Genomic DNA, 72,089 nt, shown 5'->3' with positions numbered 1-72,089 from the left:
TTAAAGACAGCGACACTATTTAAGAAAGAACCAAATAGAAATTTTAATGTTGAAAAATGTAATGACTAAAATGGAAACTTACTAGATAGACTTAATACCAAATTTGAGCTGACAGAAGAGTGGACTAGTAAACTTGAAGATAGATTCGAAATTTTCCAATCTGAAGAATAGAAAGAAAAGAAACTGAAGAAAAAATTAATAGGAGTCTCAGAAAGTGAGGAGAAAGAAAGAGCTAGCAAAACCTTTTGAAAAAATAGTAGTCAAGGGACAACACTGGAGACATAGTGCAGGAAGTGCACCCAATCTGATTCCCCCCTCCCCCACACCAAGGTGAAACACGAAGGGCGTGCAACAGAACAGCAAGGGAGCAGAGTAAGGAAGTCCCCAGGGAATACTAAAAATAGACTTTGGGGCCAGGGCATGGCCCATCAGACTCCACCAGAAAACACTCCTAAAGGTCAACAAACAGACCTTGAACTATTTGTAGGCTTTCCTTTTTGTGTGTGTCCATGCTTTTTTGTTGTTTGTATTCTTTTGATGCTTTGTTTTGCTCTATCTTGTATATATTATTATCTCTGCAGGTCTATCTAGATAAGATAGGCAGGATAAACAATCTGGAGGAGAAAACAAGGGGACTGAGGTTCGGAGGGGTGGGGAATGGCAGAGGGGGAGGCAGTGGGTGTTAACAAACCCAGGGACAAGTGAACAACAAGTGATCTAAAATCGAGGGTGAGGAGGGTATAGGAGGCCTGCTAGGGCTTGATCAAGGGCAATATAACCAAGAGAAATTTCTTCTTTTTTTTTTTTCCAAGAGAAATTTCTAAAACCCATATGAAGGCTGACCATGATAGTGGAACAAGAGGAAAGTAAAAGGAAATAGAGGAAAGAACTAGGAGGCAAAGACCACTTATAGAGATCTAAATACAGGCATGCACATATGTAAATATATAGATATATAATGATAGAGAAATATACCTATGTGCATATATTTATAGGTTTAGTATTAAGTAGCAGATGGACATTGGCCTCAACTCAAGTACTCCCTCAATGCAAGAACTCTTTGTTCTATTAAACTGGAATTCCATGATGCTCACTTTCCTGACACAACTGCTGAAGACTAGGCAGGTGCATAAGCAAATGTGGTGAAGAAAGCTGATGGGCCCCGGCTAACAAAAGATATAGCATCTGGGATCTTAAAGGCTTGAAGATAAACAAGCGACCATCTAGCTCAGAAACAACAAAGCCCACATGGAAGAAGCACACCAGCCTGTGTGATCATGAGGTGTCAATAGGATCAGGTATCAGGCATCAAAAATGCAGAACAAAAATTCATGTCATTGTGAATGAGGAGGAGTGCAGAGTGGAGACCTACAACCCATTTGTAGACAATTGGACATCCCCTTACAGAAGGGTCACAAGGAAGAGGCAAGCCCGTCAGCATGCAGTATAGCATCAATAAAACATACATACAATTTTCCTCTAGATCTTTAATACACCCCCCACTCTATCATGACCTCAAATTCTACCTTACAAATCTGGCTAGGTCAGAACATATACACAGGTACAGATAAGAGCTGGAAACACAGGGATTCCAGGACAGATAAGCTCCTCAGGACCAATATTGAGAGTAGTCATACCAGGAGGGTAAGGGGAAGGTGGGGGGAGACAGGAGGAACCGATCACAATGATCTGCATATAACCCTCTCCCTGGGGGATGGACAACAGGAAAGTGGGTGAAGAGAGACAACGGTCAGTGTAAGACATGGAAAAATAATAATAATTTATAAATTGCCAAGGGTTCATGAGGACAGGAGGGGAGGGAGGGGAAAAATGAGGAGCTGATACCAAGGGCTCAAGTAGAAAGAAAATGTTTTGAAAATTGTGATGGCAACAAATGTACAAATGTGTTTGACACAATGGATGTGTGTTTCGATTGTGATAAGAGTTGTACTAGCACCCAATAAAATGATTCAAGATATATATTCAAACAGTTTCCACATTTGATAATAAATATTCATCTTCAACCTCAAGAAGTTCAACAAACCCCATAGGATAAACTCAAAGAGGTCACCCATAGACATAGCATAGTAAAAAGATGGAGACTCAGAGCGTGAGGGGGAGATCTTGAAATCAGAAAGAGAGAAAAAACTCATAATTTACAGAGGACCAAACACATGTTAAACATCCGACTTCTCCTCTGAAATAATGGAGACCAGAGGTGGCTGAATGACATCTTAAAATGCTGAAAGAAAAACCTGTCAACCAGGAATTCCGTCTCCATCAAAACTAAAAATAAGCACATTTTCAGATCACCCAAAACTCAGTGTTGCTAGCTGACCTCCCTTAAAAGAAATCCTAAAAGAAGTTGTTTAAGGCAGTAAGAAAATAATGTCTGGTGGTAAATCATATCATAGAAAGAATTGTGAGTACTAGAAATGGGAAATATGTGGGCAAATACAAGTGGTTGTTACATAGAATGTACATTTATTAATATATACTATAAAATATGTAACATATAGAATATACTTTATAAATATATTATTCTCTTAATTTATTAGAAATATGATTGTATAAAGCAATAATTATAAAGATTATAGTGAGCGTAAAACATTCACATTAAAATATAAGAACAAAAAAGCAGGGGTGAAAATAAAGCTATATTAGAGCTAAGTTGTTATTGTTTTCTTTAATTAAGTACTAACTTGAGGTAGATTGTGATGATTAATATATATACTAGAATCTGTAAAGAAAATAAAATTAAAACTTGTGTTTAAAAAAGGGAAATTAAAATACTATACTCAAATATGTGATACAAACAACACAACAAAGAAGGAATAGATAAACAAAAGACACATGAGATGTTTTGAAAAGAGATCGCAAAGTTGCACATTTAAATCCAAGGATTTAAATATCAATTTTTGACCAAATATCAATAATTACATGAAGTGTGACTAGAGCTAAATACACCAATCAAAATGCAGAGAGCATGTCAGGCTGGATGAAAAAATAAGATCCTATTATATACATTTTACAAGACAAGCCATTTATGTTAAAAGGCAGTAGTTTAAGGTCAAAATGATGGGGGGAGAGCCATATAATTCAAACAGTAACCAGACTAAACCAACGTGTTCATGGTAAACAAACGTTAGATAAGAAAATTACTGGAAGAGGGAAAGTTCATAACCTGAAGAGGTTTGGAAATAAGAAGATATGAAATTATAAAAAGATGTACCATATACACTCGTGTATATCCGAGTGTTTCAGCACATTTTTAATGCAGTTTTTGTGGTAAACTTAGGTGCCTCCTCTGCTTTCGGGTCAACTTATACTCAAGTGTATACAGTAAACTAAAACAACAGAGCTGTAAAAACATGAAACAAAAGCAGACAGAATTAAAAGAGTAGATAACTCTACACTTATGGTTGGATACTGCAAGCATGTAAGACTAAAGAAGATTTGAATAATACTATCAACTGACTTAATCTGCTATTTATAGAACAGTACATGCAACAACAGAAAACACATCCTTTTCATATACCCATAGAACACCTCCAAAATAAATCATATTCTAGACCATAAAATCAGCTTCAATAAATTTAAAGAGAATGACTCATATTTTTAAAGTATGCTCTCTAATCGCACAAAGAAAAAGAAAATAATAATTCAAAATGAATAAGAAAGAAATTCTCAAATATTAAAAAGTAACATATTTTTAAATAATCATTGTTCAAAGAAGAAAACTTTGAACCACTAGAAAACATGGGAAGTGAATTGAATGAAAATGAAAAATGTATCACATGGGAAGTGAATTGAATGAAAATGAAAAATGTATCACATACAGATACAGCAATATTCAGAAGAAAAGATAAGGCTTTCTAGAAACTTCTAGAAAGAGTTGTAGTCCCTGGCCCATGGTCAGCAGGGAAGTGACTAGCCTCTCTATGATGCAGAATGCATTGGATTGTTGCCGTTGTAGTTAGGTTAGATTTAGCACCCAATGATTTTATCTTCCTAGGACCCATTGAAATTTATGCTAGTTTTTAATATTTTCTATTTTCTCTTTTATTGAGGTTTTTTCATCTGTTTAACTTTGTTACTCTTGTTCGTTTTTATTTTTATTATTGGTGGCAGTTGTTTATTTTTTAATGTTTTTCTGTACATGAAATACGAGATAGGTAAATCCACAGAGACAGTAACTGGATTAATGGTTCCTTGGGGGGATGGTAGGAGAAGTTGGGGGAAATGGAGAGCTAATAACAGTGAGTACAAGACTGAAGAAAATGTTCTAAAACTGATTGTGGTGATGACTGTATTAACTTATCTTGAGGTCATTGAGCTATTGAGTATTATGATATGTGAATTATATGCCAATAACACTGTTGGAGGAGGGGAGTGGGATAGTTACAGTCTCGGAAACCCACTGGGGCAGCGCTACACTGCTCTGTAGGGTGGCCATGATTTAGAATTGTTTAGATGACAGTGAGCTTGTTTGGGGTTTTTAATTACTTATTTTAAAAGATGGACAAATCTCAAAGTATATCGTCTAAGATAACACCTCAAAAAGCTGACTATACTCAAGGCAACCATCGCAAGGCGCAGAGTAATAAAAGTGCTGTGAACCAGTGATAAAGAGAAAAGTGTAAAGGAATTCAGAGACAAAGACACGATGCACACAGAAGAACCAACTCAAGAGTGATAGGCTTTTTGTCAGAAATTATGGAATCCAGAAGAAAATAGACATCCATCTTTAAGGGAGAAATATGAAAACCTAGAATATATTCAAACTTTTAAAAAGAAATAAAGACTTTTTCAGAAACACAAAAGCTGAAACGACTTCTTTTCAGCAGACGTGTCCTACCAAAAGTGATACAGGAGGCCTGTCAGACACATGGACATTCTGGAGACAAAAAAGGAAGTATTCGATATTAAAAATACACTGGGAAGTAATACACCTTGCAATTTCTCTCATCATCCAATTGGCAAACCCATTCTCCATATTGTTAAATAATCTTGAAACATCATTTCCTTCAGGCAGACTTCCGAGATTGATTTTAAAAATAGCTCTCCTCTCGATGTTCCTCCTCACATAGTTCCTTCCTCAATTGCATAGTAACTTGGCCCACCAGGCCCTAAAAGGCAAGCATCTGTCCTAAGTACATTTTCCATGTTATTTATGGTGATGCTGAATGTGCTAAATCATATCTGTGGATCTATTTATACATGGGAAGTTCTTGTTAAGTGCCAGTGAGTCAATTCCCACTCCCAGCGAGTCTATGGACACCAGAATGAAAGGCTTCCCAGCCCTTTACCATCCTCACGGCCATTGCCTTGTTTAAGCCCATTGTTGCACTCTATCTCAATGTAAAACCTAACAATTTTCAAAGGAAGGACTATCAGTGAGAAAATTAGGGACCAACTTTGGCGCCCAAATACATGGCATAAGCACACTAGCCTTTATAACTGAAAACACACCAACAATGGAAGATCCACTAGATGACTGGTACTTCCTGAAAATTAGATACTTAGGTGCATAAAAAGATTTCACCAGAACTGGACATCCCCTTACAGAAGGATCGCGGGAAGGAGGCCAGCCAGTCAGGGTGCAGTGTAGCAAGGATGAAACATACAGCTTTTCCTCTAGTCCTTTAATGCTTCCGCCTACCCCACTATCATGATCCCAATTCTACCTTAAAAATCTGGCTAGACCAGGGGATGTACATTGGTACAGATAGGAACTGGAAACACAGGGAATCCAGGACAGATGATCCCTTCAGGAACAGCACTGAGAATGGGGGTACTGGGAGAGTGGAGGGAGGGTGGGGTGGAAAGAGGGAACCGATGACAAGGATCAACATATAACCTACTCCCTGGGGAACAGAAAATAGAAAAGTGGGTGAAGGGACACATCAGACAGTGTAAGGTATGACAAAATAATAATTTATAAATTATCAAGGGTTCATGAGGGAGGGAGGAGCGGGGAGGGAGCGGAAAAATAAGGAACTGATGCCAGGGGCCTGGGTAGAGAGCCGGTGTTTTGAGACTGATGAGGGCAATGAATGTACAAATGTGCTTTACACAATTGATGTATGTATGGATTGTGATAAGAGTTGTATTGCCCCTAATAAAATGATTTTTTTTAAAGAAAGAAAATAAATGTTGGTAAGGGGATTGAGGGACTGGAAGCTGCAGGACTATCAGATGTTGGAAAGTGGTGTGGTGCTTCCTGAAAAGTTGGGACTAGGTAAATATCCTGGAGGAAAAGTTTCTCGACATAAATAGGCACATGAACACCCACGTTCATTGCCACACTGTTCCCATCGCACCAAGACGGACACAACCTAAATGCCCATCCGTGGAAAAGGGTATAAACTGAGGTCCATACACCCAATGGAGTATTTTGCAACACTACATAATAACAAAACATCTGGGTAGAAACTCACACAGGGATGAACCTGAAGGACATAATGCTGAGTGAAATTAGTCCAGCACAAAAGGGCAAATAATGCTAGCAACCAGCCAGCCCCCTTGAAGTAACGCACAAGACAGTTTCCTCACAAACTGATATAGATGCTCTATTGCTGCAGGCTTCATCCTCAGTGCTGAAGAGAATCCTTCTTAGAGCAGGTTATCCACTTGTACACTGCTGGGGCGTTTCCCCATAAAGTATCGTTGATTTTTATCATTCTACCCCTCAAGCTTCACCATAAATTTGATGTTTGTTCATGCTTGTTTTAGCAGGATTCATGTTGTTTTGATGGGGAGCTCTTTCCAAATTGATATCTTATCCTTCTTAGTGACCCCCAATAGATCCTAAGTCAGACAGCTTATACCAATTTCGTGCTTATTTGGGTGCAAAAATTTTTTTTCCAAATCTATGCATTATCTTTCCACAATATAAAATTGTATGGACTTTTTGAATATCTCTTTTATGAAACAACATGGATATATCTTGAGAGAATTATGCTAAGTGAGAAAAAAATTAGTAAATGTCATATATTTGTGATCTAGGGCAGCTAAGCCAAAGTACCACAGGTGGGTGACTTTAAAAAAACAGAAATGCATCCTCTCACAGGTCGGGAGGCTAGAAGTTTGAGTTCAAGGGCTGGCTCTCGTCAAGGCTGTCTTTCTCTGTCATATCTGGACAGAGGCTGCGGAAACGTTTTGTCTGTGTACATCTTGCTATCAGTTTTCCCCTGAATCTAGGAGGTGTTCAGTTGAAGGATCCTAAATCCACAGAATAAGCTCTGCTCTTGTCTCCTTTCTCAGTGGTAATCAGGTCCCTCTATCTCTGCTTGCTTGTTGAAGCTCTTTTATATCACAAAAGAAATTGATGAGACCCCATCCCGTTGATTGAATATTGCCTTGTTAACATAACTGCCTCTGATCCCTGCCTTATTAACATCACAGAGGTTACAGTTTAGAGAGCGCATAGATAAAATGGAGAATAATTACAAAATGGAAAATAATTACGTATTACTAAGAATTGTGGCTAAATTGGCATCTAGTTCGGGTAGATACAATTTATTTTTAACACACTGTGTATGATTCTATGTTTATAACGTTTTAAAAAGACAGATTTAAAGAAATGGAGAGCAGGATTGAAGGAGAGGGTGCAGTACAGGACAGGGGGTGAATGTGAGGGATGTGTAGCATGGTGAACATGTTCTGTGTCAATGTCAGCGACTTTGCTGTGATAGTGCACTTTACTTTTGCAAGGTGTCACCACTAGAGAAACCGGGTCAAGGGGGTGCAGAATCTCTCAGACTTATTTTTTGCAGCTACATGTGAATATACAATGTCCACAAAATAAAATGTTTACTTCAGAAAAAGTAAATATGCCTAGTAGAGATCACATTGGACTGTTGGCTGTTATTTAGCCCTTAGCACCAAAATTATTTTTATAAAACTCTCTCAAGAAGAGAAGGGTGACCACCCCCACCCCCCATGAACTTTGTGAAATAAAAGTTTAATCACTGGGGCCTATCAATTGACCCTGGTGGATTTCTTGTATTGTTTCTTTATTGGGCAACATTTGCAAAGTTAAATAAAACATACCTTTCATAGGTCTGCTTCTAAAAACAGTATTGATTCATGCAATGGTATTGCACTCAGCAAAGACTACTTTGAAGCAAGGCATTATTTTTTATTGAAGTCACATCTGCTTCAAAAACAATTACAGGCTTGAGTGGCAAATGAAATCATATCTGACTTTGATGCTCCTACAAATTTTCCTGTCTCCTTCCTTTCAGAGATCATAGATAATTTATGCTCCCCCTTCATCAGTGGCCCATTGTAAAACTGCTTCCAGTTTCTTCAAGTTTTGCTGTCCCCTGCTGTTCGCTGTGCAGCAGACTCATTCTAAGCTAGTGTCGCCAACATCAACTGTCAGTATCCCCGGTCGTCACCGCAGCCACCCCCGTATTGCATGGAGTTAAGTAAATTATTTCTCAATTACTACAGCTTGTTAGGACCAAAAAGTTAGATTTCTCACCTTTTTTTCCCCTCTGTGTTCAAGGACTTATGATAAGTCTCCACTGGAACATTTTGAGAACACATACACCCACACTGCAATGCCAGCACAGGAGTGGATTATTTTTAACATTCCCTCCTCTGTATAAAAAAAGTATTTACAATAATAATGTTGAAATTAAACCAATAATAATCCTGGCTGGGAAAGAAACGCCATGCAATCTTTATTGTACGGAATTGTTCACCTGTGTGTACACATACGCCAATAAATTATTATTACAACGGAAAAACAAAATCGGAAATAGATTCAAACTTTTCATTGTAATAAAATTTTGAGTAAAAGATAAAAAATGTATACTTAACATATGTAATGTCAGGTTAATGAATAAAATAGATGAATAGCAAGTACAAAAGTAGTTTGAAAAGATACTATCTATTTTAAAGATATTGTTCATAGTCAATAAATATATATTAATATACACTAAAATTTGTATTCACCAAACTAAAAGTGAAATAAAGTATAAAATTTGTAATGTTACATTTTTAATTTGAGAAAGAAAAACCTTAAGTGACTACAAAAAAAGATTAATTTTTTAGTTACTCATGTTCTGTTTCTTTGTTTCTGCCATCACTATGGTGGGAGTTAGTTTCTAATCTACAATGTACCTCTGAGGTGGAGGTACCACCAACCTGAAGTGATTCCAGACCCATTATCAACTTACTTTGGAAGCAAAATCATGTAGTTAAATCTATATAATGGTAGCCAACTGCATTATATAACAGAATTCTCCATATTTACTTTCATATAAAACAAAATATTTATTAAAGGATAATCAATAAAAATAAATACTGTAATAAAAATTTCGATGTGTTCATTTTAAGTTTGTACATATATTACTAAAACACAACAGGCTGAAACAAATTTCACCAATTGTTTAAGACCTAAACCAAACCCTAACCCACTATTGTTGAGTCTATTCCAAGTCATAGCCACCCTATAGGACAGAGTAGAGCCGCCCCATAGTTTCCCAGGTTATCAATCTTTCTTCAGAGTACCGTATATCCTTGAGTATAAGCGAACCTGAATATCAGTCAAGGCACCTAATTTTACCACAAAACAGCATTTAAAATATGCTGAAAAACTCGGCTTCTACCTGAGTATATACGGTACCTCATCAATGTTCTGTTGACAGGCCACTTAACCCACTGTCCACCAAGACTCCTCATGAAGGCCCCATAACAACAAACTATTTTGTTGGAGAAGAGTATTCTAACATTCAAATTAAAAATTGCTGCCACATAATGATAATTAAAAGCATAGATACAACATACCTCTTACTGCTGGCACCCAGGTTTATCACTACCACACCCACATTTCTTTTGCCGTTATAATGTGTCCCTTGATTGATTCTCCTCCTGCTTGGTAACAGCTTCTTACATTTATAACGAACATTAAGGCTAGGACAACAAATCTCCCTTCTTTTTTTTCTACTGTATTTTTCAAATTGCTGTAAAACATCATACAACGTATTCCCAGAAAGGAGGGAAACATAGAAAATGTCATAGAAGAGTCTTGTACCAAGCGTGGTGTTTTGGTGGTTTGGTAGGAGGTGTGTGTGTGTGTGGGGGGGGGTGCTCCATGAAGCACTTATTGCTTCCCATTCACTTTCACGTTGAAGAATCTCTTAGTTCTGTCAGCCGGTATAGGTGGCAAATCTCCTTAACTGTGGTTGGTCAGAAGTTCTCGTTTTTTCACCCTCTCTGGTGTGATGGTTATGCTTTTATAATGGCAGCAACAGAAATGCATGGGAATATGTTAGAAATGCCTCCATGCTCTCAGCTCGACCCAAGACGTAACGATTCTGAAACTCTGCGAGCGGGCTCAGCCAACTGTGTTTGAACAATTCACCCAGGTGACTCTGATACGTGCCAATGTTGGAAAGCTGGCTGTTTAATTAATTAGAGACTCCAAGTCTGACACTGAGTTTTGAAAATATTATTTCCTGGCCGTCTGGCATCTGATGTGACTGAGGGCAGGCCTGCCATCATGCTGGCTATTATCCTTTGCATTAAGTTGGACCGTATACAGATTCCAGTGCTTGACCGAAGTAAATCTATAACAATAAACTGACCCGCTTTTAAGTGTGCCATTCAGTGAGTATGACAAATATACAGTGGTGTAAGTACGACAGCAATCAAGATAAAAATCATTTCAAATATCGGAAACCGGAAAACAGTTTCCTCATCCTTGTTTGCAGTGTCCCTTCATCCAGCCCCTGGCACTTAGGTCCTCTAGTGTGCTTTTTCTTACGATGGATGACCTTGGATGCTTTAGAATTTCACAAACATGAACCCACACAGCATATATTCTTTTGTGTGTTTCTTCTTTCGTTTAGTGTAATCATTTAAAAGGTTTCTGGAATGTATACATGACAGCTCCTTTTATCGCTAACTAATATTCCATCCCAACATCTGTCTGTCGTTCTGTGACAGCTTTCATGTTGCCAGAATGGTAGAAAATACACCATGGTATAATAGCAGGATCACTCGTGATTTTGCCCTAAGACAAAAAAGCAAGACTTTGTGGTCTACTACTGAAAAGAATTCAAGCCAGATTCAGAAAGAGATGTGGAGTGAGGCGGGCCATCCTTGCCTCTAGGTAGCATTCTGGATTTACTTCTTTCAAGGTGGATTTGTTTGTACTTTTGGCAATCGATGGTACTTTCTATATTCTTCATCAGCACATCTTCCTTATTCAGTGTCCTCCTATCATATGCATATGAGATCCTTGAAAATGCCGTGGCTTAGGTCAAGTTCACTTTAGTCCTGAAAGTAATTCCCTTGCTTTTCAACACTTTGAAGAGGCCTTGTGCAACAGATTACCCAATGTAATGTGTCCATTGATATCTTGACTGCTGCTTCCATGAGTGTTAATTATAACTCTAAGCAAGATGAAATCCTTGACAACTTCAATCTTTTCTCCAATTATCATGATGTTACCCGTCGGTCCAGTTGTAAAGATTTTGGTCTTCTTTACATTGAGCTGTCATCCATACTGAAGACTGCAGTCCTTGATCTTCATCAGCAAGGGCTTCAAATCCTTCTCATTCAGCAAGCAAGGTTGTGCCATCTGCATATCCTCCAATCCTGATGCCACATTCTTCTTCAGATAACCCAGCTTCTCTGATTATTTGCTCAGAGTGAGTGAGAAGATACAACCCTAACACACCCCTGCTCGTATTTTAAACTGTGCAGTAGTCCTTGGTTCTGTTTGCACAATTGCCTGTTGATCCAAGTACAAATTCTACATGAGCACAATGAAGTAAGCATTCTGGAATTTCCTTTCTTCTCAAAGCTATCCACAGTTAGCTGTGATCCACACAGTCAAATGCCTTTGCACAGTCAACAAAACACAAGGGCACATCTTTCTGTTGTCTTCTGCTTTCCGCCAAGATCCATCTGATGCCAGCATTGGCCCAAAACAAGGGGGCAGGAATGGACAGAAGACCAGTTGAAATGCTTCGGCAAGTGGATGCAACACGAGAAGCACTCACTGGTATTTGCCAAAATGTAGAAGGTAATTATCTGGCCACTGAATAAAAGGTGCCCATTCTTTATGCCAACTCCAAAGAAAGGTGACCCAATGGAATGTGAAAGTTTTCTACAATATCAGTACTATCATGCAAGCAGATATTTTGCTGAGGACAATTCAAAACAGCTGTAGCCTTACATTGACAGGGAATGCCAGACAGGGAATGTAAGTTGCATTCAGAAGAGGACATTCCATGAGGCTATCCTTGTTGATGTCAGGGGACTATTGAATAAATGGCGGCAATGAATGATAACATATTATAGATACCATTGTACAAGGGAATTCTAGAACACTTAATTTTGCTCATGCAAAAAGCATACATAGACCAAGGTGCAATCATTCAAAGAGAACAAGGAGTTAGCATGTGGTTTAAAATCAGAAAAGGTGTGCAGTTATATCCACTCACCATACTTATTTAGTCTATATGCTAAGCAAATAATCCAAGCAGCTACATAATATGAGGAAGAACATAGAATCAAGATTGGAGAAAGATGGATGCTTCCTCCCACCAACTACCATGATCCGAATTCTACCTTGCAAGTCTGGATAGAGTAGAGGTTGTACACTGGTGCATATAGGAGCTGGAGGCACAGGGAATCCAGGGTGGATGATACCTTCAGGACCAGGGATGTAAGGGGCGATACTGGGAGAGTAGAGGGTGAGTGGTTTGGAAAGAGGGAACTGATTACAAGGATCTACATGTGACCTCCTCCCTGGGGGACGGACAACAGAGAAGGGGGTGAAGGGAGATGCCGGATAGGGCAATATATGACAAAATAATAATCTATAAATTATCAAGGGCTCATGTGGGAGAGGGGAGCGGGGAGTGGGGGAAGAGGACTTGATGCAAAGGGCTTAAGTGGAGAGCAAATGCTTTGAATATGATTAGGGAAACAAATGCACAGATGTGCTTTATACAATTGATGTATGTATATGTATGGATTGTGATAAGAGTTGTATGAGTCCCTAATAAAATGTTTGAGAGAAAAAAAGATTGGAGGAAGAATCACTAACAACCAATCTTACTTGCTAAAAATGAACACACTTAAAGCATTGGTTGATTAAGATAAAACATTAAAACCTTCAATATTAATTAAAAAGAACATAAAGAAAACAAAAATCCTTAAGATTAGACAAATAAGCAGAAGCACAATAAGTGGGAAAATATTTAAGGATATCTTTTTTACTTGGTCCATAATCAACATTCATGAAAGCAGGAGTCAAGAAATCATATTCCCATGGACAACACTGGAGACTCAGTGTCAGGATTGGCCCAGTCTGACCCCATCACACCAAGGCAAAACACTAAGGGTGTGTGGCAGAGCAAGGGTGGGGGGTGGGGAGCAGAGCAGGAAGCTCCCGAGGGAGTGCAAAGGATAGAATAGACTTTGGGGCCAGAGCGTGGCACCCCATCAGACTCAACTGCAGGATACTCCTACAGGTTAAAAAAAAAAAAAACAGACCTTGATCTATTTACAGGATTTTTTAAAAATTAATTTATGTTTGGGTCATTGGTTTTCTTTGTTGTTGTCCTCATTGTGTTCTCTCTTGTCACTTTGTCTTGCTAAGTCTTGTTCTTTGTGCATATTATTATCTCTGAAGGTCTATCTAGATAAGATAGGCTGATGAACAGTCTGGAGAGGAAAACAACAGGACCAGTGTTTCCGGGGTACATGGGAAAGGGGCAAGTGGGGAAAAGGAAGTGGTGTGGACCAACCCAGGGACAAGGGAACAACAAGTGATCCAAAATTAGTGGCAAGGAGGGTGTGCAAGTCCTGGTAGGAATTCAGCAAGGGCAATGTAACCAAGAGAAATTACTTAAACCCAAATGAAGGCTGAGCGTGATAGTGGGACAAGAGAAAAGTAAAAGGAAATAGAGGAAAGAATTAGGAGGCAAAGGGCATTTACAGAGGTCTAAATGCAGGCATGTACATATATAAATGTATTTATATAGGATGATGGGGAAATAGATCTATGTGCAGATATTTATAGGTTTAGTATTAAGGCAGTAGATGCACATTGGACCTCCACTCAAGTACTTACTCAATGCAAGAACACTTGTTCTATTAAATTGGCATTCCATGATGCACGCCTTTTTGATACGATCATGATCACTGAAGACAAATGTGTGCATAAGCAAATGTGGTGAAGAATGCTAATGGTGCCCAGCTGTCAAAAGATATAGCATCTAGGGTCTTAAAGGCTTGAAGGTAAACAAGCGGCCATATAGCTCAGAAGCAACAAAGCCCACATGGAAGAAGCACACCAGTCTGTGTGACCACAAGGTGTCAAAGGGATCAGGCATCAAAAAAGAGAAAATCGTATTATTGTAAATGAGGGGAGGGTACAGAGTGGAGACCCGAAGCCCATCTGTAGGTAACGGGACATCCCTTTACAGAAAGGTCACCAGAGAGGAATGAGCCAGTCAGGGTGCAGTGTAGCAATAATGAAACATACAACTTTCCTCTTATTCTTAAATGCCCCCCCCCACTATCATGATCCCAATTCTGCCTGACAAGTCTGGCTAGACTAGAGGATGTATACTGGTACAGATAGGAACTGGAAACACAGGGAATCCAGGACAGATGATCCGTTCAGGACCATTGGTAAGAGTCGTGATACTGGAGGGTGGAGGGAAGGTGGGGTAGAAAGGGGGAACCTATTTTAAGGATCTACATATAACCTCCTCCCTGGGAGATGGACAACAGGAAAGTGGGTAGAGGGAGACATTGGACCGCATAAGACACAACAAAATAATAATTTATAAATTATAAAGGGTTCATGATGGAGGGGGGAGTGGGGAAGGAAGGGGGGGAAATGAGGAGCTGATACCAAGGGCTTAAGTGGAGAGCAAATATTTTGAGAATAATGAGGGAAACAAACGTGCAAATGTGCTTGACACAATTGATGTATGTATGGATTTTGATAAGTGTTGTATGCGCCCCCAATAAAATGATTTAAAAAAATAAAAAGAAAGAAATATTCCCTTGAGAAAATTTGCTGCAAAGAAAAACTTTAAGATCTCTTAAGAGCAGGAAAACAAACATAACATAAAAGTGTCACTTTAAGAGCTAAGGTGCAACTTACCCAAGCTATGGTATTTGGTTTGTTTGTTTGAAACAGTTTTATTAGCACTTCATCCACATGTCATAAAATTCAACAATTCAATCATATCCAGAACAGTTGTACAATTATCACCACATTCAATTCTGGAAATTATGGTTAAATCACTTTTAAATGAGTTGTATATACATAATCACAGCCAGTACTAGTGCTCCGTCCCTGCTCCTGCATTCATTGTCTGCTCCCCTGATGCCTCACCTTCTCCACCTCCCACCCCCTTCCACCTCCTCGACAAACCATTGCGTCAGTTATGGCCTCTCTGCATCTACTCCTTCTGGGCTTCACAAACTGGGAAAGCCAACAGAAACAATAAAAAAATAAAACAAAATGGCAGGAAGAAAATAATAATCATACAAAGATAAAATACCAAAAAGAGAGTAAGGAAGGAAAGAACACCCTCAACAGTTTAAAAGTCAGGGAAGACATTTCTGTTGTGGAACAAGTGATAGGTACTTGAGCCTAGAGCAAATTTAGATTGGGTCAAGAGGGAGGGCAATCGACCGAGTACAATATTATACCATGGTTTGATCCACTACCATCAAGTTTGCAACAATCTCTGATAGTGAAGCGCTTCGAGTTGCTTGCCTGTGACTAGAATGGATTGGCCAGAGGCTTGATGTGACGAGATAGCATGCACATGGATTTGGGCCTTCTACAATTTGGGTGTTCACAATTTAAGCTCTGATGCTTCTCTCTTCATCATATTTGGATTTTGTTATTGTCATCTTTGGATCACACGGGCTGGTGTACTTCAATGCGGACTTAGGTGACACTTCACTTAGTTGGCTGCTTGTTTGAATATAAGACATTACGACCCCAGACACTGTTACAATTGGTAGCTGGGCACAAAGCTGTGGTATTTTTAATAGCCACATAGTACAGGAAGGCTGGGCAATTTAAAAAAGAAGGCTGGAGAAGAATTGACTTGTTTAAATTATGATGTTGGCAAAGAATGTTGTATACATCACGATCTGCCAGAAGGACAAGCAATCTTAGACTAAGCACAGCTGGAACACACTCCGGAAGTGAGGAGGACAGTGCTCTGTCTCTCCTACTTTGGACATGTAATCAGAAGAGACGAATCCCTGGAGAAAGACATCATGCTTGGTAAAGCAGAGGATCAATGAAAAAGAGGAAGACATTTGAGTTAGTTTATTGTGCCAACCTGACCGATAAACACGTGTGAGGTTAATTGAAGGGCGGAGGGACAAATGGCTCAGTGAGCCTTGTCTTTCTAGTTCTCAGGTCTCTTGCTTTGTGATGGTTGGACCAGGGTGCAGCTGCCTTAGCCAGTTCCCTGCTTCAGCTGACAAGGCTTACTTCCTACAAGATATCCCTGAGGAGAAGCCACATGGACCTACCCCGGTGCAGCCCGGGGTGCTGGAGCAGCCATGTGGAGACCCCTGCCAGCACTGAGATGTTTACACATTCACTGACTCAGTTTTCCTCCAGCAGTTGGCATCATTGCATCTGTTTTGTGAGATGGAGGAGGACTTTGTGGATTGGTGTTGGACATATGAGTTAATATGGGACTTGTAGGCTTGGGCAGCACTGGGTTAGGATGTGTTCTTGATGCACACTTAACCTTTGTATAAAACTCTGTCTTATACATGATTTGTTTCTCTAAAGTACCCAGACTAACACAACCTTCAACAAGTTATATTGACATAGTTGATACAATAATTGGCAGAAACGTACTATTATTATAAGGCTAGAACAAGACTGCACAACACTTTGTTCAGTTATCCACAGGTTGGTATGAGTTGGGATTATCTCGGTGGCATCTAAAAACAAAGTCATACTCTTGTACGAGGGTCAAACACAACCTGTTTACTCATTCACAAGTAGAGGACATAGGGACCAATTCTGATTGTTAGTTGTTGCGAACAAAGAAAATATGACATTTTTGTGTGTTTCTGTGAGGATACATTTTCACGTCTTTGGGATAAATATCTAGGAGTGAGACCAAGAGATTGCTTAACTTTGCAAAAAATTGCCAAAGTGCTAAAATGACTCTACTTTAGTGATAGTTACAGCTGCTCTACATGCTTACCGACATCGCCCACACTTGGCTGGTGAATCTTTTCTGTTTTAGCTGTTTTAATGGGTGTAGGAGGGTAAGTGAAGTTATTGTTTCTAGGGTTTCAGTTAATATATGCATGGGTTTGTTCCAAACAAAGTGTATTTACATATGTCTCAATGATCTGTGGGTCGCTGTGGATAAGGCCCCTCAGTGCCATACTTGTCCAAGTCTCTTCGGAACGCCTTCACACAGAAGGTCCAACCCCCAAGTAGGGCAAGTTCAATTCAAAGTAGAGGAGTCAGCTTAGAAGGTTAGGGCAACAATGTTTCGGGTTTCCTGATAGATTTTTTTCTCAGAGGATACAAGACAGCCACAGGGGCTTATGAGGAAGAAGTGCTAAGGAAATTGAAAAAACATTGGTGGGACAAAAGCCAGGAAAGTTGCACAGAAAAATAGTTTTCCATCAGGATGCCTGTTCATTCCTCAAGGATCACCAGAGCTAACCTATGAGAATTTTCCCCACAATCCCAGTCTTTCCCATTCACATTTCCTATGGTTTCCCCAAACTTAAAGAACATTGAAGAGGAACACAATTTGAGTACGAAAGGATGTCAAAACTGCCATTTTGACATGGTGCAAATATAGAAGCACAGAATTCTTCAGGGAAGAGTTAGCGGAATGGAAACACTGCCTTCAGGAATGTACAGTTATGTGGAGAACATGTAAAATACACACACACACGCACATAAGAGCTTCACATTTTGATTAATAAAGGTTTCTATGATTTCAGAGCAAAGGCTAAGTATTTTGTCTTGGTTGGATCCACAATCAATGCTCATAGAAGCTCCAGTCAAGAGATGAAAGATGTGCTAGTCCAGGTAGACGAGGGAAACAAATTCATAGACATTCATATGTCTATAAGAAAGAGCATTAAATAAAGAGTACATTAAGAAAACAGCCCAGCCTAGTCCAGAGCAAGTCCACAAGTCTGATATTAGCCCATATGTCCAATACCAATCTATATAGTCCTCTTCAGACTCATGAAACACGTACAATGACACCAAATGCAGGAAGATCACAAGCCAGTGGGTGGGAAGTCTTGTGGATCCAGTGGTGTTATAAGCATCTCAGCACTAGCAGGGGTCTTCACATGACTCCTCCAGCTTAGGACACTAATGTAGTTCCATGTGTCTTGTCAGCTGCAATGTTTCCCAGGGAGCGAACAAAAAGTAAGAGTTTATCCCACCTAGAAGGAAGAATACTGGAGTTCCCAGAATCCTCAGGAGAAGGCCATGCCCACACAGAGGCTTCATTGGCTGTGACCTGATTGACAGGCTAGACTCCACCCCTTCACTCTTAATCCTCTCAAACTGACCAATGATTACATAACTACCACAGATGCATTGCACTGGGTAAATCTGCACAGGAACTCTTTGGAGAATTGAAAAGCAAGGATGTTGCTTGGAGAACTACTGTATGCACCACCCAAGCCATGGTATTTTCCATTGCCTCATTTGTGAAAACTGGACATTGAATAAGGAAGAAAAATAAAATCAGTGCATTTGAACTGTGGTACTGGCAAAGCATATTGAAAGTGCCATGGAATACTAAAGGACAAACAAATCTGTCTTGGAAGAAGTATAGCCAGAGTGCTCCTTAGTGGCAAAGGTGGCAAGACTTTGTCTTACACACTTTGGACATGTTGTCAGAAAAGATCAGTCCCTGGAGAAGGACGTCCTGCTTGGTAAAGTGTAGGGGCAACGGACAAGAGGAAGTTCCTCAGTAAGTTGGGTTGGTCTGGCAGCAACAATGGGCTCGGGCATAGGAATGGGTCACTGTGAGGATGGTGCGGGCTGAGTAGTGTTTTGCTGTTGTGCACAGGGTCGCTATGGGCCAGAGCTGACTCCATGCTACCGAACAGCAACATTATTTCCTAGCAATACTTTTTGACTTAGCACTATCTCATGATTAAGCATCTTTTTCTGTACTTACTTGCTATTTCTGTATCTTCTTTGACTGTCTAGCCTGCCCATTCTTTTAGTTGAATGTCTTTAAATTATTAAAATTTAAGAGTTCGTTTTATATACTAGATACAAGTCCTTTGCTGGATATATGTTTGTGAATGCCTTTTCTCAGATTCTTCATTTTCTTAATAGTATCTCAACGATCAAAATACTTACATGTTGAAAACCAAATAATCAATTTTACTTCCATGGTTTGTAGTTTTGTTTTCTGGTAGTTTGCAATCCAAATCAAAAATAGTTTTTCCCATTCTCCTTTAAAAGTTCCTGATGTTAACTCCAACATTTTCATTTATAATTTTCTTGAAGTTATTTTTGTATTTTATATAAACTAACGTGAAGGTTCATTTTGTTCACAGAATTATTTAATGGTTCTAGGAACATTCCTCTCCTTCGTTGAATTACATTGGCACCTTTACTGAAAAATCAATGGGCATTTTATTAGTTCGGTGAATCTATATGTCTGTTCTAGCAAAATTACAAATGGTTGGCAATTCAAACCCACTCAGTGGCTTCATGGCAGAAAAACTTGACAATCTGCTTCTATACAGATCACAGTCTCTCAAAACTCCAAACGCACTGCTATTGAGTGGCTTCAGGCTCGTAGTGACGTCCAAGGCAGAATGGAACTGCCCCTTTGGATTTCCAAAGCTATAAGCATTTATGGGAGCAGCAAAGGCTCCATGACAGTGAATTGACCTCAGAGTAACCCACCAGGGCTCCTTTGATCACACATCGAAAACCCTGAGTGGCTGTTCTGCTCTGTAATAGAACTCCAAGAGTGAACAGCAGTTAACTACTATAAGACCAAAACACGATTGTGACTTTGGTTTGGTTTTGATTATCGTAGCATTATAGTAAGGTTTTAAGTCAGTGTGAAATTTCCAAGTTTGTTCTTTTTCAAAATTGTTTTGGATGTTTGCTGTCCTTTAAATGTCCACTTAAATTGTAGAACTGGCTTGGCAATTTTTACATTGGATTTTATTGTTGAATTTATAAATCAATCTGGAGAAGAGTGACATAAATACCTAGTTAGTCTTTGTGATAGGTAAGGTTGTGTGACAAGTTGGCTGAGCCATGATCTCCAGTGGTTTGGCAATCACAATGCAGTCATCCATCTATCAAATATGCTATGATGACTCAATCAATTGAGAGGGAATTTCCTTGGGAGTGTGGCTTGCTTCTAATACATGTAAAAGCTCTGGCAAAACTCTCTTGCTATGTACTGGATTTGGGGTTTTGCATCTGGCTTGACATTTGACTTCCAGTTCTTTGGATTTGAACCAGGAGTCTTCCAATTGCCTGCTGACTCTGGGAGTTGTTAGTCTCTGTAGGCTGAATTAGCAGCCCGCCATCCTACCTGTTGAGCTTAGAGTCCGTTGCCTCCGCAGCCAGCAGCCTGGCATATGATCTGCTGATCCTGGATTGGTCAGCCTCTGAAGTTATGCGAGTCAGGACAAGGCTCCAGCCTGACAGCTGATGCTCAGATCTTGAAATTGACTTGATAGCCATGGATTTTGTTTTTTTATTAATATTGTACTGTTTACTAACTCAAACACAAATTTTTGCCAGTAAAATTTAAAATATTTGACTTGTTCTAAGTTCTAGGAATAGTTTGTCTTTTGCCATTAATTATAATGTTAGCTGCCCCAATTTTTTTATCATCTCTATCAGATTGAAGAAATTTTCTTCTATTCCTATTTTTCTGAGACTTTCTATTATGAATGAGAGTTGGGTTGGGTGAAATGTATTTTCTGCATCTATTGATACACTCATGATTTTTCTTTCTTGGAGAGAACAGCTCTTAGGATTTTTCTTTCTTTCTAATGCGGTAAGGGGGAAGGAAGTCTGGTGGCACGGTGGTTAAGAGTTCAACTGCTATTTAAACCCACCAGCTGTGCCGCTCACTGATGAAAGATGTGTCACTCTATTTCCATAAAGATGACAGCCTAGCTTACCCTATAGGGAACGTCTACTCAACCCTATAAAGTTGCTATGAGTTAAAATCAATTCAACTGCAACAGGTTTGTGGTTTTTTAAAAAAGTTTTTTGTTGGTAATTGTTGAATTACCTTGACTTGTTTTAAATATTAAACATTGCATGTGAAAACCATCATGCATTCCTGAGCGAAAACCTGTTGCTATGTGTCATTGAGTTTATTCCAACTCATAGGGGTCCTGTCCTATAGGACAGACTAGTACTGCCCCAGCGGGTGTTGTGACCATGTGGGGCAGATCACAGGTTTATCTCCCACAGAGTGCTGATGCATTTGAACCACCTGGCTTTGCCTTAGCAGTTGAGCACTTAACCGATGCACCACCAGAAGTTCTTTAGGAATGCACCCTACTTAGTCAGACTATATTATCTTTTAAATTTATTTCTTGATTTGATTTAATAAAACTTGTCAGGGATTTTAGAATCGAATTCATTAAATATATCAATTTTCTTTTAATGTCTTTTCTTATAATGTCTTTGTCTAATTCTGGGATAAAGGTAATTCTGACCTCATAAAATGAAATGGGATGCATGGCCTAATTTGGAGAAGAGCTGTGTGGAATTTATATTAGTTCTCGCTAAAATCTTTGTAAAGTATGCCACTGGTTTAATTTGGGCTACAGTATTCTATGTAAGAAAAGTTTATAAATACAAATTCAACTTTTTATTTAGGAAGTTTACTTATTAACATAAGTGTTATTTAGGCTGAGTGTTGTTTCTTGAGTGAGCTTTAATAGTGAATCTTTCCAAAAAAATTTCTATTTTATTTAAATTGCCAAATTGATTGGAAGAAAGTTATTTGTATTAGCTTTTATCCCTTTTTATACCTGTAGAACCTATATTGATATCCTTTCATCTCTGGTTTTACAATTTGTGTCTTCTTTCTTTTGTTTATGATCAGACTGTCTAAGATTTGTCAATTTTAGAAATCTTTTCTAAGCTTTTGAGCTTGTTAAATTTTACCTAAAATTTTTAATGTCTTTAATTTTAATGGTTTCCATTCTTATTATCCTCCCTTTCCTTGTTTTGTATTTAGTTTGCTCATCTTCTGTAGTAATTTAAGGCAGAAACTTAGAAAGTTCAGTGTAGACCCTTTTTATTTTCTTACATGAGTAAATCATAGTATAACTTGTTCCTAGTGATTTTTAGAAACATTTTATTGTGAATTAGCTGAAGGTTTATAGAACAGATTTTCCATTCAGCAATGCATACATGTTTTGTTTAGTGTCATTGATTACAATTCCCACATCATAACATCATTCATCTCACCTCTACTCTTTCTCTTTTCCATTCCTACTTAATCTACATCACCCTTCCTGTTTCCTGAACTTTGTCCTTGAGCAAATGCTTCCTTTTCTTAATCTCAAATGGTTAATTTTTTAAAGAAATGCATGCCTCCCTAGTGGCTCTATTCGCCTTACACACTTGCCTATTGTTTGGTTGAAAAATGAGCCACAGGGGTGGTGAGTTCAGGTCAGGGACTGAGGATAACCGAGGGCCATCGTCCTGGCACTTCTATAAGTCTCTATCTAACCAGTATGCTTGCTTTTAGTTTTTTTAGGTTTTAAATTTTGTTCCGCATTTTTCTCACATTCTATTCTAATGTAATCCCTTTCAAAGCTGTTGGTAATGTTAGCCAGGTACCATCTAGTTCTGGTCTCAGGGTCATGGAGGATGAAGTTCACATGGTTCATTAGTCCTTTGTCCCTGAGTTTTCTACCAAAGTAAAACAAGGAGATTGCAGAGATATAGAGAGAGATTATATATATTTAAAGACATATATGGAGAGAGAACAACTTTCTATCAAGAAATAAATTAATGTCAAGGAAATGGCCCAACTCAGTCCAAGTCAAGTTTGTGAGTCAGATGCTAGCTAGAGGAGCCTCCAGACCATTCCGCTGCCAGCCAAGGAAGCATAAAATGGAGAATGCATGCCAGTGAGTGCAGTCACGTGGATCCAAGATTGGTAGGAATATGTCAGGCACTGACTGCTCTGAGTCAGCACCCTATGTGGTCCACTGGCCCCACAGCCAGCCGTCAAATCCAGGCAAGCAGGAAGGTGAAGTGGGGCAAGTGAAGGAGTTCTTCACAGCATGTCTTAGAAAAAGGCCACACCCCAATGGAGCCATCCTTAGTCTGTGTCCTGATTGAGAGGTTGGACTTCAACCCTACCTTCACACAGGTATATCAAGTTGACATGAAATCTAACCACCACAGCTTGAAACTTTGATTTTCTTTACTCTTCTTTGTTCTGGATTGGGAGAGACCAACAGTTAGACCTTAGATGCCCACTTTCAAGCTGTGAAGACCCCAGTTACCACTCACCAAGGTCGATGTAGAACATTTTCTTTGTTGGCCTTCATGTTCCCCGAGACTATGGTCCTGAGCCCCGAGGTCCAGTAACTCATTCCCTCAAGGGGTCTGGCTGTATATAAGAAATGGTTGTAATTTTGCCCCCGGTATCTCACTACCATCAAATCAATGCTGACTCATAGCAAGCCCCTGTGGGTTTCCCAGACTGTAACTGTTTATGAGGGTAGAAAGACCAGTCTTTCTGCCTCGGAGCTGCTGGTGGTTTTGAACAGCCAACCATGTAGATAGCAGCCCAAGGCTCAACCACTACATCACCAAGCTTCCATACCCACTATGTAATCTACTATATTCATGAATATGTCTAGAATATATAAATACACATGACTGTCAACGCAATATATATTCACAAGCATCGTCTCCTTTTCACCTCTCCTATGTATTCAAGTGTAGAGTTGTGTTATTGCAGGTTAGTATATACTAGTATTCACCTCTGCAGCCTTTAACTCTTGAATTCCTCCCAATGTCTTCCTTTGCCTTGAGCTGTCCCCCATTCTCAGTGATTTTAACTGTATTTCACAATATTTCATGTTTCTCCTACGTTTGAAATACCTTACATTTTTTCCCGTAATTTCTTCTTTGACTCTGTGTTGTATAACATTTAGACAGTACTAGGAAAATAATTAATCACAAAAGAGATATTCTATAATCCCTCTTATATAAGTATAAAAATAGGCAAATATATGGAAATCAAATTATTAGTGGGCGAGTACCCAAGTGTAGGGGATTCTTGCTTTTCTAAAGGGTGATGAAAAATTCAGAATAGTTAAGGTTGATGGCTGAGCAACATGATGAACGTAATTATCACCATCAAATTGCACATATGAAGATTACTCAGATGGCAAATATTTGGATACTTATATATTTATCAGATTTTTTAAAAGACAAAAAATTGTTCAATTAGTGCTTTTCCTGATTTTTCTTTTCTAATTTAATCCTATTTTTGTCATAGGACATAGTTTTAATCCTTTCAAATGTCCTTTTGTTATTATTTTTTAATTTTCTTACTTCCACTTGTTATCATTTTTGTTTTAAACAGTCATGTAAGATTTACTACAGACTGTGATATATAATCTAAATTCACTGGTAACTTATGTACATTTAAGAAGGTGTATTCTGTTGTTTCAGGATAGATTTTTCTATAAATGTCAATTAGGTAAATTTGAATTATTGTATTATTTATATCTTCAGTATCCTACTAATTGTCTCCTTGCTTGTATCAATGGTACATAGTACAGAAATCTCTCCATCTAATTTTTCTTTCTAGTCTGACAGTTTTTGTCACATATAATGGTAAAGCTCTATTTTTAGGTACAAATATATGTAAGATTGTTACATATCTTAGAGAATCAGTTCCTTTAACATTATACATGCTTATTTTTATTCTCTGATAATATGCCTTGTCTAAAGTCTACTTGATCAATATAGCTAATTCAAAATTATTTTAATTGCTACTTAAATAGTATATTGTTTTCTATTGTTTTACTTTTAGCCTCTATTTATAACTATAGAAATGATAAAGCTTATTTCCAATGTTGTTGTTCAGTGTCACAAAGTCACTTCTGACTCAAGAGTATTATGTATTAAAAACTCCAAGATATTGCCTGATCCTGGGCTACCGCACAATGGTTGCTATCATTGAGCTTTCTGTTCCAGCCCCTGTATCAATGCTTCCTGTTGAGGGTTTCCCCATTTGCTGATCCTCTACTTGACTGAGCATGATGTTCTTCTCCAGGGAATGGTCCCTTCCGATATAATGTCTAAAGTATGCAAATGAAGTCTCAACATCCTTACTGCTAAGAACATTCTGGCCAGACTTCTTCCAAGACAGATCTGCTTGTTCTTTCATCATCTAATAGGAGAATCTCTGCCTTTTCCTTGGAGTACTCAGACCATGCAGTTTTGAAGTTTTTTGCTTGTTCATTTGTTTTTCTGTCTTATGTTTATTTGTGCAAATAGCACAAGAGGACACAGCTCCATACAGATGGCAGCCCGGGGGGTCAGCAGGCCCTCTTGTCTTCAGATGGACAACTCTACTTTGTGGGAGCCTGAGCACCTTTGGGAGCTGGACCTGGAGCCTGGGCATCTTTGGGAGCTTGAGCTTGAGCTGAGGCCCTGGCTGGAGTGTCAGCCTAACTTTGAGCCTTGGCTTTGTCCTGTGGAGCCTCAGACCTTGGCAATATATTGCCAAACCCATGTGCCAAGCTCAGGGTGGGAAAATGTAGGCTGGTCGACTAAGCTTGCAGCTGATGCCCCTTGGGATCTTAGTGTTGACCTCTTTGGGCTTTATACGAGCCTTGATCATTGATCTTTGGGCTGTATACGAGCCTTGATCATTGATCTTTGGGCTGTATACGAGCCTTGATCATTGATCTTTGGGCTTTATGCGAGCCTTGATCATTGATCTTTGGGCTGTATACGAGCCTTGATCATTGATCTTTGGGCTTTATGCGAGCCTTGATCATTGATCTTTGGGCTGTATACGAGCCTTGATCATTGATCTTTGGGCTTTATACGAGCCTTGATCACTGATCTTTGGGCTGTATACGAGCCTTGATCACTGATCTTTGGGCTGTATACGAGCCTTGATCACTGATCTTTGGGCTGTATACGAGCCTTGATCATTGATCTTTGGGCTGTATACGAGCCTTGATCATTGATCTTTGGGCTTTATACGAGCCTTGATCACTGATCTTTGGGCTTTATACGAGCCTTGATCATTGATCTTTGGGCTGTATACGAGCCTTGATCATTGATCTTTGGGCTGTATACGAGCCTTGATCATTGATCTTTGGGCTGTATACGAGCCTTGATCACCTTGGCATGAGCATCCGCGGCTGTGGAGGTGTTGTTCTGCTTTTCGGGTCCTTCTTGGCAAAGTGCATGTTCCTCGGGAACTTGGGGTCCACCCCTTCAGAGAGTCATATCGCTGTGATAAGGGTCTTGATGCCATTTCTGTGCCACTTGGGAAATTTGTGTGGCTCTTGAACTTGGCCATATCTGCACCAATGCCTGCTGATCCTGAAGTGCTGGAGACTGGCAGAGAGCTAGACCATGCACTTTTTAATGTACTGTACAATACAGACTGCCCATTTTAACCATTGAAGCATGTACAATTCAGTGATGTTCATTCCATTCACAATGTTATACAACCATTTCTACTTCCTACTTTGAAAACTTATGTTGTCACCTCAAACAGAATCTCTGTAGCCATTAAGCAATAACTATTTTTCCAGTAACCACTAACTTATTTTTGTCTCTATGCATTTGCCTACTATATAACAGGGTTTATTGTACAACTAGAATCAGACAACATTTATCCTTTTGAGCCTACCTTAATTCACTTAGCATAATATTTTTAAGGTTTAGGTAGGGTTTCATTTCTCCTGTTGGCTGAGTAATAATCCAGATTTGTGTATTATGTCACATTGTATATATCTATATGCATCTTTTGATAAACACTTGTCATAATTCCACCTTTTGAATATGGTCAGTTATGCTGAAGTGATTGCTGGCGACCAAGTCTCTGCCTTCAAGCATCTGACATAGAGTAGAGCCCCAGTACTCAACTGCACCAGTAATTGACATCATCGGATTTCAACACAAGATATTGAGAAAATTTTGCATCAGAGCTTAAACAAAACATCAGAATCCAAAAAAACCCACAAAAAAAACAAAACATCGGAATCCAACCCAATACACGTGATTTTTGTAAACAGCAGTTCGTGTTTCGGTCACATGTGTTAGATGTCATTGTTAGTACATGTTGTTTAAACCTTTTGCAGCTGTGTTCCAAGAATTTTGCTATACTTTTCTTAGTTTTTGTGGCTTTTTGTACTGTTTTTAGATTAAAAAAAAAGCATGGGTCCTAAGAAAGTTTTTTGAAAAGAATCATCATGTCATCATGATAAGGAACTGGTTAACCATGTTATTGATATTGTTGATGATAATTTAGCAAACGCTTTTAGAAAGCAGTTGAGGAAATGCCAACAACAGACCACACAGGACAGATTTTTTTTTTTTTTTAGAGAAAGCCAGCAGGTCCTAGTAAAAAGAGGCAAAGAAGAGAAAAATACTCCGGAAAAGCAGCCATCAGTTGACTTTATGGAAGGGGATTTCCTTTCCAAACAATGACTCTCTCTTCATACTTCCACTCCACATCCATGTCCACAGATCCAGATCCTCATCAATCTCAAGGTACAGGCATACTGCCGTTAAAAACTTTTAAAAATGTGTTTCTTAGTTAAATTATGTTAACTCTGAACTTATTTTCTTTCAAATTTCTGTGTAATGTTTTGTATAAAAAGACAAGCTTAGTGTAAAAACTTAGTGGTTGAGAACAGATTCATCCATTTTCTGTTATAACTTATAGGAAAAATTGATTCGGAACTCAACTGCATTGCATCTCGATGCTCCTTTTATAACTGATTAGCGTCAAGGTCCGGGTTTCTACTATACTTAGGAGTGGAGTGACTATATTATAGGATAGTTCTATGTTTAACTTTCTGAGTAACTGTCAAATAATGTCTCACTATGATGAGATCATTTTACATACCCACTGACAAGATGTAAGCGTTTCATTTTTCTTCAGACTCTCACCAATACTTGCTCTATGCTGGTCGGTAGACACACAGCTGATTATATGTATTGATCTTCACCCGGTAACTTTCCTGAATTTGTTTATTAGCTCGAGTAATCTGCTTATAGATGTGGGACTTCCTCTATTTAGAATAATGTCATCTGAGAATAAAGATAGATTTATTTCTTCCTCTCCAATTTGAGTGCCTTTTATTTATTTTTCCTGCCTAATTCCTCGGGATAGCCCTTCAATCCCAAGGTTGAATAGCAATGGTGAAAGCAGATCATAAATAAAAACTTTCTGTCCAAGTGCTTTTATTATGAAGGGGTGTTGGACTTTTCGACACCCTTGCAGGTGACTTTTCTGTATAAATGGAGGTAGTTATATGGTGCCTTCCCTTTGTTTTCTTAAGGTAGTGTACCACCTTAGAACTTCTGGGATCAATCATAATTGATCATTATGTATAATCCTTTATGTTCTTGGATTTTGTTTATTAGTATTTTATTGAAAACCTTTCATCTATATTAATAAGGGATATTGACCTCTAGTTGTCATTTTTTTCTTCAAATGGTTTCAAGTTATTGTCTATTATCCTTTAATATGAACATGAAGGACTCTTTTCAGTATTTCTTAGGGCAAGTCTGTTGTTGTTGTTATTGTTGTTAGGTGCTATCAATTCGGCTCTGGCTCATAGTGATCCTATGCCCAACAGAAGTAAACACTGCCTGGTCCTTCACCATCCTCACAATTTTTCCAATACACCGCAGCCGCTGTGTCAGTCCATCTCATCGAAGGCTTTCCTCTTTTTCCCGGCCCTGGTCTCCCCTAACAACATGCCCAAAGTACGTGAGACAAAGCCCACCATCCTTACCTCAGAAGAACAGAATCTAATGTCTGAGTTATCCAAAGCACATTGTCTGAGTCAAGAGTTGGTTGTAAACTTGATCAAAAGTACTCAAAGCCATAATATTAGTGATTTCCCCCCTGCGGTTTCTACAAGTAAAGGAAGATGAAATCCTTGACAACAATTGATAAGGGCGACGAGAGAAGAAATGATGCATTTGAATTATGATGATGGGAAAGAATATTGAAAGTGCCATGGATTTACATGAACACTGTGATAGTTAGGTTTATTGTGCCAACATGGGCAGAGAGCAACTGACATAAATGCTTTCCAAGATTGACATTTCCTCCTACTTTCTCCCTGATGATTGGACCAGCATGCTGTTGCTTGAGCTGGATTTTTAGCCTGAACTGTGTGCTGTACTACCTGTGGACTGAGCCAACCCATCGATCACGTCATCTTCCTGGGCATCACTAGAGCTTGAGGCTCCTTCAAGGCCTGCATTGCTACACTGCTTGTGAGTCATGTCACCATGAGAACATAGTTAGAACTTTAGACCCCACTGGGGCCTGCTTCGCTATACTCTCTTGGATACTGTCTGTTGCTGCCCCTCGCTGCTGTCTGCTACCTGTGGGCCAACTCTGACTGTCTTGCCTGAGGGTAGACTCTGTTGTCTGCTTCCTTGACCTTGGACCAGCAGCCTGTGTGAGTTGAAGGACCTTCAATATATTAACTCTTCCATGAAAGTGAGAAAGTGAGTTGAACTTACCCCTCTATACTGCTCTGTAGACTAATTAGCCATCATATTCCTTTTCACTGTATAAACATATGCATATATATATATATACAATCATAAGTGTCCTGGGTTTGTTTCTCTAGAGAACCCTGCCTAACCCAAGGACAAACATCTGTCTTAGAATATAGATATAATGCTCCTGAAAAGCGAGCATAGGACAATGAGGCTTTGTGTCACATACTTCATACATGCTAAGCAGAAGAGTCCAGTCCCTGAGAAAGGACATTAGCCTTGCTTTAGTAAAACAGAGGACCAGCAAGAAAGAAAACCCTCACGGAAATGGATTAACCCAGTGGCTGCAACAAGTGACACAAACATGCCAACTGTGTGCGTCTGGGGAGAATAGAGAAACAAATTCATTGACTCTCATATGTGTATAGGAAAGGGCTTTACATACAAGAGCAGCCCAGTCCAGATCAAGTCCATAAGTCTGATATCAGCCCATATGTCCGGTACCAATTTATAAAGTCCTCTTCAGACTCACGAAACACATGCAATGATGCCGAATGCAAGAAGATCACAGGTCAGTGGGTGGAAAGTCTTGTGGATCCAGTGGCATTGTAAGCATCTCAGAGCTGGCAGGGGTCTCCACATGGCTTTTCCAGCTCCCAGGGCTATATCGGGGTAGGTCCATGTGGCTTCTCCTCAGGGATGTCTCCCAAGGAGTGGGCCTTGTTAATAGAGAGTCGCCAAGGGGGTGAGCAGAGAGAGAGTGTCTCCTGCCTCCAAGAAGGAACTACAAGAGTCCCCAGGATCCTCGGGAGAGGGCCACACCCACACAGAGGGTCCATCGACTATATCCTGATTGACAGGCCAGACTCCACCCCGACACGCTCAGGCCTCAAATTGACCAGATTATGTAACTACCACATCAACAATTGTGAGGATGGTGCGAGACCAGGCTTTGCTTAATTTTGCTGCGCATGGCGTTATCATCAGTCTGAGCCAACTCAATAGCACCTAACAACATAACAACTTAAAAAATACTCTTCCGAGAACTTTACTAATAATACTGGAAGTGCTGTGGGCTGCCAAAAGAACAAACAGATCTGCCTCGGAAGTACAACTAGAATGTTCCTCAGAAGAGGGGGTGGCACGACTTCTCTTTACTTGCTTTGAACGTGTGATAAAGACAGGCCAGTCCCTGGAAAAGGGCATCGTGCTTGGTAATGTAGAAGGGCACTGAGAAAGAGGAAGACCCTCGATGTGATGGATTCTCACAGTGGCTGCAACAGTGGGTTCAGACATAACAATTGTGAAGCTGGTGCTGCACGGGGGTGGAGGTGGGTTTCCTTCTCTTGTGCACGGGGCTGCCAGGGGTCCGAACTGACCCCACGACACCCGAGAGCAACAACAACAAGGACTCTACTCAATGTTCTTTGTATTATAAGCAGGTAAAAAAGTAACCATGGGCAGACAGACAGACGACAGCTACAGAAATCATTTTGGCTGTTCTTTTCTAACAGTTCTTTGCCAACCTCTTGAGTGTCTCTATCCAGGTATCGATTAGTATTTGGACAAACAGTCAAGGGGGCTCTCTAAGAATCCCTTTACATGTCTGTACAGCTCTGTCCTCTTCAATACTCTCGACAAAAATATGCTGGCTGCCCTAGCCTTCCCAAACTCGAATCCCTGTCCTCTCAATTCAGCAAGACTGCTGGACTACATTTCCTGCTTCCTTAGGGAAACTTCCACCTGGCAGCAAATCAGGATAATTATGGAACTCTCCTGGTTTGTTTGTTTTTCTCAGAGATAACAATCATGGACAACTGGTTGTCTAATGTCTGGAATTAATTATTTGATACATTTTGTCTGGTTTTCTAGTCTTTTTTGACTGGAAGGACAACCCTTATAACATTTACAGGTGCAAGCAAACATCCCAAACTAACCCTTTTTTATCTAAAAACTGGCAATAGTTTCATATGGTTTAACAGAATAGATAATCTGTTTTCTCTTTTACCTTGACATTCTATATTTCTGCAACATTGTATTTAGACTTGGGTTTGTTTTTATGTATTTTCTTAATTCAGAATAGACACTACTTAATGTCCCTAAGAACTCAAGTCTTTTATTCTGAAAGTTTTTCAGTGACTATCTTTGTAAATTTTTTCCTTCTTCCTCTGTTTTCTTTCTGTACATCTCTACTAGGCACCTGGCATAACTCTTATTCCAACCTCTAAGTTATAGGCCCCACATCTCAATGGAGGGGTGTCAAAGATACATTGTAATAAAAGTATGCAGCATGGGATATATTGTGGTTACCTGAATGCCAATGCTTTACCATATGATCTTTTTTCAAAGTACTTCCTTTAAAAATGATCTTCTAATAATGTACTTATTATTATTAATTAGGTGAAGGCCTACCAAGCAGAAGGAGCTCTGGTGAGGTAGGGGTTACATGTTGGGCTGTTATCAGCAAGGTCAGCAGTTTGAAACCTCCAGAGGCTCTAGGGGAGAAAGATGGAGCTTTCTACTCCCACAGAGTCTCAGAAAGTCAGAAGGCGCAGTTTTACCCTCTTCCTATAGAGCCTCTGTGAGTCAGCATCTACTCATTGGCAGTGAGTTTGTTTGCTTTGGTTTACCAAGTCGATCAGTTTTTCCACTCAACAGTTCATACATGTTTAATTATACCCCATTCATTACAATCCTCACCAGTGTAACTAACGTCATTTCAGCCACTTCCTTCCCTTGTTTCCTGTTTCTATTTTTCTTTCCTCCATCTTCTGAACTTGGTCCTTGGGTAAGTGCTATCATTTTGATCTCAAATGATTAACTATCCTCAAGTGTGCATACCTCGTTAGTGTTTCTGCCCCTCTTATATATCTATTTGGAGGGACTAAAAAATGGGGTGAGTTAATTGCATACCTGAAGGGTAACTAAAAGTTATAGTCTTGGGGGTTCTGCCGCTCTGTATTTACCAGCAAGTAGGGTCTTTTTAAAAATGATTTGTAATTTTGGTCTACATTTTTCTCCCACTCTGGGAAGGACCTTCTAATGTGAATCTTTGTAGAGCAGTAGCCTAGAGAAGTCAACGAATATTGTCCTGCCGACACCTTAAACTCCAACTCTGAGCCTCCAGGCTTTGAGATGGTCAATGTCTACTTAACAGCTACCTGCTTTCTGGTAACTTGTCTCGATCAACAACCTTACAAAACAAATCCATTAAAATATAGTGAACTTTTCCCACCTCCCCTTCCTCCTGACACTTAAAAACCCAACCGAGGGCCACCACGGCAGTTGCATCTCATTGAAGTGATCAGGAGAGTCTCTGAGGTCAATCTTCCTCCCAGAGTGCAGCTGGTGGGTTCAAGGGCTGGCTTTTGAAAGAGCATCTAATGCTTAACTCACAGCACCACCAGGGCTCATGTTCCCACTCAGAGGTTTCAGGATTCCATAAAGATTCATGAATGAATTCCTTGCTCCCTATTCTTAGTTGGAAGTATAAACTACATATGCAGGAACGAGGGTGCTCTGGAAACGCAAAGCCCCTTGAAGAAGGGACTTGGTCTAGAATCTAGTGAGGTCAGAGTTCCTCTAATTTAGGAGGAGGAGAGAGAATCGCCATCAGGATTGACCCAACGTGTATTCCTGTGAACTTGAGGTCAGACCTACAGCCACTCTCCAACCTTTTTTGTTTTTTTTAAACCAAATCTGAGCCCCATGCTCTTTACTTCTCTGTGAGTTTGAGAATTCATTGTAATGGGCACTCAGAACTCACAGACCTTATTCAGAAGTGTGTGGTTTATTAGGGAAGTAACAAGTTACAATTCAGGATCAGATTCAACTTGGAAGTAACACAGGAGACAGGATAGTGTATCAATGAGGACAGTTTCCAACCTCCTCAGCTCCTTGTCCACCATGCTCACCGGCAGGCCATGCTTCACCTCTTCTGGCCTGCGATTGCCGAGGCCTGCTTGGGCATATTGTCATAGGATCTTGCTGTCTCTGGATTGCTTTTAGCACCCTGTGCCATTTCTACTGTCTTCAGTGTTACAGCGCCTTCTTTTCTCTCCCCATGTCTTTCTCTAAAAACCTGTCAGGTAAGCTGCACAAATAGTAAGCTCCTTATCCATCTCAGCCACCTCCCTTCCCCCCACCCCCACCCCCACCTAGCAAAACCACAAACTAACTAATCTGATCGCTAGACCCAAAGCTCACCACTTTATATAGTAATAAACCAATTTCGGCAAAGATCTTACACAACTTACTTGTACAGTAAACTAACCAGCCAATGATTTAAGCAGAAATATCGACACAAGGCCAGGAAGGCTGTGTTAGTCTGGGTCCATTAGAGAAACAAATCCACAAAAACTCATATGTATAAGAGAATGTTTTATATAAAGGGTAAGTGCACATCTAGAAAACATCCCAACCCAGTGCTGCCCAAGCCCACAAGTCGAACATTAGCCCATATGTCCAATACCAATCCACAAAGTCCTCTTCCATCTCACAAAACACACGCAATGATGCTGACTGCAGGAGGAAAGCCAAAACAGTGAGCATGTAAGCATCTCAGAGCTGGCAGGGGTCTCCACACGGCTGCTCCAGCACCCAGAGCTGCATCGGGGTAGTTCCACATGGCTTCTCTTTGGGGATGTCTTGCAGGAAGTGAGCCTTGCCAGCTGAAGCAGGGAGCTGGTGGCTAAGGCAGCTGCACCCTGGTCTGACCATCAGAGAGCAAGAGACCCAAGAACTAGAAACTCGAGGCTCACTGAGCCATTTATCCCTCTGCCCTTCAATTAACCCCACATGTGTTTATTGGCGCACAATAAACTTTATCTCAAAGGCCTTTTGGGAAGAGAAGCCATTGCATGACACAGTCATACCATGTTACAGAGTCAGTATGACCTTCACCTGCAATATGCAGATAATAATTCTTGCTGATCTCTACCATATTGGAAATTAGGAGATTATTGTTATTTTTTAAATTATGCATTGCTTTAAATAAAAGCTTACTTTAAATTCTTGTCACAACTACTTTACCTTACACAAATGACATTTAAAAAAATTTTTTTTAGTACAATACTGCTGTTGGTTTACAGTTCTCCTGAGAAGACCTCTGGCACAGAGTCGAACTGCCCCTTAGGGCTCCCTGGAACTGTAAATCTTTTTTGGAGCAGACAGCCTCATCTTTCCAGTGGGTGTGCTCCCCACCTACCTCATCAATCAAATCATTCCTTTTCTGAGTTTCCCTACTCTCCTACTGATTCTCTGCTGAACACACCTGGTGAAATTAAAAATGGGGCGAAAACTATTTTTTGTGCCTTCAGGGTTTCTGTGCTCTGAATATCAAGCTCCTTTGAGAATAGATACCTACCTCTGTTGATTTCACCTCCACGAAGCCCCTCAAGCCCAGCGCTATGCTACCTCAAAGCTCACTATGCGTAACTTTCCCTCTCACTTAGTCTTAAATGCATGCATACACAGCATGCAAATATGTATAGTTGTTATTTGTCCTGTTGGATAGATTCTCACTCATAGTAACCCCGTAAGACAGAGCAGAACCACCTCATAAGGATTTCTAGGAGAAGCTGGTGGTTTCGAACTGCTGACCTTGCAGTTAGCAGCACAACTTGTAATGCCACCAGGGCACCATATCTACAATAATCTGGCCTAGGGAAATGTCCGTATACTGACCATCCCTTTTGTCCTCATAGCAGCCACATGAGATAAGTAATGAGATGATCTCTTTGTAAGGTAACATTGCATGGAGGTGTAAATTGCTAAGATGCTACTCAAATCCAATTCTCTTTGACTGCAGTGCTAGGGATGGGATCTGTTTAGCTCATATATAGTCTCTCTATGGGTAAAAGTGGCCCTGTTAATATTTTCTCCTTTGTGTAACTCTCTAGTCTCACTTTTTAGGAATCGACTGTCCCCTACTCTCAGCATCCTCTTTGTAAACTCCTTTCTAGGCTCCCGTCCTGTGGCTATTGTTTGTTCACAAGTCCCCACTGCGTGTCTCCAGCCCAGATCGCTCCCCTGGGCTCCAGGACATAACCCGGGCAGCTTGTGGGTGCACAAATTTAATAGGTATTCAAATGAAGCTACCTACCCACCTGCCTGGTGGTGCATTGGGTTAGTGGTTTGTCTGCTAACCACAGGGCAAAAGTTCAAACCCACCGGTGCACCATGGGATTAAAAACTAGGCTTTTTGCTCCCAGAAAGATTTACAGCCTCAGATCCCCATGGAGCAGTTCTCCCTGTCCTATAGGGTCCCTCTGAGTTGGAACCAACTGGAGGGCAGTGAGTTATTTTGGACTCACCTCCTGTCATGTCCCCCTTGAAAATGGCATGCTTCTTCTTGTGAGCGCTGTGTCTCAGTGAAGGGTGCTTCTGTCCACCCTGTGGAGTGGCCCACTTACTATGACCTCGTTCCTCTCTTGCCAGCTCACATCCCATCCATCAGTCCACCAGATTTAGCATGTCTACCTCCCAAAGCCCTCCCTTCCCTCCACTGGCTCTTGCCAAATTCAGGCCTGGATGGTTCAGACATCACCCTGCCCTGCTTCCGGTTCTCTCATCTCTAATCCGGGTGCTCAGACTTGCAGCTCTTGACTCTCATTGTCTTTGGGTCAGCAACTACTTGGGGTTTAAGTACTATTCCATGTGTCCCAGTCTCGTGTCTAAACTGAGGAACATTGGCTGCTCAGGAATCTCTTGCAGTCAGAGAAATTGTCCTAAATCCAAAATGAATCAAGCCAACTCGACGTAAATTCTTTACAGACTTTCAGAAGACAACTCAGCTATCTACAGGGATAACGTGTCATAAACTACCCTCGAAACCAGATGCTTCCAAGAGAACCCGTCTCCTCATGCTCACAGGTCTCCAGACTGGCTATCGGTCAGTGAGACTGGGCCAAAACCAAAGCTCTTGAGCTCCAGGATACAAACGATAGAAGGCAGATGCATTCAGGTTTATACACAGTAGAGAGAGCCCTGGGGATCCAGGGGCTAACGTGCTCAGATATTAATATAAAAGCATATCATCTTAACCTACCAGTCACTCTGCAGGAGAAAGATGTGGCATCTGTTTTCATAAAAATTACAGTCTTGGAAATGCTATGTGGCCATTCTACTCTGCCCTGTAGGGGTCCTATGAGCCCAAATGGACTAGACTGCTATGGGTTTGGTTTGGGTACTTAGCATAAAGGAACTTCACAATCCTCCTCCTTGTCATCCAAGTTACCAACACTGACCCTAGTCATAGTAGATGCTCACTAACTGTTTGTTGAACAACCTAACGAATCCACATCGGGCTGGTTCTTGAGAAAACCAGAAAGTTCAAGTCTATGTCTGCAGCCTTCCCATTCTGCATGCTGTCTTCCTCTTTGCTGTGTACATTATTTAGGAATCTGTTTCCCTCCTTCTCTCCTCCCGCCACTAACTATTAAAATCTGTTCTCCCAAAGACGCTGCATCAGTAATTTACACTTTAATAATCCAGTAAATTACACGTTTGCCTGTTAAGTCGTCCAGGTTTATTCAGCATCTATCTTCTCTCTGAGACACTTGTCATCTATGTGAATGCCATCCCCTGTTAAATTACCTGATTAAAGATGAAGAACTCGTTGACACTTACTAAGTACCAAGTGATGTGGTCTTGCAGGTAAGCTCCATTCAAAACCAGCTTCGACCCCAATTAGCCCATCACACAGGTGTCAGCTCCACTCCTCACAAGAGTGTTGTGAAAAATGTCACTGGAGAGCTTTATTGTCAGCAATCCAAGATAGAACCTTGCTCCGAATGTGCTGTGAATAAGACAGCTGCCACACACCATGATCTCTCCACAACATACCAACATTCATGCCAGCCACCCCACGAGTAATCCTTCAGCCAATGTGTACACATGACTTTCCCCAGTCAGGTCCCAGAATGCCCTGAGAAATAGGTCATATGAAATCAACTTCGCTTCAGAAAGATTCTATGCCTATGTGGTCATAATCCAAAAAAAGAGTCCTTTGTGGAAACAGGACATGTAAACAGCAGAGCCCAGGCATTCCCTGTATCCTGTTTCTTCGTTCTCAGTGGCAACTTCTTCTTTGACCTCACTGAAATCAACAGCTCTCTATACTGTGAGGTGGGCCTGGGACTTTTCTTCTCTGCCCTGGTTTAAGTTATTTAAGCCCCAAGTTGACTCCATCTTCCTGATAAAGCCATAAAAGAGTAACAAGAACCAGGTGGTAGCCCCTAAACCAGATTACTGAAAGTGGGAGGTTCAGAGAAAGCTAATTATTGAGTAATTTCTATGTATCACTAGTCTATTGTTTTAGACACAGGATGCAGTTAAATCCTCATAACACTTCTCTTAGATTCTTGCTATTATGTCTCTTTGGTAAATAGGAAAGTCAAGGTTCAACCCGGCTAATTAACTGACCCTTAGTCCCACAGGTGCCCAGTCTTCAGCCCCTTTGGGACTCTGGAAAATAAAACTTTTTTATTTTCTAAGAGTTAAAACTTAGATCTGGCCAGTCTCCAAAATCCGTCTTCCCAGAACCTGCTATAACATGAAAGATATATTTCCAGAACTGTGCGTGAGCAAGGAGTCGGTTGGATCAGCCAGTCAACAACCCTCTAATTAATAAGTGTGTGCTTGAGGGCCAACTCCATACGAGACACCACAGGGGAGACACAGACAAGGATCATGGGCTTGAGGAGTTTGCAAACCAGGAGGGAGAACGGATAAGTGGTCAATTGTGTTCAGAGATGGGAGAGGCCAGTGTGGGCTGAGTAAGGAATGGATATGTCAGGGTTCTAGTTGCAAGAAACTAAATTTAAGCAGAAAGGAATTTATTTAAAAGTTAGTGGGCAGAACCCCAAGATCAGTTCACACTCACTAGGGCAACTCTAATAAAAAACACACAATAGCCAGTATTGGCAAGTGTTGACAAGGATGTAGAGAAATTGGAACCTTCATATCCTCCTGGTGGGCATGGCAAATGAGGCGATCACTTTCTGTTTTGTTTGTTTTTTAACTAAAGGAGAACACTTATTAAGTCTTAAACTGGACAAAGAGACATCATCCAGATGAGGGAGACCCCTAGTATGAGGTCATAATGGTGACCAATGATCTGTTAAGATTCGGAGATTTAAAGAGGGCGTGGGAAGGTAAAGGAAGCTGTTACCAAAGTATGATTGGTGGTAGATCCATCCATAACACTAACAAGGGGGACAACAGAATCAGGAATGGGATCATGATTGAGACTCATATAGAAGAACTTCCAAGGGTCACTGGCCCAGGCAGTCAGGACACGATTCCTGACTATAGGACCCCCGGTAAGGTGACCACCAGCAGGGACACATGGAGGCAAGTCCCGAAACCAGACTTCCTCTCCCTGAATGGCTTGCGTGTGTGTTGGGGGGTGTGGGGCAGCGATGAAGGTAATCCATCGTCTAGTGCATTCTTCCTGAGGGCAAGACTATTCACTTCCATGTAGAGATTCTGTAAATGGGTTTTGAGCGTTCGTTGCTATCCAGAGCTTTCTGCAAACCAGGGCTCAGGTTTTAAGCTTCAATACACCCCGCTCCTTTAAAGATCTTTTGATCTCACAAGCCGGTGTGTGTGCTCCTCCTCTGTGGACTTAGCTGACACCTCACTTAGCTGACTGCTTGCTTTAAGGCCTTGAATTATTTATTTTTTAAGCAATTAAAAACTCATTTTATTGGGGCTCTTGCAGCTCTTCTAACAATCCATTCACTGATTGTGTCAAGCACATTTGTACATATGTTGCCACCATCTTTTTCAAAATATCTTCTTTCTACTTGAGCCCTTAGTGTCAACTCCTCATTTTTTTCCTCCTTCCCCTGCCCTCCCGCCTTCATGAACCTTCATTATAAATTATTATTATGTTCATATCTTACAGCATCCTCTGTCTCCCTTTAACCATGTTTCTGTTGTCCATCACCCTGGGGGAGGGGTATATGTTGATCATTGCGATCGGTTCCCCACTTATCCTCTCACCTTCCCCCTACCCTCATGGTATCCGCTACTTCCATCATTGTTCCTGTGTTTCCAGCTCTTATCTGTACCGGTGTGCAGGCTCTGGTCTAGCTGGATTTGTAAGGAAGAAATGGGATCAGGATAGTGGGGGGAGGGGTGAACAGGAAGCATTAAAGAACTAGAGGAATATTGTATGTTTCCTAGGTGCTATACTGCACCCTGACTGGCTCAACCCTTCCTTGTGACCCTTCTGTGAGGGGATGTCCAAAGGTCTACAGAAGGGCTTTGGGTCTCCACACTGCCCCGCTTCATTCACATTGATATGATTGTTTGTTTGAGGTTTTCCGATGCCTGATATCTGATCCTATCAAAACCTCATGATCACACAGGCTGGTGTGCTTCTTCCATGTGGGCTTTGTTGGTTTCTAGCTAGATGGCCGCTGTGTAACTTCAAGCCTTTCATATAAACCAAAACTACAGAAAATTGTGGGATCCAGACCAGGGCCAACCCGTATCCTAGGGGGATCTACTGACAAGGGATTAACTGTCCAGGTCAGAGTGATGCCTTTGATTATCTGTACTCCTCTTGCCAAGCTCTCTGTTCAGTGACCACTTTTCCTCAATGGTAGTCTGGGGGAGTTCCCCCGAGGCTGATTTCCTCAGTGGTTCCACAAATGCATCTTGGGCTCCCACTGTCCTCCATCGCAGCCTGCACACCGGATTCTCAAGATGTAGGCTCTGAGAATGATCCCTCCTTCAACTTCGGATTATATGGATTCCAATCCTTTGGTGACTAATGACGGGTGTGTTTCTTCCATGTGGACTTAGTTGACATCTCACTTAGATGGTTGCTTGTTTGAAGACAAGCCTTTAAGACCCCAAGTGCTATTTTATCCGATAGCAGCGCACCATCTAAATTCTTCTCCACCTTTTGCTGTTTTATTTGGTTTATGTTTGTTCTCATTAGAGTGTATCTCAGAGGTGTTATGCCAACAGAGGTCATCCTCTTGAAGCTGTGCCATTTGCTTTTTCATTTTTTGGTGTATGAAACCCAGGAATGATGAACCTGTAGGGAAAACAGGTAGAATAAGGGGTTTGGGGGAGGGGGTATTGTGGGGGGTTGAGGTAAAGGGAGATGATGGCAAAGAGTCCATGTAGAAAAAGAATGTTTGGAAATGGATTGTGGTAGCAATTGTACAATCCTACTTGATGTGATTGAAATATGGAATGATAAGATATATGTATTACTTCCCAACTAATAATAATTAAAAAATGACAAGCCTAAGAGCTCAGATACTATTCTCTCGCTCGCTCTCTCTCTCGCTCTCTCTCTCACACACACACACACGCACACGCACACACACACACACACACACACTTCTCTTGAGCGTGAGTATGCTGCTATTGAGGCCATCTCATAGCGATCTCACTGGCAGTCATGCCAACTCATAGCAACCCTATAAGCCAGTGTAGACCTGACACTGTGGGTATCTGAAACAGTAACTCTTCATGGGCGTAGAAAGGCTCACCTTTCATTCTGTCTGATGGCCAGGATTTCTTCACCCCACTTTGCTATAGCACCCATATCTTCAGTATCACTTTCTGAGAGTAACTTTTAAGCAAGGCCACCATCATAAGAACTAATTGTGCTCAGGCTGGGATTTATGATGGAGTAGAAACTCTATATCCATTCATATGTCTAAGGCATATATATCTCCCTAGTAGCATAGTGGATTATTCATTGGCTGCAAACCACAAGGTCAGCAGTTTGAAACTACTCGCTTTTCAGTAGGCAAAAGATGGGGCTTTCACCTATAGAGTCACCATCTTGGAAACCCACAGTGGCAGTTCTAATCAGAATTGACCCAGTAGCAGTGAGTTTGGTTTTTTTTTTATATAAGTAGCATATCTGCTTTTTGAGAAATAATATAAATAACCTGGGACATTCAGTAATTTTAATAATGACATCATTATATAACCAATAGGGAGAAAAGGAAAGTATGCATGTATTCACACACATACATCAAAGCTTTTAGACTAAAATACTTGGGAGGTTTATTTATACAGATTTAATAACAAGTAACAGAACATGGTGCAGTCACTTTGAAAAACAGTCTGAAAGTTTCTCAAAATGTCCAACATGGGATTAACATGTGACCCAGTTATTCTAATACTCGGTACACAAACAGAAGAAATGAAAACATATACCTAGGTAATAACTTGTATGTGAATGTTCATACAGGTATTATTCATCCAAAGGTAGAAAACAACCCAAATGTCTGTCAGCTGATGAATGGATAAAGAAAATGCAATATATTCCAATGATGGTAAATTATTTGAGAGAGAAAAAAGTAAGGCACTGATACATGCTACTCCATGGACAGACTTTGAAAACATGACCCAGTCACAAAAGTCCCATATTGTGTGATGCTGTGTTTGAAATGACCAGAATAGACAAATATATAGAAAGTAGATTCCTCGTTGCCCAGAGCTAAGGGCACGGGAAGAATGGGAAGTGGCTGTTAATGGATACTGGGGGTTCTTTCTGAAGGAATGAAAATGTTCTATAATAAAATGTTCTAGAACGTGGTAATCATTGCACAGCTATGGCCATTTACAGAAAGCACATTGAATTGTATGGCACGTTCCAGTTATCAACCTTGATGAAGCTGTCTTGTCATTTAAAAAAAAAGAAGACAAAGAAGGGGGCGGCTGGTGGGCACTTAATCTTTCTGAGAGGCTTGGAGAACCAGGCTTAGAGGTTGTGAAAACTACTCAAGTAATGTTCCGAATTATGCGACAAACAGGAACAGAGATAGTGTAGCCTTCCTTCCTGGCTGGGCAGGTTATGCTGCTTGCCCAGAGGGCAGACCAACCTTGAGTTCATCTGCTGGAACCACAGTGTCTGGACATCTCGCAGGACCCCTGCTTCCTCTCACTACCAGGGTGGAGTGGCCCATCTCCTTGGGAGGTCTTAGATCCCATGCCCACACATTAGCTCAGAAGGCCAAGGAAATGTAGTATCAAGCATTTGAGAGGGGGTAGGAGAAAGTGGGCCCCAGAGTGGTACAAACGGGTTGTGCTCAGTGACTAACCGACAAGTTGGTGGAGAAGACTCACGCAGTAGTGGGGAAAGTCGTGGGGCTCTGATTATGTAGAGACTGCAACCGAGGAAACCAGGTGGAACAATCCTACTGGGTGATGCCCGCGGCGCTGTGATTCAGAAATCACTCGGTGGCAGTGGCTTGTTTTGTTTGTTTGAACGCTGCCTTATAAAGGGAACCTCAACATAAGCGAGTGCCACCACAAAGCATGTGTGCAACAGATGGCTCCTCAAGGTGAGGATGGCTCTGCCGGTCTTTGAGATGGGCAGGACTTGGACCAAGGAAAATGGAAGTGACATCCAGCCAAGGCAATCACATAGGTAGGAAGGAATAAAATGGGATCATCAAGCCTAAGTGACGTCAATTGTTTGGGACTTGAAATGACATCAACGGTACAATTGTTGGCGCTTGAAATGAAAAAGAAAGGTCACCCAAAGTGAGCTATTCAGAGTGACCCCAAATTAATTAATTAATTGGTTGGTTGATCAATTATTTTAAAACAGTGACCAAATCTCCTGTCAGACTACCTTTACAGTCTGCCCACCAGGAACCCAAGTGGAAGCTTGAAAGTCAGCAGCCAGGGAAGCGGCACCCAAGTGGATTTTTTCATTTCCTTTGTTTTCTCTCTCCTTGCACACGCGGCTCGGAAACAATAGTAGAAAGCAAGGCTGCTTCTGAGGCATATTCGGATGGGATATGGTAACAGTGTGGAGTGGGGCCTACCATTTCCGGTTCAGACAGTTGCAGTATTTTGCCTGGTGACTTTTCTCCCACCGTCTCCCAGGAACATGGGATAGATGGATTCTTTTCTCAGACTATTCTACATTATATCTTTATATTCTGGAGACCTGCTTGGAACCCTAAATCTGTGCTCCATTTGGTAGCTGGGATGATGGAGAGCAGGCTGGAAGAGGGTCTGGCCTTTTCTCCATACTTCATTTCATTTTTATGCTTCCTTTCTATCTGGCTTTTCTTAATAGCTTCGAGATGAATTTCCTTTCAGCCTTGCTCTGGCCTTGTGAAAGCTAAGATTTGAATTATTGGGCACAATAGGAACATATATTTATCTGACTTTCATCAAGATAAATAACAAATTTATATAAAATCTTCGCCCATCAAAAACAAACCAATATATAAAACATAAGTGTGTTTTATTTAATAGTCTTACAAAACTTTGCCATAAAATAGCAACATGGTAAATTAATTTGCTAAATGGCATCGTAACCCGAAGTCACTTATATCACGAGGGAATGAATGGAAGGGGTGAATTTTAAGATAGTACCACCATGAAGCTTAAAAAAAGAAATGGCCATATCAGCAGCATCATACATAAGAAGCAGAGAAGATGGATTCACCATCAATAAATTTAATAGCCGCCACCATACCATTTGCTAGAAATTCACTTTGAGCCTGAATTATTTTAAATAAGGCATCACCCATAAAGGTAAGAAAGAAAAAATCCCAGCTGAGTTTCCATTAATTTCCCTGCCAGTAACTTTGAAATAATATAGAATTTATAGGTCAGCAGCAAACACTGCTTCAACCAGGGAGAAAATGGGCCCTTTCTCTTTGGTGTCCAACTGAAGATCCCACTTTGGAGCGAGTCACTGGTTCACAAGGTGTCTTAACTGTATTATTTCTTGATTCTCACCAGGCTAAAGCAGCTCCCCACGCGATAGAAATGTGGGTGGGTTGAGTTTTCCCTGCACTACAAGGGCATCATCTAGGCTTCCAAGTGGCAACCTGTCCAGATTTGTGGTAATGACTGTATCACCCCAGCTGAGAGGAAGGTGTGAACCCCAAGCTGCTTTTTATCATTGGTAACTAAGAAATGCTGAGCAAGTGGGACACAGAAACACATATGCCTGCATATTGCAACCCCTTAGACGCATTTGCCTTTCATGGTTTGCCTTGCTCCTTAAACACAGCCTGTCACTAGCCTTGCTCCATAAACACAGCCTGTAACTGGAGTTAGGGGTTCAAGACAGCCATCGGCACTCACATACAGGAAGAACTTACCTTGATGTTGGATGCTGTCATCAAAAGAGGCCATCCCAGAGATGCGCCATGGCTACAAGAGGAAGATTCCAGGATTAAACGTTCATCTCATGTCCCACTCTTATACAGTAACCATTTAAATAGATCTCGTCACCATGTAAATAATATCAATTTCATTCCATTTTATGTACATTTTGAAACACCCTATACTGTTTTTTTCAAACTCACTTATGGAATTTATTTTCATATATATCAAGAGCTTCCAACCAAAAAAGAAAGAAAGAAAGAAAATAGTAAGAAAGAAATGGTTTGCTTGGCTCTCTACTTCTGAGAAGCCCTACCTTAAAAGACTGTTTATCTTGCGAACTACAAAATGCTGTATGTTTGACTCCATTTGTTTCATGATTATTCATAATTTATTAATCAATTGTAAATCGTATAGGAGAATAAAACAATCTATAAATAAAATAGTAATCCTGATTCAGTGATTACTTTCTGGCCGCTGGAGTAGACTTTTTCTGTGTTGTTTTTATAACATTATCCAAGGTATAGATTCCCATTTTAACCATCCAGACCCGAAACTTCATTGATTGACTTTTACTTAAGATCAGCAAGCTAATGTAAAGAAGAATTGGGATTGGAGCCAAGAACTGTTGGCTCCAAATCTTAGCGACTGCTTAAGTAAGAGTCATTAAAATGACAGCTCCACATCCTCTAGGAAAACCGCAGTAATAGACACCCCCTCACTTTCCAGGGCCATCTCCTTCCGCCCGCCAATACTAGATCATCCCATAGAATTCCATGCTTGGACTCCTTTTGTAGACCAGGAGCCCATTTAGTTTTTCTTCAGAAAGATGCTCTCAACGCAGCCGGTGACATACTGACACTTTTTATGATCACCTGGGATTAGATCTCATGAGAATTTGGATACTTCAGAAAGTCCTCAGGTACCATTCTCAGATAATTGTATTTACAGAGGGTCTATTTATACAGGATCCTCGAAACTACCTTGTTTTTTTCCCGTGGACTAAAGAGTACCTATGTTATTTCTAGAAAAGGAAACACAAATGTTCACATATTCACCATCAAATTGCCTAGGTCTTTCTATTGATGCATAGAAATTCTGTTTCTAAAAATATATATAAACCCTTTGGAATAGAATTATAAATTGTGGGTTTTTTTCTTTCCTTCAATTCCTTCCCCTGAAGTTACTTGTCTTTTAACCTTACTACTTATTGTCAGAATGTTTTTCATTGTTACGCATTAAAATTTATCAGTCCTTTCTTTTATGGCCTCTGAGATTTATGTCATACTTAAACGACCTTTTCCCATGTTGATATTGTAGAAAAAAATCCTTCAATGTTTTTGTCTAGAATTTTATGGCTTAAAAAAAAAACCTTTAAATCTTTTATCTATCTGGGATTTATTAGGTAAAAGCAGCAAGGTAGGGATCCACTCCCCTCCCCCCAATGGCTGCCAAGTTGTCCCCAAACTGTTTTGTACATCATCTTTTTAGATAAAACTTGAGAGCGCAGTAAGACACCTGGACTTCCCTGTGGCGTCGCATCTCTTGGAAACCCCATCTCCCCCAGTTTGTAGACAGCACCCTCAGGAAGGGAGAAGCTGGTCTAGGGAGATTGGAGCGTTGGGAATGGTCTGAATCCAAGCAGATGCGTTTGGTGAAGCCTGAAACATATACATTTGTGCTTGTTAGTGTAGTGGGGTGCTTTATAAGAAAACAAGAAATAAAATTGCACACCAAGATGGCCAAGCAAGGAGCGCCACTCTCCTGTGCGCTGAAGTCGCCTGAAACAATAAAGCAGAAGTGTCCGAACTAGCCTCGTCAGGACTTTGTGAAGCGCACGAAGGTTCACAGCAACCAAACAAAAGCTTCCTAAAGAAAGAGGCAAAGTCAGGCAATCAGTAGAAAATGGAGTGCGCCTTCCGGCCTCCCAGCTCGGCAGCTGAATTGAAATGGCAGTCTGTTTGGGGGTGTGGATCCTGAGTTCTGAAAGTAGCAGATCACAACTTGGGCACAAATTAGAATGTTTCTCTGTTTAAACTTATTGTGGGGTCACTTAAAGACCAAGGGCACGCCTCTGTTCATCTAGGACAGAGGTTCTCAACCTGTGGGTCGCGACCCCTTTGGGGGATTGAACGACCCTTTCACAGGGGTCGCCTAAGACCATCGGAAAACACCTATTTCCAATGGTCTTCGGAACCAAGACACCGCTCCTCTATCCGTCTCCAGGCGGGTCTGCCACATGCAGATACACCCACATACCAGTACCCGGCATGAAGACTGTTGCCCATGCTACACCATGCTTCAAGACAAAATTTCATTGATTTGTCATTAGAAATAAATAGTTCATAATATACAATTTCATATTGTTTTTTGATTAATCACTATGCTTTAATTATGTTCAATCTGTAACAATGAAAATACATCCTGCATATCCGGTATTTACATGATGATTCACAACAGTAGCAAAATGACAGTGATGAAGTAGCAATGAAAATAATTTTATGGTTGGGTTTCACCACAACATGAGGAAATGTATTAAAGGGTTGAGAACCACTGATCTAGGAAGTAGCATAGGTACTCACTTCTTGATATCGTTGTGCTTTTATTTCTTGATGTTGTATTACTTTTTTTTTCTTTTAAAATTTTTGAGTGAAATATTTTCAGATAGGAAGTTAAAGCTGAAACTACAACTTCTATAGCGCATAATAAGAGGGTGACATCTTCCTAAGAGAATCAATGGGGCTCAGATATAACTATACTCTGAGGAAAATGTATAACTCCAGTACCAAGAGTAGAATTAGTAAAAGAAGAATGAAGAAAATAATAAGAAACACTTACTAAAGGTTGAAATCATTGAACTGTAAAAAATATATATGGAAAGAAAAATATATAGCTTGAAAGTTGGATATTTGAAAAAGAATAAAATTGGCAAATCTCTCTAAATTAAAGAAAAATATATAGAAGACAGAAACATAAGATTGTCAGTAAAAAGGCTACATCATGAGTGAGTATTGTGAGTGGAGATCAAACTGAACTGTGTGGTGATATATTTGAAAATCTAGAGGAAATGAATGTTTTCCTATTAAAATGTGATACTAAATTTAAAGTCTCAGCTCAAAGCCTGGTATTCCAGGCTTCAAACTGCAGCAGACTCAGTATGACTGTATTCAAAATGAGGAGCTAAATCATATAGCGAATGTACAAGGGCAACCAGCCTACCTTCTGAAGTACTCATCCATTATGAGACACAAAAGGGTCAAAAGTTGAGAATTAAACAGAGTAATCTGTCGAGTCTTTCTTTGGAGAGCTGAACTGTGATTCCTACACTCTTTCCCCTCTTTTTGCCAAGAGATAGGAAATTGCCCTGATGGAATAATGGTTATGCCTTGGGTTGTGATCGGCATGGTTGGCAGTTAGAAACCACTAGCAGCTCCATGGGAGAGAGACTGGGCTTTCTATTCCTATAAACAGTTATGGTCTTAGAAACCCACAAGGGATCACTGTGAATCAGCATTGACTCAATGGCAGTGTTTGGTTTTGTTTAACCTGTAGTTCAAGAGGCCTCAATAAAATTGCATCAAGACAAATAAGCCCACATGGAAGAAGCATACCAGTGTCAATGGGAGCAGGTATTAGGTATTAAAAGATCCAAAGCAAACAATTAAATCAATGTGAAAGAGGAGGGTTAGAGTTGAGACCAAATGCCCATCTGTAGGCAATTGGACACCCCCCACAGAGGGTACAAGGAAGGGACAATTCAGCCAGAGTGCAGTATAGCACCAACAAAACACACATCATTCCTCTAGTTCCTGATTGCTTCCTCCCCCTCTCCCTCCCCCACTATCATGACTCAGTTCTACCTTGCAAATATGGCTAGACTGGAAAACATTGGTACAAATGAGATCTTTCAACACACGGAATTCAGGACAGACAACCCCCTCAGGAACCGTAATAGGAGCATTGATATCATGAGAGTAAGGGGATGGTGGGGATGGGGGGGGGGGGAGAAATGGAAAAACCATCACAGGGTTGGATACATAGCTCCCCACCCCAAAAGATGAATAACAGAAAGGTGGGTGAAGGGAGACAGTGGACAGTGTAAGACACAATAATAATAATAATAATATATAACTGATCAAGGATTCACTAGGGTGGGAGAGTGGAGGAAGGAAGGGAAAAAAGGGGGAGCTAATACCAAGGGCTCAAGTAGAAAGAAATTGTTTTGGAAATGTTGATGGCAACATGCGTACAAGTGTGCTTAATACTATTGAAGGATGGATTGTTATAAGATTTGTAAGAGCCCCCCAATAAGATGATTAATTTTTAAAAATCTGCTTCAAGAGCGGTATGTTCCCAGTAGTTTTAGGGGTGGGAGAGGAAGAGAATGGTGGTCTAGGTATGACTCCCACCTGAAAAGTCTCCCGGGCAAGAGATGAGTTGTTCCTAGGGCATAACAGAGGCAGCGGTACGCTTGGATAATAGAATGAAATTAGTTGACAAAGCGACCCACAAGTCTCCAAATATACATGTGTGAGGAAGAACCATCAGTTGCCCCATGACCTGAATAGCATCACAGCCCTTGTTTGGGTAAAAGCAGAGGTAAACAATGGATCATCTGATAGGCATGAAAACAGAACCCCCAAATGACCAATAAATATTCAACAGATAGCTTAAGAGGACAGTTGGAGAGCAGCAGATGAAATTGAAAGAGGTTTTGCCTAATCAATTTTTTTTGATGAGTGTTTTAAGATCAATAGAGGGAACCAACAAGGCTGAACTATCCAAATTGACCATTAGGGCTGCTTTCCAAGTCAGGGCCACATTACGAGTAGAAACTACCAGGATGTGGATCAAAACTGTACAGCAAGGAGTCCCCATGGGAGGAATGGAAAAGAAGATCCAGACTAATATGGGTAAGAATACAAGCAGTTATGTTTTGTAATTCTGGGTGAAAACCATAGAACAAAATGATCTATAATGTCATCCTACCTCATTCATCTCTCCCAAAGTTCAAGCAAATAGGGTACACATTAAAAATGGGCAAAAAATAAAAGGGGTCGGGTTGAATCCCACACAAAATTATAAGAAGAAAAAAAATGTCCCATGGTGCTGAAACCCATTCTCAGCTTTCCTTTAACTCTTAAAACATATTAGGCACTCCAACAACATTTTGTTTATGTGCATCAGATGTATCGATATTGACTTACTAGAAATGTATGATTAGTGGAGTTTAGAGTATTTGTTTCTTTGTTGATTGAAAAATAGCAGGAATGCACCCATCAGATGGTGGTGGTGGTGGTTGTTAGATGAAGCCTAGTCAATTCCCACACAGAGTGACCCTACAAAGCCAGGGGCCATCTATGGTACTTTAATATTTTTCACCAATATAATAACTCAGTCGATGCATTTGAATTTTGGTGCTGACAAAGAATGTGGAAGTACAAGGAATTGCCAAAAGAACAAACAAGTCTGTCTTGGAAGAAGTACGTTTCTTGGAGGCAAAGATGGAGAGAGACTTCATCTCATGATCTCTGGACATGTTGTCAGAAGAGACTAGTCTCGAGACAGACATCATGCTTGGTAAAATAGAGGGGCAGCAAAAAAGAGGGAGGTAATGGACAAGACGAAGTGACACCGTGGCTGTAACAATGGGCTCAAACATAAGAACAATTGTGAGGACGGTGCAGGACCAAGCAGTGTTTTGTTCTGCTGTACACAGGATCGTTAGGAGTCAAAATCGACTCTAGGGTACCTAACAATGGGAACCTACGTAATCAAATGCATCAATTCTTATTTTGGCTTCCTTTGTCCAGCCTTCACATGCAGAAGAAGTGATTAAAAATATCGTGGCTTGGCTCAGAGCCCCCTTCATCCTCAAAATGACATCTTTGCTCGTTAACACTTTAAAGAAGTCTTGTGCAGAAGATTTGCCCAAATCAACACACTGGTTGCTTTCTTGATTGCCCCTTCCATGAGCGTTGATAAAGGTTCAAGGTCAAATGAAATGATTGACAACTACAAAATTTTCTCCATTTATCATATGATGTTTCTTGATCCATTTATGAGGATTTTAGTTTTCTTTGCATTGAGTTGTAATCAATCCTATAGGCTGCAGGCTTGGGTGTTCACCAGTATGTGTTTCAAGTCCTCCTTGCTCTCAGCAAGCAAGGTGGTATCGTCTGCATATTGCATGTTGTTAAATGAGCCTTCCTCCAAACTTGAGCTTGCATTCTTTTTCATACAGTCCAGCTGCTTAGATTATGTGCTCGGCATACAGATTGAATAAGCGTGGTGAGAGGATACAACCCCAAAACACACTTTTCCTGATTTTAAACCAGGCAGGCTGTATTCCCTGTTCTGTTCAAATGGCTGCCTCTTGATCTGGTACAAGTTCCTCATGATCACACTTAAGTGCTCTGGAATTCTCCTTCTTCATATTGTAAACCATAATTTGTTATCATTCACACAGTCAGATGCTTTCGCACAGTCAAAAACTTAAGTCAATATCTTTCTGGTACCCTGCTTTCAGTCAAGATCCATGTGACCCCATTAATGATATCCCTTATTCCATGTCCTTTCTGAATCTGGATCAAATTTCTGGCTGGTCCCTGTAGATATACTGCGACCACTGCTTTTTATTTATCCTCAGTAAAATTTTACTTGTGAATGACATTAATGAAAAATTTTATCAAAAAACAATAGCAATCATTTTACTTGCAATTTATATTAATGACAAACTATTTATCAAAAACCAATAGTAATCATCTGCTTAAAGGAGAATCATGAGCTATCTTGGTTACCTAGTGCTACCATAATACAAATGTCACAAGTGGGTAGCCTAAACAAACAAACAAACAAACAAACAAACAGTAATCTATTTTCTCCCAGTTCTGAAAACTAAAAGATTTAATCAGGGTCTCCTTGTGTTTGTTGCTTCTTTGTTGATGCTCCCACCCAGCATCCCCTCTCCTTGGCAATCGCATATTGTATCTGTCTTCCCCTGTGTGGGTGTACATGCATTTACATGTGTGTGTATATGTGTATCTGTCTATATTGCTCTTTATATAGCTCAGGAATTATTAGGTGTAGGATCACTCTCCACCAGTACGATATAAGCAGATGGAATCCATTATATTATGTTATAGAAGGGGATTCTATTACATAAGATAAAAGATTATTATATTACTTACATTAGTTACGCAGGTATAATAAGACCTAGTATATCAGCACATATTTGGGGTACACAATTCAATTCATAATATTAAGCCATGAGTATTGAAAGCAAAATGTAGTCATCATTATTATTCAGTATTTTGACATTTCTAGCCAATAGAGTAAGAGAGAGAGAGAAATGCAAGAACTAATAGAGGTTTTTAAAAGAAAGGACACAAACCTCATTAAGACTGACTTTTTAGTGAAAGGAAAGAGCTGGGAGGAAAAGGGCATTTATAAAGGTCTAGATAAAGACATGTACATGTGCAAAGATATTTATATATAAGGATGGAAAAATAGATCTATGTGCCTATATTTATTGGTTTAGTATTAAGGTAGCAGAAGGACATTGGGCTTCCACTCAAGTACTCCCTCAATGCAAGAATACTGTCTTCTATTAAACTGGTATTCTATGATGCTCACCTTCCCGACACAACCACTGAAGACAAAGCGGGTGAATAAGCAAATGTGGTGAAGAAAGCTGATGGTGCCCAGCTATCTAAAGGAGTAGTGTCTGGGGTCTTAAAAGCTTGAAGGTAAACAAGCAGCCATCTAGCTCAGAAGCAACAAAACTCACATGGAAGAAGCACACTAGCCTATGTGATCACGAGGTGCCAAAGGGATTAGTTATCAGGCATCAAAGAACAAAAAATCATATAATTGTGTGCTCACCTCCATGAAGACAAATGGGTGCATAAGCAAATGTGGCAAAGAAAGCTGATGGTACCTGGCTATCAAAAGAGATAGTGTCTGGGGTCTTAAAGGGTTGAAGGTAAACAAGTGGCCATCTATCTCAGAAGCAACAAAGCCCACATTGAAGAAGCACACCAGCCTGTGAGATCATGAGGTGTTGAAGGGATCAGGTATTAGGCATCATCAGAACAAATCATCTTACCATAGTGAATGGGCGGGGGGGGAAGTGCAGAGTGGAGACCCAAAGCCCATTTGTAGGTCACTGGACATCCCCTTACAGGAGGGCCTCAGGAAGGAGATGAGCCAGTCAGGGTGCAATGTAGCAACGATGTTCCTAAATGTTTCTCCCGCCGCGCCCCCCCCACCTCCCTACCACCCACTATCATGATCCCAATTCTACCTTGAAAGTCTGGCTCGACCAGAGGATGTACACTGGTACAGATAGGAACTGGAAACACAGAGAATCTAGGGCAGATGATCCCTTCAGGACCAGTGGTGTAAGTGGTGATACTGGGAGGGTAGAGGGAGGTGGGTTGGAAAGGGGGAACTGATTATAAGGATCTACTTATGACCTCCTCCCTGGGGGATGGACAACAGAAAAGTGGGTGGAGGGAGGGAGAGGTCAGACAGGGCATGAGATGACAAAATAATAATTTATAAATTATCAAGGGTTCATGAGGGAGGGGAGAGCGGGAGGGAGGGGGAAAATGATGCCAGGAGCTTAAATGGAAAAACAAATGTTTTGAGAATGATGAGAGCAATGAATGTACAAATGTGCTTTACACAATTGATGTATGGATTGTGATAAGAGTTGTATGAGCCCCTAATAAAACAATTTTTTAAAAAGACGGATTTTCTAAACATGATCTGAGAGCTCTTGGGCTGTAATCAACATTTTATTTGGCCTAAAGAATAATTTCTAAAACTTTAAATTAACATCAAATTAGTAGATTCACATAAAATTTCAGGTCTCTGGGTCATTTTTTAAAGATTTGGAAAGAAAGGTTAAAAAAAAAAAGATGATAAGATAAGACTACCCTGAGACTTTATTCTCAGATAACAAGTTAAAAGAAAGTAAGAGAAGAAAGAACAAAATATCTCCTCATAGAAGTTACATAGATATGTACCTAAAAGATTCAAGTGATTAAACAATAACAAACTACACAATTAATCATTAGATAAGGCAACTGAACACTATAAAAGTAGGAGACATTTTCATTCATAACAATGACAAATCGTATACAACACTGGGGGTAAATTTTTGTAACAAAGGCACAGGACCTATCTAAAAGAAACTGGAAATCTTCATAAAGAACACATGACATGAAACATGACTATACAGAAAAGTTTCTCATGTTCTTAAGTGGGAAGAGTCATTAGCATAAAAATGATTATTTCCCAGAACTTATATAGAGAGTTAATACAATGTTAATTACAACGCCAATAGAGGTTTTCTTTTTGTTTAAAAAGTGAGTAGAGTCATCTTATAGAACATGGAAGAGTATGTCCCAAAACAGAGAAGAAACATCTCAGATAGAATCATAAGGGGCTGCATGCCCCTTATGGCTAAAATACGGCCTTCAGAGCCTCACTATGTGGGTCCAGATCTGATAGTTACTAAAATATATGCTGAACATTTTTCTTGGCCTCTCTGTGACTTAATTTTCTCATCAATAAAATGGGGGTCTTAGTACCTGTCCTATAGAGTTTTTGTGAGGAATAAAAGCTAAAGTCTTGGAACGGTTCCATAACAAATATTGAGAGTGTGCTCTTTGCTATTCTTGTGTTATAACACAAAGTATCACGGCATTCCCAAAATAAACAAAAAGATAATCGAACAAAATAGTGAGACAGAGAGTGCAGTTTAAAAGGAAGCTTAAAGTACTGCACAGGTAAAATTCATTCAGGAAGAAAAAAATCATTTCTTTACAGAGGTGGCATAATGCAATAGGTATCTGGAAGAAATGCACATCAAAATACATATATAAATTCCGATGGAGTCCAGATTGTTAAAAAACAAATAAAGATTAAAATTTTAGAAAATTTCAGGAGAATAATTATTTGGAGATGAGAGAATGTAATGCTGTAAATTACTATGGCCCTTCTAGCCATGATCGGTTAACTTCCACCAAACATCTGGGCAGAACTATGCAAATATGAAGTACTTGTGGCCTATCAAAGGAATTGGATAGTTTGTTGATTATGTACATACAGTACATGGCATCCTTTGTGTAGTGGGACCATACAGATACGGTACATGGAATTCTAGTGGTGAAATTTAGTAGCTTTGCCATCCTGCTAGGTTTAAAATGAGGTACCCCAGAGGCAGACAGGGGGATCTTATTACCTTCAAATAAGAAGAGCCGGGATTGGAGTGTGTGTGTGTTGGACCCCAAATTCTCTGCACAAAACTTCATTGATCCAGGAGACAGAGCAGTGAGAAGCAACAGTCGAAACATGGTGGCAGCAGAGGCAGCAGGTTCAGGAGACCAGCAGGTGACAGGGCGGTCAGCTCTTGGTTCTAGAACAAGGAAGCTGAGTGTCTCTGGCAGGATGTTTGCTAGTAGAATCCTTTGCCTCTAGATACATAATCAGGGGGAGGTAGGTTTGTACACTCAGAGCTAGAGCTGAGCATTTGGGGGCTGAGGCTTGCTGGAGGAGTGGGATGCCTTGGGTACATCATTGGCAGAACTAAAAGAACACCTAAAGAGTGATACTTTAGGTGTATCACTTTGTAACACTTGTTTGAGCAAGGAAGAGACCAAGGAACCACATCCCTGAAAACCCGAGGATCAGATGGAGGTGGACCTGAGGCACAGCTAAGAGGAGGCTGTCTTGACTGAAGAATTGAAACCTGAGCATTCCTGTTCTTAAATTACAGCATTACTTCCCTACTAAATCCTCTAACTGTGAGATTTGCCTGTGAGTTATATGTGGTCATTGAACTGAATTATCAAATAAAGCAAAGACAGAGAGAGTGTTGTGAGAGGGACAGTTGGTGTCAGAATTGATTAAAAGGTTGGAGGGTGGAGGCAAGGCTGACCTCCATTCGTAGGAAACAGCAGAGAAGCATTCTTACATAGGACTGAAAATTCAAAATTAATCAATGAAATGGCAAATATATTTGATGACAAAAAATTTAACATCTTTGCGAAGTAAAAAAAAGCCTAAGTATAAATAGACTGGAAAGACAAACCAAAGTCTGGAAGAGTTCTTGCGACGCCGCCATGCAGGAATATTTGTTTCATCACTCTTTAGGCGCTGGATGCTGTCAGATGCAGTTCCGATTAAGAAATCAATATCTCTGTATTCTTAGCGCTAACATTCTAGTGATAGGTGACATACACAGCACATCACATACGAGGAGTTCTTACAAATAGAGAACATATGATAAATATAGTATATGCCATTAATAAATATATACATATATCTTGTTCATAGAAGAATCCCAAACAACTATAAGTATATCAGATTATATCTACTATATATTCTTATGGTGAAAAAAACTTATTTCTCACCAATTCTATATTCAGTAACCTCATGCTGATAGCTTGCAATCAGTCATAGTGGGAATACTTATACCACAGATTTCTGCGAATGCTACAGATCAGGGCGTGATTCATTGCTTTGCTAATGATCTTAATTTAAGAAAAGGACAGGGACAAATGTTAACAATTCAGGTTAAACTTTAAAATGTGGTATTTCTCCAGCCCTTACATTGTGAATAGCACAAAAATACTAAAGAAATATCCTTCTACTATTTGAAAACCACTATCCAATTCAGCAAAGCAATCATTCAGCTCATTGAATAAGTGAAGCCGCCATATGTGGTGCTGAAGTGAAAAGAGACTTCAGTTTAGTGACTGTGATTTGTTTGAAGTTAAGAAATTGTTTTAGAGCAGATAACATTTAAGACTCAATGAAAATAAATTCATTAGAAAAAGAATTAGTGAATTCAGATTCAACTCCATTTGTCAAATTGGGGTTGAATTGCAGCCCTGCATTGCCTATGAATATTGAGTCAGCAAAAAATATCAACTAAAGAATTTTTTTTGCTTAAGGAAGTTAAAGTTCAATTGGCTATATGGAATTACAGTAGACATTATTGTATATCTTATTATTTATAAGTTTTATATTTCAATGCCAATAAATCTCTGTACATAATATGCATAAGCATATCCATAGAAGGGCAAGAGGAAGAGTGTTGCTACCAAGTCATACAAACCTTTATTAAGCAAAAACCTCTAAATGGGAAGCTGTTATTTCTCAGAATATCCTCCATCTAGACTTATTACAATTCTAAAGATGGTGTTTCCCTCTCACTAGCCTTTTCCCAAAGAATTCTGCACTCTTTTATTAACCACTCAAAATGGCAGTCTCTGTGCCCTTGGGGGACATAAATCATATTCCTTTAAAATGGTCTTGGAGTTTGGGAATAAAAAAGTCTGAAGAGGCTGCATGCCTGCAGGAGGTTTGGGATGAGGTTTCCTAATGATTTTCTCGTGGAGAGTCCTTGCTACCTTCAAGAATGAGCAGGTCCTTTGTTGTGATGGGAAAAATATTCCTTGGTGCAAATTTTCTGACTTTTTCCCACCAGTTCACTTCTCAGTTTTCCCAAAACTCCATAATAACTCCCTGTGAACATCCCATGTCCCTAGATAAAAACTACCAAGATGACCCCTTCGGAATCCACGCCTCCCAAAAGTCTCCATAAATTTCTGAGTTCTCCTCTCCCTCACCTTTCATTTGAACTGACCCAGAAAAATTCCCTTGAAAGTCATTATTTTGATTGGAGGTTTTTTTTTTTTTTTTAAAGCATCTGCAAGATACTATGATAAGTGTGCACTGGGAGAACTTGGCTGTAGCTGCCCACTGGTTGCAGAAATCTGATTCAATGGATTTTGTTTGAAATAAGCTCATGAATGCATGAACTGGTAGTCTGGCAGCCACACTCTTTGACTTCCCTTTGTGCCCATACATCATGTTAAACAATTAAACACTTACCAGCACACCACTCGTCCAACTACGCACCTTCAGCCAGAATTTATTGGCCTGGCTGTGGACAACCTTGTGGCTGGCTAAATATTCTACAACGGTAGTAAAGGATGACCTGAATGTAAGGAGAGAATGTGAGAGGCTAGTTCCGAACCCAACACTAGCCTTTCCAGTTTATATCAGAGGAAACTGACACTTGGAGAATATAAATTAATTTGCCTAAAGTCATTCATCTAGTAAATAGAAGAGCTGAGATTTGAACTCCTATTTGTTTAGCTATAAAGTTATTTTGCTTTGTTATTCTTCTTCACACCATTTTCTACTACCACTAGAAGTATAACTTTACTGCAAAACATTCTCCAACTTCCCCATACTCATAGCCATTGAGTCGATTCTGACTCAAAGTGGCTCATAGGCAGAATAGATCTGTTCCTCTGGGTTTCTGAGCCTGTCAATCTTTACAGCAGCAGAAAGCCTCGTCTTCCTCCCTGGGAGAGAACTGCTGACCTTGTGGTGAGCAGTCCAATGCATAATGCCCTCTCCTTATCTTCCCGCTAAAGCAATTCTAAAAAGCTCCCCGCCATTAAGTGGATTCCAACACACAGCAACGCTATATGGAGTTTCTAAGCCTCTAAATAGTTATAGAAGCAAATCGCCTCATCTTCCTCAGAGGGTCTGGTAATTTGGAACCATCGACCTTGCAGCTAATAGACCAACATTTATATGACAGGTCCATCAGGGATCCTTCTAATTTCCTCATTTAGAACAAAACAACCACCACAATAAACAACAACAAAAGACACTTCACCACCATCAATTCTGACTCATGGTGACCCCACAGGACAGGGTAAAACTGCTCCATGGGTTTCCAAGACTGTAACTTTTTATGGGAGTAGAAAGTCTGATCCTTATCCCACAGAGCAGCTGGTGGTTTTAACTGCTGACCTCACCGTTAGCAACTCAGCTCGCAATCACTGTGCCACCAAGGATCCCATACATTTCCCACAGGTATATATTTTTAAGATGGTACGTGAAGTAAAAGTTTTCTATTATAGGCATAAAAAGTCAGTGTATAGGTAAGGTTAAGCAGTTAGCATGGACAAGGTATGCTCCAGAAAGTTTATTGGTCGGCAGGGAGATTAACCTGTGGCTTTGTCCAGAGGGATGGAAATCTATTTACCTATATTGCTTTTGTTTAGCTTTTCCATGAACCCTCCACCTCTCTCTCTCTCTCTCTCTCTCTCTCTCTCCCTCTCTCTCTCTCTCTCTCTCTCTCTCTCTCTCTCTCTCTCTCTCTCTCTCTCTCTCTCAGAAATAAAGAGACATATCACCAGCCTGAGTGAGAGGGGCGAGATGGCTTGGATGTGAGCCGGAGATAACTTGAAACACTGCCTACCCGAACTGGTCAGGAATAAGCACCCCTAATGTACATAGCTCTGTATATCAATCTTGTCTATTAGACTTTAAACCCCTTAAAGGCAAGCATTGTATCTTGTTAAATCTCCTACCATACTTCCTTCACATAGTAAGTAAATATTGATTGAAAGAATGAGTTGTAATTATACATACTTGGTACTTGTGGATATGAGCTAGGCCTTTTTCTCTTGGAGCATTCTCTAAAAGGAAGATCTGCATTTTCCATTGGGACTATCATATTATTCAGTTATTTATCCAACAGATATCCACTAAACTCTTGTTCTATATGAAGCATGATAGAGTAAAAGTATTGGCCAAAAGTCTATTGTAGACTCGGATCTGCATGAAGATGAGCATCCACCCATTCCTTCTTTTGGAATATCCAGCATTGGACTTTATATAATACTCAGAATGCAAGAATCATGGTAAGACAAACAAACAAACAAAAAGCTAACATTTACTGAATGCTTACTATGTGTCAGCATTGTTCCAAGTGCTTTACATGAACAGCTCCTAACAACACTGAGGGCGAGCATTATTGGTACCCGAAACTGAAGCTAAATAATGGAAGAAATGAAAGCTCACACAGCTCTGAAGTCACAGAATCCCTGGATCGCAATCTCTTGGTCACTGTTATGTGACCTTCCCCTGGCTGCTAGCCATGCCAGTTCTCCGTGGGGAACACATAGAGGAGCCTCTAGGAAATCTAACCCCAGGGTTCCACCATGGACTCTGGGGTCTTTCCTCAGCCTCCTCCCTTGTCAGTAAGAACCGATAGGTCAACGTGTGGTAGGCAAGTTTTTAGTCTGGGTGCCTTATACGAGAATAAATGGCAAAGACCTTTCTGGAAACCTGTAGACTTTGCTTTTGTGAAAGGTTAGGTTATGGGCCCCTTTGAGCTCTGACTCATTTTCAAAAACTGAGTGTTGCTTTGTGACACGAAACTGACTCCTCTAGTGTCCTGAAAATATCTTGAAAGAAAGAGTAGCATTTGAAGAAATCGATTTTAAAATCCTACTCTGTGTGGCTCAAGTTGTATGACTGAACTTGTGTCTTGATATTACTTCTCTCCCACCTCTTATTGAAGCAAGAATGATAATGTACAAAAGAGAAGAGGAAGGAAGAGCCAGGCAGAGAAAGAGAATCTGGTGACATATTGGAAAAGAGAAAGTGCATAGCTCTCAGTTTCAGCGATTGTTGAGCAAAGGGAATTGGAACCCATGTACATAAAGATGAAGGTAGAATTCGATATCATTTTTAAATGAAAGAATGAGAAAAATTAAGGAAGGGAATTAGGAATGTCAAAAGAGGAAGAACATTATTAGAAAGTTATGCTCTCATCAGCAAAGCAAATTAAAACGAAAGAGTATAAGACATCAACTCTATTTATACTCCATTTATGATTGAATCTGTTCTTTCGGAGCCTTAGAAAAGAACCCACAGTACATGACCCATCCGTTGGCTTGCCTAAACGAAAGCTTTTACAGAGGCATAGATGAAAACATTGTCCAGTTTTCCAATTTTTAGAATCGGTCCATGGACCAATCATGGGATATTTCATTTTAGCTATGGACTAGAATGTAAATGTTATAACCCTGGATAAGGTAAAAGAACTACTGGAAATGTTCATAAGAGTTGAGAAGGGAAGAAGGCATGGAAACAGGGAGGAGGCAGGTCAAGAGATGCTACATTGTTGGGACAGCCATCATGGACATGAAACAAACATGAAACAAACTGGAAAACTGATCTGCTCTGTAAATCTTCATCCAGTTCATAGTAAAAAGAAAGGGGGAAAAAAGATTCCATTGATAGAGGTTGGGAGGAAAGAAGAGTAGCATGTCCTCATTGAGTAGAATATCCTCATTTTTCCTGTGAGAAAGTCAAAGGCACTGTCTAAAGCCAATTGTCTAAAACGGGACATTTGAGCACAGGCTACAAAGTCGTAAAGGTAATCCATAGAAGAGCAGCGTGTGTGTGTGTGTGTGTGTGTGTGTGTGTGTGTGTGTGTGTGTGTGTGTGTGTGTGTGTGTAACAGGACTTTGGAGTCGGGTGGACAGACAGGTCATAGGTGCTGTTACTGTTAGTTGCCCCAGTGTCAGCACCAGCACAGAACCGATTAAACATGGCCCAGACCTGCGACTCGTCATGATTCGTCATGATCCCGGGTGGTTTGAGCCCATCGTTCAGTTATCGTGCCAGTTCATCTCACCGACGATTCCCCTCTTCTTCACTGAGCCTCTACTTCACCAAATATGATGTCCTTTTGTCGTGAATGATCTTTCCCGATGACATGTACAAAGTAAGTAAGCTAAAGCCTCGCCATCCTCCCTTCCAGGAAGCATTCGGATTGGCAACGTCATTTACCAAAACCAACCCTGACGACCATTGGGCCCACCCTAGAGTGCAGTGTGAAACCACGCCCCGAGTCTGCGAAGGTGTCGATCTTTACTGAAGAGAACGGTTCATCTTTTCCCCAGCGTGACTAGTGGCTTCAAATTAACACTGTACGTTTAACCACTGTACGACCAGGATTCCTTGAAGGTCATATAATTAAACTAACTTTCTCCTGAGTCAATTGTTAAAAATTTGGTAAATCAAGAAATAAATTCTTTGCTCATTGTTTTGAATAATCATGATTGCCAATAGACATAGAAACTATGTTTTTTTTTTTACCGAATTGCTTTAGAATTTTAAACAATCTAAAGCAGTGCTTTTGCTTATTTAATTACAGAAAACTTCATGCAACAGTGCTGCTGTAAGCAGTTCTGCAAGTCCCAAAGTTGCTCTCCCACCAGCCCCATAAATGAGCATTATTTATGACCACTTCATGACATAGATGTGTGCAGCTATTTACCATTTCTGCTGGGAGGATAGATGTTCACATTCATATGAGACAAAACAAATCAAGATTCAACTAGACAGGCTGCTGTAGGCTTGGGGATGAGGAGAGCAAAAATAAAAATAAAAAACTAACCAAGCAACATACTCCAATAAATCACTTCTCCTCTCTGTCTTGTTCTTAAGAAAGAATGTAATAACCTCATCGGTGTTGCAGACATTTTTATGTGCTTGCCACTGAGTTGTAATAAAAAGCATGAACAAACACTTGGCTGAACTGGGCCTGAATTAGAAGCTTCGTTGTATTCAAGGTGGGGCTCTTCCTGCAAGACTTATTATTACAGGGCATGTATGCGACTTCGCCTACACAACAATGGCTCTTCTCTTTGTTTCCCACCTTTAGGAATAACTTTCAGAAAGCTTCAAAACTATACCTGACCCAGGATGCTTCACTTCTTGGGCCCCCGTACGATCATTTGAACTTTAGGGGGGTGAAAGTATTCAGTTCATGACTTGTCCAACGGCTCTCTCCTTCAATATCCCACCCGTTCGTTCTTTTGAACATTGAGGAGGGTTAGGTGTAACTTGACTCCTCCACTACTCACCTTATAGGCATCCTGCTCTTGGGGGGAAATCGATCATTGTTCTAAGCAAGTACCAGAGAGGTTGATCATTTGGAGCATTTTGCTTTTACCTGTAAAGAATTCCAGTACCCATCTGACAGGGTGTCGTACTGGCTTGAGCATTACTGTGACGCTAGCAGTTATTTCGTCCATATTTCAATTAGCAGCAGGGTCACCCTTGGTGGATGGGTTTCACACAAAGACCAGTGAAAGGATCTTTCTGAAAACAACCCATGTTGTGCTGACCTCCTTTTAGTGTATTTGCTTTTCCCTTCTCCCAAGGTAAGCCTTGTCTACTGGCTGCAGAACAATTTTCTCTCCCTCCCTCTCACATTCCTGGTCACCAGCAAAGAATGTTTCTGTATGCAAACCTTTTCTTCACTTTGCGTAATAGTGCCCTCGCATGATAGTGTTCTTTCGCGATTTCACACCACGTAGTGTCATCCAGGCCCATCCACAGTGTGAGATGTTACTCGGATGCCATTGTGTGTATACACCATAGTTTGTTTATCATTTCGTCTGTCGATGGGTGGGTGCTTAGGCTATTTCCAACTTTGTGCTGTTGGGAATAGTGCTACAATGAACATCAGCCATGGCTCTTGTTTCTCTAGGATTTATACGTAGTACAGGAATGCTGGATCACATGAGATCGTTACTTCTAACTTTTTAAGGGAGTGCTGTACCATTTCTGCAGGGGTTTACCATGTTCAACTCAACAAGCAGTGCTTGCTACTTTCAGTCTCTTCCCATCTTCACCATCATTTCTCGTTGTTGGGTTTTTGTTTATGCTGTGTTTTTGCTTTTTTTGTGATTGCTTTTAGTGCTGGAGTAAGATGATATTTCATGGTTGGTTTGATTAGCGTCTAAAAATCGTGAGCATCTCTTCTTGTATTTGTTGGCCACTTGGATACGTTCTTTGGTGGAATGTCTGCTTAGCTCATGTTTTTTGCCCATTTTAAAATTGGATTGTCTTTTTTATTGTTGAAGTGTTGCAGTTTCTTGTAAATTCATAAAAGTTAGTCCCTTGTCAGATTCAGGGGTTTAGTCCTTTGCCAGATAGGTCTTTGCCAACATTTTTTCCTGGTTACTATGTTCTGTTTAGACTTTTGGAGAACTCCTTTGATATGCACAAGTGTTTGATTTTTAGGAGATCCCAGTTGTGAAGTTTCTACTGTTTGTGAATTTTTATTTATATGTTTGATGGGCAATTTAGGCCATAAATTAGTTCCCCAAATTTTCCTCTATTTTTCCTTCTATGGTCTTTATACTTTCAGGCTTTCCATTTATATCTTTGATTAATCTTCGATTAGTTTTTTGACATGGTGTGAGATCTAGATCTTTTTTCACTTTTCTGCAACTGGATATCCAGTTTGCCAGCCCCATTTGTTAAAGTGGGTTTGGGGCCTTTGTTGAAAGTCAATTATCCCATAGGACAGTTGGTTTACTTCTGGATTCTCAATTCTACTCCACTGATCTCTATGTTTACCATTGTAACAGTAGCAAGCTCTTATGTCTACGGTGGTTGGCTAGAGGTTGTGAGATCAGCAAGTGTAAGATAGTCTATTTTGTTCTACTTCTTCCATTGTTGTTGTTATTGTTGTTAGGTGCCATTGAGTTGCCCAGACCCATAGCAACCCTATGCAAGCAGAGCAAAACACTGTGGGTCCTGTGCCATCTGCACAATTGTTCCTAGGCTTAAGCCACCGTGTCCATCCATCTTATTGAGGGCCGTCCTCTCTTTTGCTGCCCCTTCACTTCGCCAAGCACGATGTCCTTGTCCAGAGACTGTGATCTCTCCTGACAATTTTGTCTAAAGTACTTGAGACAAAGTCTCTTGGTCTTTGCCTCTAAGGAGCACTCTGGTTTTTTAAAGTAGTTTATGGTACTTTCAATATTCTTCACACACCACAATTCAGACGCATCAATTTGTCTTCGGTCTTCCTTATCCAATGACCAACTTTCACCTGATTATGAGGCAACTGAAAATACCATGGCTTGGGTCAGGTGCACCTTACAGCTGAAGATTGCTTTCAATAGCCTACAGAGGTCATGTGCGACAGATTTACCCAATCCAATACTTCAGGTGTGCTATACTTACTCAGGACTCTTTCAATATAAAATTGATGATTGGGTTTTCCATCTCTTTAATGAATATGCCTTGATGGAATCTTGGTCAGGGTTGCATTAGATCTGTAAATCGCTTTTGTTAATATTGACATTTTCACAGTGCTAAATCTTTCCATTTATGAGCATTGTATGTTCTTCCATTTACATAAGTCTCTTCGGGTTTCTTGTAGTAGTCTTTTGTAGTTTTCTTTTGTGTTTTCTATGTATCTTTTCTGTTTCTAGCCAGGTTTATTTCTAAGTATTTGATACTTTGAGTAACTATTGTAGCTAGTGTTATTTTTCTGGTATCTTTTCAGAGCACTTTTGAGCAGAGTACTTTTAGAGGAATCTGACAGTCTTTTGTATGTTGAGTTTGCACCCTGCGACATTGCTATTTCTATTCTCAGAGCTAGAATCTCTGAAATTTTCCATGTATGGGATCCTATATCTGTAAACAGGGATCATTTTACTTCTTCCCTACTGGTTTAGATGCCTTTTGTTTCATTCGCTTGCCTTCTTGCTCTGTCTAGGACTTCCCGTACTATACTGAGTAAAAGTCATCATGGAGGACATCCATGTCTGCTTCCATTCTCAGTGGGAATGTTTTCCATCTTTCTCCATTGAGAATAATGGCTGTTGTTTTTTTGTATGTATCCTTTATTATGTTTAATAATTTTCCTTTACTTCCTCTTTTTTGCTTAGAGTTTTTCTCAGGACAAGGATGTTGGATTTTATCAATGCCTTTTCTGCATTGATGGATTTCATCAGTTGTTCTCTCTGTTTCATTTATGTGGTGGATTACATTGATTAATTTTCTGATGCTGAACCATCCTTGCATACCTGGTGTGAAAGCACTTGGTCATGATGTATATAACTTTTTTGATATGATGTTGGGTTCAATTAGCTAACGTTTTATTGAGAATTTTTACATTATATTCAGGAGAGCTATGGGTCTATGATTTTATTTTTTTATTGTCTTTGCCCGACTTTGCTATCAGGGTAATACTTCCTTTATAAACTGAATTCAGGAGTATTCCATCCTTTTATGTGTTCTCTGAATTGTTGATAGAATTCTCCAGAGAAACTATCTGTGCCAGGTCTTTTGCTGTTTTGGGGAGATCTTTAAATGTCTTCTTCTGTTATAGATCTCATCAAATGCTCCACCTCAGCCTGTGTTCAACAGGTAGAGAATGGGTTTCTAGAAATGTGTCCATTTCTTCGAAGTGCTCAAGCTTGTTGAGCTGTAGTTCTTCAAGGTTATTTGTTATTATACTTTCTCTTTCAGTTGGTTCTGTAATATCACCCACTTAATTTCTTATCAGTGTTATTTGAATCTTCTCCCTATTTCCTTTTGTTAATTTGGTTTTATGAACCCTTTCAGTCTTTCAATCTTTCCAAAAATCAAATTTGACTTTATTAGCCTTTTCAATCTTTCATCTTCTTGATGATTCCGACTTCCTTGAATAATTTGCTATAGAATCTTTCCATTTCACAACTAGAGGCTTAAATACTTTCTTCAGGTCTTTCACCGTGAGAAATGCTGGCTAGAGACCTCTCTTTTGGTTTTCTATCTCCAAAGCTTTGTCCATTTTATTATAATACGTGCAATTGTCTTCTCAAACTACCCCCTTGAAATCGATCCAGCTCGTTTATGCCATTGTTTCTTCCATTTTCCTTCATTACTCAAATTTGGTAAAGTAGAAGGACAAGGGAAAAGAGAGCCCTGAAGGAGACGGAGAGATGCAACGACAGAAGGCTCAAGCATAACCACTGTGAGGATGACACAAGACCCGGCAGTGGTTCGTCCAGTTGTACACCGGGTTACGACGAGTCAGAAGCCGCTCTATGGCATCTAACAACGAATCTATGTTCAAGAGCTACTTTCTGAGTCTCTTCTGGCATCCGTTTTGGCATGTTTTTTCTCTCTTGTGTTCTTAATGGCCACTTGCTTTCTTTATGGCTGATGTCCTTGACGTCATTCCACAATCTGTCTGGTTTCAGTCATTAGTGTTCATCGTGTCAAACCTGTTCTCAAAATGCTCTCTGAATTCAAGTATAACTTTCTAAAAGACGTGCTTTGGCTCTCTTGGACTTGTTTTACTTTTCTTCAGCTTCAACTTGACCTTGCATAAGAGCACCTCTGGTCTGTTCCACTGTCAGTCCCTGGCTTTATTCTAATTGATGAAATCGAGCTTCTCTCTCATCTCTTCCTACAGTTTGATTCCGATATTTCATCAGGTGACGTTCTTGTGAACAGATGCCACTTTGTTGCTGGGGGAGGGGGAGGGGGAGGGGAAATGATATTTCTAAAGAATAAGCCATTGATCTACAAAATTCTATTATATAATACCCAGCATTTCTCTCACTACAGCCATATTTTCCAACTATTGTCTCCAAGTTGTGCATGTCAATCACCTGTAATTCTCAGTGCACTTTGATTGCATGTTTGATCATTTCAGACTAAAGAAACTGGTAAAATCTTTAATGTTTTCATGTTTGGAATTAGTGATTGGCTCAAAATTTTGAATAATAGTTGTATTCGCTGGATTGGCTCAAAATTTTGAATAATAGTTGTATTCGCTGGATTGCCTTGTAGGAATACGGATATTATCCGATGACAAACATTGGACTTCAAGATTGCCCTTAAAATGCTCTCCTTGATGATGAGCACGGCCATCACTCTTCAGTTGTCCCCCCAGCGAGGCGCTCCGCAGGACCGTGCGACCCCAATGACCGACGCCAGTCCTCTCAGCTCCCCCAGGTCTGTGTCACGGTTCATTTTTGACGATTTCCAACTTTCTTAGCTTTGTGGTTCACACATCATATGTTCCAATTATTAATGGACGCTTGCACGTCCTTCTCATTTTGAGTCATGCCACGGCAGCAGAGGAAGCTCCCCAAACTTGACTCCATCTACATTTTTATTCTGTTTTGAGAAGCCAACTCTTCCCGAGTCATAATGTGAGTGCCTTCCAATCCGAGTGTCTTAGTAGCTAAAACTATAGTAGATAATGTTCAGCTGCTTTTTACTAATACATTTTTAAGCGTAGCTCATCATGGCCTTCTCCCTACTCCGTCTAAATCTGAATGTTCCACTGCAGCCTATCTACCTAGTTAATGGCCCAGCTTCTAACATCACAGGAAGCACGGACACCATTCACAATCACCACCGATTTAATAACAGCCTTTGTTTGCCAATGATATTATTGAATCCTCTCAATGTTCCTACAAGACCAGGTATTATTATTACCAGCTTAGATGGGAGGAAATGGAAATGGGAAGACTTTGGACTTGACTGTAGAACAGAGGTGGCGCTCTTTTCCTGCCAAGGGCCATGTGGATACTTGCAACATCGTTTGAGGACCTTAGAAAATGAGTAGCTTTAGTTAGATTAAGCCTCTGGAAGAGTCCCCTCTAGATAGAGGTGAGGGACTAAAACCACTTTACTACCAGACAGAGATCATTGTAAACTTGATTATGGTGGATCAGACCATGGTATAATATGATACTTGATCAGTTGACCTCCTTCTTGACCCAACCTGAATTTGCTCTAGGCTCAACTGTTTCTCACTTGTTCCATGACAGAAATTTCTTCTCTGGCTTTTTAAATATTGTTGGTGGTCTTTTCTTTCTTACCCTTTATTTTTATGTTTATATTATTATTATTTTCTTGTTCTTTCATTTTGGTTTTGCTTTTTATTGTCTCTGCTGGGTTTCCCAGTGTGTGAAGCGCAGAGGGAGTGGCTGCACAGGGACAATAACATGCAATGGTTTATTGTGGTGGGGTTGTGGTAAGAAGCATGAGGGAACTAGGGGAGCAAACAATGAATATATGAGGTGGGGAAGAAAATTAGAACTGATTGTGATGATATATATACAACTCATTTTAAAAGCAATTTAAATCTGGCTTCCAAATTTTCTGTATTTTTTGTTGGTATTGTTTTATTCAGTTTTTGCTTGTTCATGTTAGAATGTATCTCAGAGGTGTAGTGTCAATGGAGGTCACCCTCCTGAAGCTGTGTTATGCGCTTTTTGTTTTTCAGCATATGAAACCTAGGAATGATGAACCTATAGGGACAGCAAGTAGAATATGAGGTTGAGGGAAAGCGGTACAGTGGTGGTGGTGGGGACCATGTAGAAAAAGAATGTTTGGAAGCTGTGGTAACAATTGTACATTCTACTTGATGTAATTGATATATAGAATGATATGATATATGTATTAAATCCCAACTAAGGCTCTATGCAAACATTTTAAAATTGTAACTATAGAAGTGTATGATATGTAAATATTATATCAAGAAAATTACTGAAAACTTTAAAAAACAGGAAATAGAAACCAAATTTGACCAATGGTTACCATGGGTGAAGGAGGAAGAATTTTTGCTTAGGGGAAATTGAGTTTATGTTAACGGTGGTGGAAAATTTGCAAAAGGACATCAATAATGGTTGTACAACACAAAGAGTATAATCAATGACACTGAATTATACATGTAACAGTTGCTGAGTTGGAGAATGTTTTGTTCTATATATTTTTGCCATGATTTAAAAAGTTACATGGATAACAATGAGTACAAGGAAGATGAAAATGTTCTAAAATTGATTGTGGTAATGATTGCACAATTCTTCTTGATATTGAATTATGTGGCATATGGATGAAGTGCCAATAAAACCAGTATTTAAAAAAGAAAATGATTAACTTAAAAATTAACCTGCTATATTTTGTCAAACATTTCATTAGCTCACATCTAATGTGATGGCTGGAACTGCTGCTTCTTGGTGAAGCGTGTGATGTTATCTGGTCTTGATGATTTCATGGGCCTTATGCAGCCCGAGGACGGGACATTCCCTACCCTACTGGAGTGGGCACTTCACAATAAACTGATCTCCTTTCCAGGTTATTTATATCATTCTCCTGCCGCAGTTATCTAACTGGGGGTCTTACTAAAAATATCACCTGAACTTGCCTTTATAAAAAGTTTAAACTTCTAGGATTTTCATGGGCCTATCTCTTAATGAATTCTTTTGATGTTACCAACATATCTTGGGTATATTTGTCATGAGGCCATGAGTTGCTTTTATACCTGTTGAAATAAAGTGTCCATCTTTGGTTATGGGCTCTGCATCCTGACCAACATTTCTACCTGGAACACTGGCTTTGGGCAGTGAACTGCCACTTTAAAAGCGGGTCCACGAGGGTCTTGTCCTCACTATCACCCTCCCCTCTATGTAAACCCAATTTTATTCTTATACCTGATTTTTGTACCATCCCTCCTGGGGTTTTGAGATAAAGAGAACCACCAAGTCTCCCCACTTGGAACCAAGAATGTAAATGAAGAGGATAAAATGAGAGAGAGAGAGAGATCACCATACCCCTCCTATTCTATCTCACATCGACTAGCCACATGTCCTGCTCTCTCTCATGTTCTTGGGGCTACTACATCATATTGGGAAGGGCCCGAAGCTTGAAGTGTGGTGCATCACCTTGAACCTTTACTTGTTCACTTCATTTTTCCATGGACCAGCTCTACCAGTAACCTAGGCAGTACCAAGGCTATTTCATGGAAGCTTGTCCTCTGAGTGCTTCCCTAGTGAAGTTCTCACTCTCTGTCTCCATACTGTGGGTCCAGGAAGTCTGTACCTTCCACAATGAACTAAGCCCATCAACTAATCCATGCACACATTAGGGAAGGAGCTCAGGCGTCCTAGTGGCTATGCCTAGTGTGCATGCCCAGGTTGCCCTTCACCTGTGTGCAAGTCACCTTGGTCTGAGCATGCCCAGCTTTGGATTGTTCCCATAGGTGTCTAATATTCGACTGATTTCTTTCCAGCCCCATTATTGCGGCATGCCCAGCCAACCTTTTCATAGTAAGGTGGCACAGCCAATACCCTCAACCACGCCCTCTCAGGTTGGGGTAGGAGGGGATAAAAAGCAGAGACCAAAGGCAGTCACTCTCTTGTTTAGATACTTCTTCCACATGGTTTTTTGCACTCCCCTAAAGTGGCGATCTTCAGTTGCAAACTCTTGCATGATCCCCGGGTGACCTTGCACGCTTTCCAGAGAGAGTGTGTTCTATCTGAGACTGTAATACCCGAAACTTCCCTTTCCCTCATGAAAGTTACTTGGATGACAAAAGTGTTTCTCCCACACTTGAATTCTTTTAGCGTTGAGAAGCAAGAACCGAGGAAAATCATCCCTGAGATCTAACAAGACCACTGACCTTTAGGTTGGAAGCCAAGAGCTTGAGTCACTGTACAACCAGAGCTTTTTTTTTTTTTTTTTTCACAAAAGAAAAGCTTGTAGTTCATTCAAGGATCATTTGCTGGCCCTTAGGAGCATTTTCCAGTCCAGAGCTTTTTTTATTTGAAAAGGTGTGTTAGTCTGGGTAGACTACAGTAACAAATTCATAGACACTCATATGTGTATAAGAAAGAGCTTTATATGCAAGAGCAGTTGAATATTGAGAAACCATCCCAGCCCAGGACAGATCAAGTCCATAAGTCCGATATTAGCCCATATGTCCGATACTAATCTACAAAGTCCTCTTCAGAATCACAAAACACATGAAATGAGGCTGAATGCAGGAAGATCACAAGCAGTTGGTAGGAAGTCTTGTGGATACAGTGGTGTTGTAAGCATCTCAGCGCTGGCAGGGGTCTCCACATGGGTCCCTGGCTCAGGGCACTAGCATAGTTTATGTGTCTTGTCAACTGAGAGTCTCTCAGGAGTGAGCCGAGAGAGTGTGTCTCCTGCCTCCAAGAAGGAAATACAGGAGTTCCCAGAATCCTCAGGAGAGGGCATGCCCACACAGAGGCCTCATTGGCTATGACCCAATTGACACACTAGACTCCACCCCTTCACTCCTAATCCTTTCAAGTCCCAAACTGACACCAGATTAGGTAACTACCACAAAAGGTTTGAGGAAAATGCCAGAAAAGTTACACCAAGGGATTTTTCCCATCACAACCGTGTACCTGCTCATTCTTCCAGCATATGCAGGGGTGTCCTATGGAAACTGCACTGGGGAATTTTAGCCCCTCCACCCTATAGCCCTGATCTTATCCCTTCAGACTTCTTTTCATTCTGAAAACCCAAAGCACATTGTAAAGGAACATGATTTGAGTTCCTGGGGGATCCGAGACTGCTGTGTTGATAGGGTGTATGTTGCAGAATGCTCGAGGAAAGCTAAAGAGATGGAAATACTGGCTTCAGAAACCTATGGACCCAGATCGAGGCTCTGTAAACTAAATCAATAACTACACACTTTGATATTTTGGCTTAATACAGTTTTCTCTGGTTTGTAGCAATATGTTTTTTATTTACCCTGTAG

The sequence above is a fragment of the Tenrec ecaudatus genome, chromosome 17 (assembly GCF_050624435.1).
Source record: "Tenrec ecaudatus isolate mTenEca1 chromosome 17, mTenEca1.hap1, whole genome shotgun sequence".
In the NCBI taxonomy this organism is placed as follows: domain Eukaryota; kingdom Metazoa; phylum Chordata; class Mammalia; order Afrosoricida; family Tenrecidae; genus Tenrec; species Tenrec ecaudatus.
Note: the sequence above shows the minus strand (reverse complement) of the source record.